Genomic DNA, 72,089 nt, shown 5'->3' on the forward strand with positions numbered 1-72,089 from the left:
TCTTTTTATTGTTTGTTGTCGTTATTCTTTTTTGTCTTATCTGACTGTGGTTTTTCCAGTAGGCTATCTACCAGCTCACTAATTTTTTCATTTGTTTGATCCGTTCTGCTGTTGAGACTCTAATGCATTTTTCAGTATTTCAATTGTATCCTTCAGCTACACATTTGTGCTTGATTCTATTTAATTATTTTAATCTGTCCCTTAAATTTATCTGTTCAAATTCTGAAATACTTCTCTGTGTTATCTATCATGCATTTAACTTAGCTTCCACAAATACCTGTTTTTAATTCTTTGTCTGTAAGGTCACATATCTCCAACTCTCCAGGATTGGTCACTAAGTCTTATTCAGTTCATGTGGTGAGGTCATGTTTTCCTTGATGGTCTTCATGCTTGTGGATGTTCATGGTGTCTAGCAATTGAAGAATTAGGTAGTCTTCACAATTTGCACTTATCAGTATCCAACCCTCTTGGGAAGGCTTTCCAGGTATTTGAAGGAACTTGGGTATTGTGATATAAGGTTTTGGTCACTACAACCATGTATGCATTAGAGAGTACCCCAAACCCTCTAATACTGTGTCTCTGGCAGACTTGTAGACATACAACCTCAGTGGTCTTGAATAAAATCCTGAAAAATTCTCTAAGGGAAGAGATTCATGTTCTCTTCCCTTACTTTCTCCCAAACAAACAAAGTCTCCAACTATGCTGAGCCTCCTGGAACTAGGGTGATGGTGGTGATACAACACCCCTGTGGCCACCATCGCAGAGACTGCACTGGGTCAGACCCAAAGCCAGCACATCACTGGTTCTCACCCAAGGCCTGTGGTAAACATGCCTGGCTACCACCTATGTTTGCTCAAGGCTCTAGGACTCTACAATTAGCAGGTGGCAAATCCAGCCAGGCTTGTCTTTCCTTTCATGGCAGTGAGATACCCTTGGCTCTGGGTGCGTCCAGAGATGCTGTCTGGGAGGCAGTGCTTTAGTATTCTATTGTCTACAGGTGTCCTAATCTACCGTCACTGTGCTTGCACCCGAGCTATAAGGCAAAGTCTTTCCCCTTCTTCCCTACTCTTTCCACAGGCAGAGGAGTCTCAGCTTGTGATGAATGCTTCCAGCCCCAAGACTCTCTTTTCAGGTCAGTGGGCTACTCTCTGGCACAGAGCAGGTCCAGAAATGTCATCCAGCAGCCACAGCCTAGAATCAGGAACCCCAGGAGCCCTCTTGGTATACTACCACAATGTAACCTAGTTGGTACTTAAACTGCAAGATAAAGTACCCTTCTCTTCTTTCATGCTTTTTCAAGCCACCACAGCTGGGAATGTGCTGGGTCACATCTGAAGCCAGAATACAGTTCTGAGTCTCACCTAAGGTCCACTGCAAGTACTGCCTGACTATCATTGCTGATTATTCAGAGCCTAAGAACTTTTTAGTCAGCGGTGATGAATTCTGTCAGGACTGGTCCTTCCCTTCAACGCAGCGGGTTCCCTTCTGTCCCAGAGTGGAGCTGGGGTCTGGAATGGATGTACTCTGCCTAGTGCTTTAGTCTACTGTGGCTGAGCTGGTATCCAAGTTGTAAGAAAAGTCTTCTTTTCTCTCCCCTCTCCTCTCAAGTGCAAGGAACTGGGCTGTCCTGGAGCTGCAAGCTGCACTGCCTAGGGTTGAGGGAGAAGTGTTTCAAGCACTCCTTTGGCCACCCCAGCTGGTGTTTCACTGGGTCATGTGCACCCCAAGTCCACTGGCTACAAATCCAGCATGGCACCAGGACTTGCTCAGGAATTGCAGTCCTTGTTGCCTAGACTGCCTTTCAAGTTTACCTAGGATCCCAGAACAGTATAGCCCATCATGGCAATAATACAGAAGTTATTATGAAATAATTTTAGGCAGCTAGATAAGGTAAAGATTCTAGGTGGAAATTTTTCTTTTAATAGACACAATCTTTGAATCATTTCCTTTGTAACAGAAAGGCAGCTTAAAGAGCCAGGCTGGCAACCTTTAATATGCAAAGGCAGGCAATTAAACACTAGGTCCATCTGGCATGGCCAATATGGCTATTCCCACCTTCTTCTCCTTATCACCAGGTATGCCAAGTTCATGACCACATTCAGATAATATCATGTGCTGAGAACATTATGGTGACCTGCATTTGCATATTAAAGGCTAAGGTGGAAGGGCTAGGTTTTTCACAGGTTACATAAATCACACACCTGGTCAAATCAATTCCCTGGGCCCTATGCAAACCAAACACCACTTCCTCCAGCCTCCCAATATAACCAACCACTTTTCTGCTGCACCTGGGCTCTCTCTTTGTTCTGAGCGCGGCTACTTCTGTCTCTGTATGGGGGAGTTGTTTTCTTCTTTCTTCTTTCTTGCCTATTAAACTTTTCACTCCTGAAAACCACTCCATGTGTGTCTGTGTCTTTAATCTTATTGGTGCGAGACAAAGGATCCTGGTGTTCCTCCATTCATAGGAGCCGCATCAGCAAAGTCTGCCAAAATTCAAATAGTGACCACTGGGATTGACAATTTCTCTCTGTCAAGGTCTCATCTAATTGTTTCCTCTATGGATGGCAGGTGAATTCTGCCCTGTGTTGCTTTCTGCTGTTACAAGGCAGCTACGTTCCAATGCATAAACTCCACAATTACTGCACTCCCCCTCTCCCAAGAACACAGATTCTGTCTCTGGGGGAAGAGTGTTGTAGGTGATTCAAGAATTCCCTTGTTCCCCACTTTGGTGACTCTTTCAGTGATGCAAAGTTGAAATCAGGCACTGTAATTGCTTGCTTGATTTTTGAATTTTTATAAGGTGCTTTTTTACATAAATAGTTGTTCAATTTGGTGTCACTACAGAAGAAACAATCATTGGGTGGCTTCAGTTTCACCATCTTGCTCTGCCTTTATCTGTTTCAATATTTTTGGTACACTTACTGTTGGGTATTTGCAATTAAACTTTTTATTTTAAAGTTTTTTCTATGTATTTTACTTTGAATTTCATTTAAATTGAAATAATGTGAATTTTATCAAATACCTATTCAATATATTTTGATTTTATTATATTGTTTTCCACTGTTTATTTTTCATTGCTGGATATATTTACTGATTGATAAACCTTAGCACTACTGCAAGAAGCCTTGTTTGGTCACAGTATAACTTTCTTTTGGTTTCTCTTTGATAGAACTTCATATAGAATTTTTAATCTACATTTATAATGGAGTTCCTTTTTTTCTTTTTTTTAAATTTATTTATTTTTATTATACTTTAAGTTCTAGGGTACATGTGCATAACGTGCAGGTTTGTTACATATGTACACTTGTGCCATGTTGGTGTGCTGCACCCATCAACTCATCAGCACGCATCAATTCATCATTTATATCAGGTATAACTCCCCAATGCAATCCCTCCTCCCCTCCCCATGATAGGCCCCAGTGTGTGATGCTCCCCTTCCCGAGTCCAAGTGATCTCATTGTTCAGTTCCCACCTATGAGTGAGAACATGCGGTGGTTGGTTTTCTCTTCTTGTGATAGTTTGCTAAGAATGATGGTTTCCAGCTGCATCCATGTCCCTACAAAGGATGCAAACTCATCCTTTCTTATGGCTGCATAGTATTCCATGGTGTATATGTGCCACATTTTCTTGATCCAGTCTGTCACTGATGGACATTTGGGTTGATTCCAAGTCTTTGCTATTGTGAATAGTGCCGCAGTAAACATACATGTGCATGTGTCTTTGTAGTAGAATAATTTATAATCCTTTGGGTATATACCCAGTAGTGGGATGGCTGGGTCATATGGTACATCTAGTTCTAGATCCTTGAGGAATTGCCATACTGTTTTCCATAATGGTTGAACTAGTTTACAATCCCACCAACAGTGTAAAAGTGTTCCTATTTCTCCACATCCTCTCCAGCACTGTTGTTTCCTGACTTTATAATGATTGCCATTCTAACTGGTGTGAGATGGTATCTCATTGTGGTTTTGATTTGCATTTCTCTGATGGCCAGTGATGATGAGCATTTTTTCATGTGTCTGTTGGCTGTATGAATGTCTTCTTTTGAGAAATGTCTGTTCATATCCTTTCCCCACTTTTTGATGGGGTTGTTTGTTTTTTTCTTGTATATTTGTTTGAGTTCTTTGTAGATCCTGGATATTAGCCCTTTGTCAGATGAGTAGATTGCAAAAATTTTCTCCCATTCTGTAGGTTGCCTGTTCACTCTGCTGGTAGTTTCTTTTCCTGTGCAGAAGCTCTTTAGTTTAATTAGATCCCATTTGTCAATTCTGGCTTTTGCTGCTGTTGCTTTTGGTGTTTTAGACATGAAGTCCTTGCCCATGCCTATGTCCTGAATGGTACTACCTAGATTTTCTTCTAGGGTTTTTATGGTATTAGGTCTAACATTTAAGTCTCTAATCCATCTTGAATTAATCTTCGTATAAGGAGTAAGGAAAGGATCCAGTTTCAGCTTTCTACTTATGGCTAGACAATTTTCCCAGCACCATTTATTAAATAGGGAATCCTTTCCCCATTTCTTGTTTCTCTCAGGTTTGTCAAAGATCAGATGGCTGTAGATGTGTGGTGTTATTTCTGAGGACTCTGGTCTGTTCCAGTGATCTATATCTCTGTTTTGGTACCAGTACCATGCTGTTTTGGTTACTGTAGCCTTGTAGTATAGTTTGAAGTCAGGTAGCGCGACGCCCCCAGCTTTGTCCTTTTGACTTAGGATTGTCTTGGCAATGCAGGCTCTTTTTTGGTTCCATATGAACTTTAAAGCAATTTTTTCCAGTTCTGTGAAGAAACTCATTGGTAGCTTGATGGGGATGGCATTGAATCTATCAATAACCTTGAGCAGCATGGCCATTTTCACAATGTTGATTCTTCCTATCCATAGCATGGTATGTTCTTCCATTTGTTTGTGTCCTCTTTGATTTCACTGAGCAGTGGTTTGTAGTTCTCCTTGAAGAGGTCCTTTACATCCCTTGTCAGTTGGATTCCTAGGTATTTTATTCTCTTTGAAGCAATTGTGAATGGAAGTTCATTCATGATTTGGCTCTCTGCTTGTCTGTTACTGGTATATAAGAATGCCTGTGATTTTTGCACATTAATTTTGTATCCTGAGACTTTGCTGAAGTTCCTTATCAGCTTAAGGAGATTTTGGGCTCAGACGATGGGGTTTTCTAAATACACAATCATGTCATCTGCAAACAGGGACAATTTGACTTCTTCTTTTCCTAACTGAATACCCTTCATTTCTTTCTCTTGCCTGATTGCCCTAGCCAGAACTTCCAACACCATGCTGAATAGCAGTGGTGAGAGAGGGCATCCCTGTCTTGTGCCAGTTTTCAAAGGGAATTTTTCCAGTTTTTGCCCATTCAGTATGATATTAGCTGTGGGTTTGTCATAAATAGCTCTTATTATTTTGAGGTACGTTCCATCAATATCGAATTTATTGAGCGTTTTTAGCATGAAGGGCTGTGGAATTTTGTCAAAAGCCTTTTCTGCATCTATTGAGATAATCATGTGGTTCTTGTCTTTGGTTCTGTTTATATGCTGGATTACGTTTATTGATTTGCGAATGTTGAACCAGCCTTGCATCCCAGGGATGAAGCCCACTTGATCATGGTGGATAAGCTTTTTGATGTGCTGCTGAATCCAGTTTGCCAGTATTTTATTGAAGATTTTTGCATCGATGTTCATCAGGGATATTGGTCTAAAATTCTCTTTCTTTGTTGTGTCTCTGCCAGGCTTTGGTATCAGGATGATGTTGTCCTCATAAAATGAGTTAGGGAGGATTCCCTCTTTTTCTATTGATTGGAATAGTTTCAGAAGGAATGGTACCAGCTCCTCCTGTACCTCTGGTAGAATTCAGCTGTGAATCCATCTTGTCCTGGACTTTTTTTGGTGGGTAGGCTATTAATTATTGCCTCAAATTCAGAGCCTGCTATTGGTCTATTCAGGGATTCAACTTCTTCCTGGTTTAGTCTTGGGAGAGTGTAAGTGTCCAGGAAATTATCCATTTCTTCTAGATTTTCCAGTTGATTTGCGTAGAGGTGTTTATAGTATTCTCTGATGGTAGATTGTATTTCTGTGGGGTCGGTAGTGATATCCCCTTTATCATTTTTTATTGCGTCTATTTGATTCCTCTCTCTTTTCTTCTTTTTTAGTCTTGCCAGTGGTCTGTCAATTTTGTTGATCTTTTCCAAAAACCAACTCCTGGATTCATTGATTTTTTGGAGGGTTTTTTGTGTCTCTATCTCCTTCAGTTCTGCTCTGATCTTAGTTATTTCTTGCCTTCTGCTAGCTTTTGAATGTGTTTGCTCTTGCCTCTCTAGTTCTTTTAATTGTGATGTTAGAGTGTCAATGTTAGATCTTTCCTGCTTTCTCTTGTGGGCATTTAGTGCTATAAATTTCCCTCTACACACTGCTTTAAATGTGTCCCAGAGATTCTGGTATGTTGTATCTTTGTTCTCATTGGTTTCAAAGAACATCTTTATTTCTGCTTTCATTTCGTTATGTACCCAGTAGTCATTCAGGAGCAGGTTGTTCAGTTTCCATGTAGTTGAGTGGTTTTGATTGAGTTTCTTAGTCCTGAGTTCTAGTTTGATTTCACTGTGGTCTGAGAGACAGTTTGTTATAATTTCTGTTCTTTGACATTTGCTGAGGAGTGCTTTACTTCCAATTATGTGGTCAATTTTGGAATAAGTGCGATGTGGTGCTGAGAAGAATGTATATTCTGTTGATTTGGGTGGAGAGTTCTATAGATGTCTATTAGGTCCGCTTGGTGCAGAGATGAGTTCAATTCCTGGATATCCTTGTTAACTTTCTGTCTCGTTGATCTGTCTAATGTTGACAGTGGAGTGTTGAAGTCTCCCATTATTATTGTATGGGAGTCTAAGTCTCTTTGTAGGTCTCTAAGGACTTGCTTTATGAATCTGAGTGCTCCTGTATTGTATGCATATATATTTAGGAGAGTTAGCTCTTCCTGTTGAATTGATCCCTTTACCATTATGTAATGGCCTTCTTTGTCTCTTTTGATCTTTGATGGTTTAAAGTCTGTTTTATCAGAGACTAGGATTGCAACCCCTGCTTTTTTTTTGTTCTCCATTTGCTTGGTAGATCTTCCTCCATCCCTTTATTTTGAGCCTATGTATGTCTCTGCATGTGAGATGGGTCTCCTGAATTCAGCAGACTGATGGGTCTTGACTCTTTATCCAGTTTGCCAGTCTGTGTCTTTTAATTGGAGCATTTAGTCCATTTACATTTAAGGTTAATATTGTTATGTGTGAACTTGATCCTGTCATTATGATATTAACTGGTTATTTTGCTCGTTAGTTGATGCAGTTTCTTCCTAGTCTCGATGGTCTTAACATTTTGGCATGTTTTTGCAATGGCTGGTACCGGTTGTTCCTTTCCATGTTTAGGGCTTCCTTCAGAGTCTCTTGTAAGGCAGGCCTGGTGGTGACAAAATCTCTAAGCATTTGCTTATCTGTAAAGGATTTTATTTCTCCTTCACTGATGAAACTTAGTTTGGCTGGATATGAAATTCTGGGTTGAAATTTCTTTTCTTTAACTACGTTGAATATTGGCCCCCACTCTCTTCTGGCTTGTAGAGTTTCTGCTGAGAGATCTGCTGTTAGTCTGATGGGCTTCCCTTGGTGGGTAACCCGACCTTTCTCTCTGGCTGCCCTTAAGATTCTTTCCTTCATTTCCACTTTGTTGAATCTGGCAATTATTTGTCTTGGAGTTGCTCTTCTCGAGGAGTATCTTTGTGGCATTCTCTGTATTTCCTGAATTTGAATGTTGGCCTGCCCTACTAGGTTGGGGAAGTTCTCCTGGATGATATCCTGAAGAGTGTTTTCCAACTTGGTTCCATTTTCCCCCTCACTTTCAGGCACCCCAATCAGACGTAGATTTGGTCTTTTTATATAATCCCATACTTCTTGTAGGCTTTGTTCATTTCTTTTTCTTCTTTTTTCTTTTGGTTTCTCTTCTCGCTTCATTTCATTCATTTGATCCTCAATCGCTGATACTCTTTCTTCCAGTTGATTGAGTTGGTTACTGAAGCTTGTGCATTTGTCACGTATTTCTCGTGTCATGGTTTTCATCTCTGTCATTTCGTTTATGACCTTCTCTGCATTAATTAGTCTAGCTGTCAATTCTTCCACTCTTTTTTCAAGATTTTTAGTTTCTTTGCGCTGGGTACATAATTCCTCCTTTAGCTCTGGGAAGTTTGATGGACTGAAGCCTTCTTCTCTCATCTCGTCAAAGTCATTCTCTGACCAGCTTTGATCCATTGCTGGCGATGGGCTGCACTCCTTTGCAGGGGGAGATGCACTCTTATTTTTTGAATTTCCAGCTTTTCTGCCCTGCTTCTTCCCCATCTTTGTGGTTTTATCTGTCTCTGGTCTTTGATGATGGTGACGTACTGATGGGGTTTTGGTATAGGTGTCCTTTCTATCTGATAATTTTCCTTCTGACTGTCAGGACCCTCAGCTATAGGTCTGTTGGAGATGGCTTGAGGTCCACTCCAGATCCTGTTTGCCTGGGTATCAGCAGCAGAGGTTGCAGAAGATAGAATATGGCTGAACAGCGAGTGTACCTGTCTGATTCTTACTTTGGAAGCTTCTTGTCAGGGGTGTACTCCCTGCTGTGAGGTGTGGGGTGTCAGACTGCCCCTAGTGGGGGATGTCTCCCAGTTAGGCTACTCAGGGGTCAGGGACCCACTTGAGCAGGCAGTCTGTCCGTTCTCATATCTCAACCTCCATGTTGGGAGATCCACTGCTCTCTTCAAAGCTGTCAGACAGAGTCATTCACGTCTGCACAGGCCTCTGCTGCTTCCCCTGTTGTTTTTTAGCTGTGCCCTGTCCCCAGAGGTGGAGTCTACAGAGACAGGCAGGTTTCCTTGAGCTGCTGTGAGTCCACCCAGTTCGAGCTTCCCAGTGGCTTTGTTTACCTACTTAAGCCTCAGCAATGGCGGGCGCCCCTCCCCCAGCCTCGCTGCTGCCTTGCCGTTAGATCACCGCAGACTGCTGTGTTAGCAATTAGGGAGGCTCCATGGGCGTGGGACCCTCCCGGTCAGGTGTGGGATATATTCTCCTGGTGTGCCCGTTTGCTTTAAGCGCAGTATTGGGGTGGGAGTTACCCGATTTTCCAGGTGTTGTGTGTCCCAGTTCCCCTGGCTAGGAAAAGGGATTCCCTTCCCCCTTGCACTTCCCAGGTGAGGTGATGCCTCGCCCTGCTTCAGCTCTCGCTGGTCAGGCTGCAGCAGCTGACCAGCACCGATTGTCCGGCACTCCCTAGTGAGATGACCCCAGTACCTCAGTTGAAAATGCAGAAATCACCGGTCTTCTGTGTCACTCGCGCTGGGAGTTGGAGACTGGAGCTGTTCCTATTCGGCCATCTTGCTCCGCCCCCCCGAGTTCCTTTTTTTCTTCTGCTTTGTTTTCTTCTTTCTTTTTTGTTTTTAGTTGACACTTAATAATGGTACGTATTTATGGGATACAGAATGATGTTTACATACAAGTATATGAGGTATAATGATCAAATCAAGGTATTTAGCTTATCATCATTGCAAATATTTATGATTTCTTTGGGTTGTGAACATTCAAAATCCTGTCTTCTAGTATTTTATTTTATTTTATTTTTTTGAGATGGAGTCTCTCTCTGTCACCCAGGCTGGAGTGCAGTGGTGCAATCTCGGCTCACTGCAAGCTCCACCTCCCAGGTTCACTCCATTCTCCTGCCTCAACCTCCCGAGTTGCTGGGACTTGCCCAGCTAACTTTTTGCATTTTTAGTAGATGTGGGGTTTCACCATATTAGCCAGGATGGTCTCAATCTCCTGATGTTGTGATCCGCCCGCCTTGGCCTCCCAAAGTGCTGGGATTCAACTTTCACCCTATTGTGCTCCAGAACACTAGAACAGTATTCTTCTCATTTGTATCCATTAACCAACCTCTCTGTATCCTCTTCTTTCCCCTACCTTCCCATCCTTTAATAACCACAGTTCTCTTCTATGAGCTCAGAAATGTTTAGCACCTATATATGAGTGAGAACAGGTAATATTTATCTTTTTATGCCTGGTTTATTTCATAATGTCTTCTAGGATCGTCCACTTTGCAAGCAAATGACAGAATTTCATACTTTTTAAATTTTTCATTCTTTTTTATCTTGTGTATATACACCATATTTTCTTTATGTAATGAAGTTTTTGTGATTATTATTATCTTTATTATGATTTGGTATAGAAATTATGCTGAATTAATGAAAGAGGTTGCACAATCTTTTAACTTTTTACTTTATGCAAAATATTTTCATGAGTTGATTTGAAATATGAAATAAAATGGGCTACAAATTTATCTGCTTCTGATACCTTTGTAATAGACTGTCAATCAACTTCCAGTCACTTTAATGCTAAGTATTCTATTAATTTTCTTTTTTTCAACTAAGAGATTGTTGTAGACCCCTTTATATCTCAGGAAATAATTATTTCCTTCATTTTTTAAATGAACTGGTAATTCTGTACCTACTTCTAAAACATATCAGATACAAAATTACTGTGTCACTAGCAATTTGCTTAACAAGTCTCTAGAGAAACATGTTACATATTATCATAAAATTGATGTTCGATCATGTATATTAACCAAAAGACTGATAATCTGGATGGTAACTGAATTTTTATAATTCACATTTAATTCTTCTTTACTTTTATGTTCCATGCTCTATAAGTATATTTAATGTTTAAATAACTTACTTCAAAATATTTGCACTGTGAACCAAAAAATGACAGTTTTCTAATCTTTTCTCCATGCTCATGACTTATTTGAAATTTAGCCATTATACAAAATACTCAATAAAGTTTCTGAATGAATCAATGAACAAATACATGCATGAATGCTGCAATTAGTCTACAGACTTTTCCTGGTGTACAATGTTCGCAAAACAAACCTTGAACATATAATACCTACTCACATGACTTAAATGATTACTAGTTAAGTCAGGCAAACAAATTTTTTTGTGTCAATTCTGGTTTAAAATGAGTTTATCAAGGTCCCTTATGATTTGTAAGTGAAACAACCAGATCATTATTGCACAGGAGGTCATAGCTTTAAACATATCATGGAACAACTAATAGCAAAGAAAACCTATTCATCAACACATTCTCAAGCTTATGAAATGCAGCTCAGTATTTGAATTTTAGTGAAGAGAGATATACGGTAAAGTCTGCTGAAAATCAGTGAACAGATTTTTGTTGAGATGACCAAACAGTAAGTGAATAAGCTGCGGATCGAAAGAAAAAAGTTTTGGTATTTGATTATCAATCAAATCAACAGGAACGCATAAATTTACACAATACCATATTCAGTCAGCATTAATAAAAGACCCAGTACACAGAAAACAGTATCAGGCAAACAGCAGCATCACAATGACCTCAAAAATTAGACATTACTTCAAATGCCTCGTAATGGGAATGCATTTTAATTGTGAGGTTGGTATAGGCTGACATGAGCATTGGACTCATCATCACAAGGAAGTCAAGAGCTTCAGAGATTATCAGCTTAAATATCTTGCTACTTACATATCCTATATGAGGATATATGATTTAATCTGGGAATTCAAAATAACAGAATAAATAATTTTGGCTGACACGTATAGTTGGTTAGGAAGTTCCTTGGATTAAAACTCATACCATTGTTCTGTCCATTAAACTCACAAGACTTTAAAACATAATCTTTGGATTACAATACTAACTAAATGATTATCTACTGACATGTACGATTTATAGATTTATAGATTTTCTTCTAACCAACTAATATACTTATCTTTTATTCTAATGCCTAATTGTAAATAAAATGGCGATGACATGAATGATAGAGCTCCATGAAATCCATCCTCTAAATGATCATGAACAACATCAACTCCAACATTTTGAAGTCGTGTGACATACATAAGTCCATCATCTCTTAGAATATCATATTGACAGGTGAGGATATAAGTTAATGGACACTTTTGTAACTGGGAATCATTCACTAACAAGGGTGATAACCTACTATCCAAAAGTGCTGGATATGATAAATTAAGTTTTCCAAGAAGTGGTTCCATATAAATATAGTTCTTTTTATATTTATCAGGAAGAAAGTTACTCCAATTGACAAACTTGAACAGATGTCTTGATTCTTGAGGCATATGTTGGTTTTTTCTCATTGCCTGAGGAAGTGCTTCATCGCTGGTCAAATATAAGCATGCCATTTTCATTGCCATATCCCTTGTTAGCAACGGGCCATGTTCATTTTCTTGTTGAGATGGCACTAAGGAATCAATTACTTGTAAACTAGGGTAAATTAAAGCTTGAGCCTTAATTTTGTTTTTGAATACTGAGTCATTCTTTAGCTGAAAATATATAATAAAATGTGAATTAGTCAAAGATTTTTAAACTATAGAAGTTCAAGTCTTCAATAACATGAGTTATTATAAGATAAACTTACAAAACCAACAGTACTCAATGACTATTTTCAAAATATTTATACTACATCTCAGGAACATTAAACTGTTTTATTCAAGGAGGCCAAGTAAGATGGCCAAATAGAAGACTCCACCAATCATCCTCTCCATAGGAACATCAAATTGAACAACTATCCATGCAAAAAAGCATCTACCTAAGAATAAAAAATCAGGTGAACAATCACAGTAATGGGTTTTAACTTCACTGAAAGAGGTACTGGAGATATTAGGAAGACAGCCTTGAATTGCTGACACCTCCCTGCTAGGGCAGTGCGGAAGGGAAATGTGGGATTGGAGTCCCCTCAGAGGACCTATTGGGGCACTGCCTACTGGAGCTGTGAGAACAGGGCTACCATCCTCTAGACCTCAGAATGGTAGATCCACTGACAACTTGCACCACGTGCCTGGAAAAGCTGCAGACACTCAACACCAGCCTATGAAAGCAGCCAGGAGGGAGGTTGTACCCTGCAAAGCCACAGGGGTGGAGCTGCCCAAGACCATGGGAACCTACCTCTTGCATCAGTTTGACCTGGATGTGAGATCGCAGTCAAAGGAAATCATTTTGGAGCCTTAAAATTTGAATGCCCTGCTGGATTTGGGACTTGCATGGGGCCTGTAACCCCTTTGTTTTGGCCAATTTCTCCCATTTGGAACGGCTGTATTTACCCAATAGCTGTACCCCCATTGTATCTATGAAGTAACTAGTTTGCTTTTGATTTTACAGGCTCATAGGCAGAAGGGGCTTATCTTGTCTCAGATATGACTTTGGACTATGGATTTTCGGGTTAATGCTGACATTAGTAAAGACTTTGGGGGACTGTTGTGGAGGCATGATTGGTTTTGAAATGTGAGGACATGAGATTTGGAGGGGCCAGGGGAGGAATGAAATGGTTTGGCTGTGTTCCCAACCAAATCTCAACTTGAATTGTATCTCCCAGAATTTCCACATATTGTGGGAGGGAACCAGTGGGAAGTAATTGAATTATGGAGGCCAGTCTTTCCCGTGCTATTCTCATGATAGTGAATAAGTCTCACAAGATCTGATGGATTTTTCAGGGGTTTCTGCTTTTGCTTCTTCCTCATTTTTCTCTTGCTGCTGCAGCGTAAGAAGTTACTTTCACCTCCTGCCATGATTATGAGACCTCCCCAGCTATGTAGAACTGTAAGTCCAATTAAACCTTGTTTTCTTCCCAGTTTCGGTATGCTTTTATCAACAGCATGGAAACAGATTAATACGCCCACTGTCACTGCTGCTATTCAACATAGTACTAGAAATCCTAGCTAGAGCAATCAGACAAGAGAAACATAAAAGGCATCCAAATTGGAAAATAAGTAGTCAAGTTATCCTTATTTGCTGGCAGTGTGGTCTTATATTTGGAAAAACCTAAAGACTCCAAAAGAAAACTATTAGAACTGATTTCAAAAATAAGTAAAGTTGCAGGATACAAAGTCTACATATAAAAATCAGTTATATATATCAAAATATCTTGCATACCCTTAGATATATATACCTACTATGTACCCAGAAAATTTAAAAAGAAAAAAATATTAAAAATTTAAATTAAAAATCTTTTAAAGTGCTCATATATATATATATAGATATAGATATAGATATAACTGATATATATATATGCCAACAGTGAAAACTGTGAAAAAGAAATTTAAAAAGTCATGCCATTTACAATAGCCACAAATGAAATTGAATACCTAGGAATTAATTTAACCAAAGAAGTGAAAGATACCTATAATGAAAGCTATAAAACACTGATGAAGAAAATTGAAGAGGACACCAACAAATGGCAAAATATTTCATGTTCCTTGATTGGAAGAATCAATATTATTAAAATGTTCATAGTACTCAAAGTAATCTACAGATTCAATGCAATCACTATCAAAATACCAATGACATTCTTCACAGAAATAGAAAGATGATCCTAAAATTTATATGGAACCACAAAAGAACCAGAATAGAAAAAGCTATCATTAGCAAAAAAAAAAAAAAAAAAAAAAAAACAGACCTGGAGAGATCACATTACTTGAGTTTACATTATACTACAGAGGTATAATAACCAAAACAACATGGTGCTGGCATAAAAACAGACACATAGACCAATGGAACAGAATAGAGAAACCAAAAGCAAATCCACACACCTACAGTGAACTCATTCTTGACAAAGGTGCTAAGAACATACACTGGGGAAAAGACATTCTCTTTAACACTTGGTGCTTGGAAAACTGGATATTCATATGCAGAGGAATAAGACTAGATCGCTATCTATCACCATTTACAAAAGTTGAATTAAAGTAGATTAAAGACTTAAATCTAAACCTCAAACTATGAAACTGCTACAAGAAAATATTGGGAAGCCACTCCAGGACATTGGTCTGGGCTAAGATTTCTAGAGTAATACCCTACAAGTGCAGGCAATCAAAGAAAAAATGGACAAATGGGATCACATCAAGTTAAAAAGCTTCTTCACAGCAAGGAAACAATCAACAAAGTGAAAAGACAACCCACCGATTAGGAGAAGATATTTGCAAACTACCCATCTGACAAGGGATTAATACCCAGAATATATAAGGAGCTTAAACAACTCAATAGAAAATATCTAACAAACTGATCAAAAAAATGGGCAAAAGATTTGAATAGACATTTCTCAAAAGAAGACATATAAATGGCAAAGAGGCATATGAAAAGGTGCTCAACATCATTGATCATCAGACAAATGCGAATCAAAACTATATGAGATACCATCTCATCCCAGTTAAAATGGCTTATATACAAATATAGGCAATAACAAATGCTGGCAGGGGTACGGAGAAAAAGGAACCCTTGTACACAGTTGATGGGAATGTAAATTAGTACAATCACTATGGAGAACAGTTTGGAGTTTCCTCAGAAAACTAAAAATTGAACTACCATATGATCCTACATTCCCACTGCTGTACATAAACTGAAAAGAAAGAAAATCAGTATGTTGAAGAGATATCTACACTCCTATGTTTGTTGCAACACTGTTTACAGTGCTGAAACGTTGTAAGCTAAGATTTGAAAGCAACCTAAGTGTCCATCAATGGATGAATGGATAAAGAAAATGTGGTACATACACACAATGGAGTACTATTCAGCTGTAAAAAAGAATGATATCCAGTCCTTTGCAAAACCATGGATGGAACTGGATATTATTATGTTAAATAAAATAAGACAGGCACAGAAAGACAAACATGCATGTTCTTAATTATTTGTGGCATGTAAAAATAAAAGCAATTGAACTCATGGACCTAGAGAGTAGAATGGTTACTAAAGGCTGGGAAGGGTAATGGAAGGATGGGAGAGAGGAGAGGATGGTTAATGGGCACAAAAAATAGAAAGAATGATGACCTACTATTTGATAGAAAACAAGGTGATTACAGTCAATAATAACTTATGTGTATATTTTAAAATAAACAGTGTAATTGGATTGTTTGTAACTCAAAGGATAAATGCTAGAGGGGATAGATATTTCATTTTCCCATATGTGCTTATTTCACATTGAATACCTGCATCAAAACATCTTGCGTACCCATAGATATATATACCTACTATGTACCCACAATAATTAAAAAGAAAAAAGAAAAATTTGGAGGTCAGGAACTATATCTTAAAGGGAGAGTACAGATTAGTCTGGTACCTTTAGCACACCAATTGTGTGTGTGTTCATGTGTGTTTTCTTTTAAAGTGCTCATATAGGCATCTCATGTACATGTCATCAACATGCCATTGTTATTCCTGATTATCTTGGTATCAGTACTTATTCTCCCATACCTTCGCAGCACCTGGTTGCCACCTTCCACGGACCTCTTTAGATTAAGTGCTTAGGTTTTTGAAGGTTTTTATTTAGCAGCTTACTCTTGGCTCTACTTTGCCTTTGGACTTTTTTTCATTGCTCCTTTAGCTCCACACCAGCAGGCTGTGGGCCCATCCTGAGGAGATATGTCAGTTGAGTACAGTTTCTTTTTTTTTTTCTGAGATGGAGTCTCGCTCTGTCGCCCAGGCTGGAGTGCAGTGGCCGGATCTCAGCTCACTGCAAGCTCCGCCTCCCGGGTTCACGCCATTCTCCTGCCTCAGCCTCACGAGTAGCTGGGACTACAGGCGCCCACCACCTCGCTTGGCTAGTTTTTTGTATTTTTAGTAGAGACGGGGTTTCACCGTGTTAGCCAGCATGGTCTCGATCTCCTGACCTCGTGATCTGCCCGTCTCGGCCTCCCAAAGTGCTGGGATTACAGGCTTAAACCACCGCGCCCGGCCGAGTACAGTTTCAAAGTGCTGAAAAGTGCTGATCTATAACTTTAATTTCTACTCAGACAGGTTTGGGATCCCTCAGTGGCTCCTACTAATTTCAGCAGACTTTCAAAGCAGTAGCTTCCATAGACACCTGTGCCTGGTATTTATCCTGCTCCAGAAAGTCTGAAGCACTGCTGAATATGCTCGCATGTCCCAAATGGCTTCAAGATCATCCACCTCGACATAGCTCTTTTCTGGGCTAGATGTCCTTTTCAAGAGTCTTATTTCATTCCCTGCACCAAGCACATCATCCCTGAGTCTTCTATATTCCATCTCTGGACCTTGCCACTGATTGACAAGTGCATCCCCCATTTATCCCGTGATTTGGGTGTGTAGTATCTGGTCTTCCAAGTCTCACCCTCCTATGTGTGGCCTCCCATAAATGACAATAGATATACACAAGATATTCATTGAGTTTTTAACCTAGTGAGAAATCTTCCTCACCTAAATTACCAATTATTTTTTTCACCTAGAACATCGAGTTTAGTTGTAATTCCCACTAATTTCTCTTTTTCCATAGGCTCCCTCATTCCTTTCCTTCATTACAGCATGAAGAAGGTCTGACAGTGCCTGGATAAACTATGGGCAACCATAAATAAATCCCAGCGAGAGAGGTTATTTTTGCTTTATCCTAGAACACATACTCAACCCATACTGGCTGCTAGGGGACTTCCAGTTGGGGCTTTCTGGGTGCTCAATATCATCAAACTTCTGCCCTGCAGACTCCATCCTCTCTACCTTGAGGAGTAACCCTTCCAGTCTCTGCTCCCTACTTCTCCAAAGCAACCACACATACCACTCTCTGTCCCCCTGAAGCAATGCACTAAAACAGTCTCACATTCAAAAGCATACTCAGTGATATGATATCCAATACCCAATCTACTAGCAGAGAAGAGACTGAAAAGAAATACCACACAGAGTTTGAAAGTACAGGCCTTGGAGCTCTTCACGATTAGTTTGAGTTCTGGTTTTACAACATATTCATTTTATGGCATTGTGCTGATAAACTCACCTAACTTTTCAAAGCCGCAGTTTTCTGATCTCTAAATTAATGATTTTATTAGTCAATACTGTATATGGTTTTTGTATGGTGAAAATGAGATGAAACTCATGAGGAAGAGTTCCAGGAATGTAGTAAGTGTTCAATAAATATTAACTATATTTAGTGTTATCACTATAGGCAGTGGAAAAGAATTATCTTTTCTGAAAATGTTCATGTTCTAGCAGGTAAACGATTAGCTTGGCTCCATTTTTGTTTGAAGAGACACACGTAAAGTCTGATGTGGTTTGGCAGGTGAAAAGATACAATAAATGTTAAATTAAAATATGAAAAATAATTGAAAACATTAGCTCCATAAGATACGAAAGCCTATCAAAGGCCATAATGTTGGTAACACAGAGGCATTAGTATAACAATGATTTTAGACATAGAACAGATTATAAGTAGACATATGAAAAATATATACTTTATATGAAATAATTTTATCAAGTTTCTAAACCAGAAAGTTTTTGTAAGATTAAAGGCAATGGGGAAAATAATAAAGAAAAATAATAATAACCAGGTTTTTCCAATATTTTACAAGTTTAAAGTTTTCTAAGTGTAAAAAAAGAAAAAATTTTTAGAAGACGAGCAAGCCTATATCCACATAAAAAATACAAACAGATTCACAAAAAGAAATTCCAGACAAAGGTTATCCTTAGTTAACAAATAATTGTACTCTTTAAAGAAAAATATTCTATGAAACAAATTAGCAAAGACAATGAATAGAGAGTTTATTAAGGAGGAAATAAAATCATTCATATTTTTAATTTTACCAGTAAAAAGTATTCTATTTCACTGGTAGTGAAAGAAATGTACATCAAAACTATAGTGGAAATAATATCCTTTTACCACTGTAAAAAAAAAAAAAGATCATTGTAAATATGATTATGTACTGCATGTGGGATTGGAATGAATCCAACACCTATCTACATTTCTAGTGTCTAAGCAAACTGGTAAAACTCACTGAACAAACAGTATGTCTCTCAAACCTTAAACACCAAGTTTTTCTACTTCTGAAAATCTACCCTAAGGCAGTAAGACTAACTGTGGAAGAAGTGACATGCCTCAAGAATTTATTTACACTGCAATTCAGAACAGATATTGGCAATAAGAAGTTTTGAGCCTATCTACAACCAAAGAGTACACATCTTTTGAGCTGCTGTCTATACCTCTTGTTTTTCTTTCAGAAAAATCATTTCCTGCTTTGGAGGTTTGTTAATAAAACTTTTTATTTTATTCTTGTCATAGCTTCTATTTGTGTGATGATGTTTTCATCATTCCACATAAACAAAGAATATCAGTTCCACATAAACAAAGAATATTCAGATAATTTCTGAAAAACTTTTTAGAACTTTATAGGCTTTGTATGGATTGTTGTATTAATAATTTAAGGTATTAATTTAATCCAAATTTTATAATTTAATAAGGGCAGGGAAAGTTACCTTAAAAGGTGAAATGACCAGTTTAGAGATAGGTAACATATACTATTGATATTTGGAATAATTTTCAAAAACCTTTTTAGAAACTTTAAAATTATTACATTCAAAGATCTACATACAGACATGTGGCCTAGGAATAACTGCACGTAAGCATTTAATCCCTTACTCCACCCTCCACTCTGCTCTGCTTGTTAGAAAGCTCTCCTCGACATTATCTGCCCTCTACCCTATGTTGAGAGTGCTGCCCTGAACTCTCTCTCTCTCTCTGCTCATCAGTTTGCCACTGCAGACAGCGAAGGTTTTAATCCATGACCACAAGTCCACTTGCTTCATCTGCTTGAAGACACATGGATCCTCAAAGTTAAAGGCCCAGAGGGCCTCTGAGATCATGAAGAGAGGAACAGGATTTAAGTTCATTTCCAATTTTTTTTTTTTTTTTTTGAGACGGAATCTCACGCTGTTGTCAGGTTGGAGTGTAGTGCTGCCATCTTGGCTCACTGCAACCTCCGCCTTCCGTGGTCAAGTGATTCTCCTGCCTCAGCCTCCTGAGTAGGTGGGATTACAGGTGCGTGCCACCACGCCTGGCTAATTCGGCTAATTTTTGTATTTTTAGTAGAGACGGGATTTCACCGTATTGGTAAGGCTGGTCTCAAACTCGTGACCTCGTGATCCGCCCGCCTAAACCTCCCAAAGTGCTGGGATTACAGGCATGCGCCACCACGCCCAGCCCATTTCCCCTCATGCTAAATGGGATATGCCGAGAAGTCACCTTCATTCATGGTGGTTTTATTTTGTTTTATTTTTAGTTAAAGGCACAATAAGAACTTACAAACTAACCTTTGAGACTACATCCCTTTTATAAGCAGGGGCTGTTCTATAATTGAAAAGGGTATCCCTCTGCTTATGTCAATTTTGTTTCATTAAATAAAAGTTTGGCAGTGGGAATTACATATTAGACTGAAATCATTTTTCAGTATTTATTTTTATTCAGTATAAATATTGAAAATCGTTTTCAATATTTATTTGGGCAGTTATTTAATTACATATGACAAAGGTTTTAACATCAGGTAAATTTTCTCTGTCACAGTAGTAATTCTTCTACACAACCATGACACAGGGACGATGTTATCTGATGATACTCTACAGGATTTAAAACATGATTTACGCTTACAATTGACCTAAGGAGAAAAACAAGCCTCTGTCATATTAAATGGTAGCCCTGGACATTGGCATAGTTTTCTTAAAATTGATGGGACAAATAAGAGCCCTATTTAACATTATGTGCAATGTCCCCTCAATGCCTTTAAAGCCATATCTATCTAAGGTATAATTATACAAAAAGGGACAGAAAGTTGTTTGTATGTTTGTTCATTTTTGCTATTTCAAAGTTGAAAATATAAGACCAATAGAAAGATTGTAACTGAAATACAATGATTCTCTTGTATTCAAATTACAGTATGTATGTGAATTGTAAACATACATAAGACATAGAACATACCAGCTGAGTCACTGTTGCTGTCAATGAACCCCCGCTGCTATCACCTGCAATACAGATTCGCATGGGATCCACTCTATATCGTTCAATAATTTTGTCCTGTAGAAAGAACTTGACCACAGAAAGAATGTCTTCAATGGCAGCAGGGAAATAATATTGAGGAGATAGTCTAAAGCTTCAGAAAGAAAGAAAAAAAAAAAGCAACAAAGCATTTATGATTAATCTTTGGTTATATATATCCAAATATCTACCAATTTAAGCAACTGATCCATCGAACATAATTGGCCCTACTTTGAGTTTAATTTCATCAGTTAAACCTGGGTTACTACTAACTTTTGTTTTAAAATAAAAAGTAGACACCGGTATAAAAGTTCTAAAATGTTGGCTCTATAGGGAGATGAGAAAGAGAAGGATGTGTCTTCACTCTAATAAAATTTTCAACAGAAGAGCAATCAGGAGGGGCGGTACCCTGTACTATTCATCAGATTCTCAATGTAGCTGGTGGCTCAAGAAAAAACTTTTACTTTAAATTGACAATAATGATTTGTAAAGACTTTTATTTAGAAAGTATTACATAAATTTTAATTAAATTATGATTTTACAAATGTATAGGTTTCAAAGTGATGTTATGATTTATGAATATAACATAACATAATATGAAATAATTAAAATGAGCTTGCTAATATATCCATTACCTCAAATACTTAATATTTTTGTGGTAAAAACATATTTATTCTCTTTGCAATGTTGTTCAACATTACTAAGTATATTCCCTGTATTGTGCAATAGAACTAAAAAAGAATTCCTCTATTTTAACAGATTTTGTATCCTTTAACCATTATCTCCCCATTGGTCCTAACCACTGGCCTCTGTAACCACCATTCTACCCTCTGCTTCTGTGAATTCAATGATTTTAGTTTCCACATATATGTGAGAACCTGTGGTATTTGTCTTTCTGTGCCCGGCTTATCTCATTTAGGATAATATTCTCCAGTTCCATCCATGCAGTCGCAAATTACAGAATTTCCTCTTTTTTGAGGCTGAACAGTATTCTCTTGTGTATATGTACCACATTTTCTTTATCCATTCATCTGTTGATGGACACTTTGGTTGATTTCACATCTTGGCTATTGTGAATAGTGCTGCAGTGAACATGGGAGTGAGGACATGTCTCTGACAAATCAATTTCCATTTTTTTGGGCAGATACCCAGAAGTAGATTGCTGAATTTTATAGTAATTCTAATTTTAGTTTTTTGAAGAAACTCAGTAGACTTTTCCATAATGATTGTACTAATTTACACTCCCACCAATGCTATACAAGGGTTTCCCTTTCTCAACACCAGTGCCAACACTTGTTAACTTCCATCTTTTTATAATAGCCATTTTGACAAGTGTGAGATGATATCTCATTGTGGTTTTAATTTGCACTTCTCTCATGATTAGCAATGTTGAGTATTTTTTTCATGTATCTGTTGCCCATTTGAATGTCTTCTTTTGAGAAATGTCTATCAAATTTCTCACCCATTTTTTAACTGAGCTTTTTATTTTCTTATTAAATTGTTTGAGCTCAAAATACAAATATTTTTGATATTAACCCCTAATCAGATGTATGGCTTGCAAGTATTTTCTCTCAATCTATAGGCTGTCTCTGGAGAGTGTTAACTATTTTGCTGCACAGAAGCTTTTAGTTTGGTGTAATCATATTTGGTTATTTTTGTTTTTGTTGCCTATGTTTTCCGGGTCAACAATTTTCAGAGCTATTGTTGGGAAGGCACAAAATATTTTTTAAAAGGAGAAAATATGAAAGTAAATTATTTGTAGATATCTTGTATTAGCAATGTATTTAGGTCAAAATTCTATAAGATTGCTTGTCTCATTTCATATCATGAGCACTACCTGAAAACTTGATTCAAAATAAAAGCTTTGAAATGTAACTAATATTTAAGTATAGCAAAGAATCTTCCTTAATCATTGCAATTTATTTGTAAGGTAAATTATTGCAGTATCTTTTAATGACTATATATATATATGTATGTGGTTTTATATATATATATTATATACTTTGCCTTCTAATATAGGAGCTAGTGAACTGTCCAATTTTTAATTTCTATTGATAGTAGTAATCTTAATATCCATGATTACAGTTAGTAAATTATTCATATGGCAATACTAGGCAATAAACATTACAAAGATGGTCCTAGCAGTTTTGTCATACTATAATCTGTATCTCAAGTATCTAAAATATAGTATAATCTAAACAAAATAACATATCGAAAATGTGATTGTTACTTTAAACATGGTCAAAGAACAACAAATATCTTAAGTAATTGATGAAATTACTTATGATAAATCTGTAATTTATGATAAAATTACTTGATAAAATTCTTGAACCAGATACTCTATATATTACCATTTTAGAAGTATATTTAAAAATGATAAAGTGGCATACTAGGTTAAACAGGCTAAACCTATAGAGTAAAAGGGAGAATATCCTACTTAGTTTAAGTTAGAAATATCTCTGAAAGCATAAGGGATTCTTCTGCTTGCTCTAAAGCAGCAATAATAAACAGGATGGCATTAGTTCAACTTGCATGTTCTATATGATCCTATTAATTTCTCACAAGAATTTGCACTATTTTCTCTTTTCATAAGGATGCTGAAAGTCTCTAAGTGTATTTCTGCACTCTGAAATCGGCAGGAAAGATGGAAAAAGTTCTTCATCCTGAGGATGATGGTTTTAGAAGTACAGAGTACACCTGAATACATCAGAAAGTGTTGGACATTTTGGACAATCATCAGTCTTTCTCACATATTGTTAGAAATTTTAACAAAAAATTGTGAACTACTAAGATCTCTAATTTTGAGAATGACTTGAAATTATCATATGGTCCCAACATTTGTCACCTGTGTCACCTGATGTTCCTCCAACCCAAAGTATCTGTAAAATTCATCTTCCTATTACCAGCTGAAATAAAACCCAACATCCCAAATGTGGAATGGATAACTAGCTCCCTCTTTCTATGTTTATTATATGGGGATTAAGCTGGGTCCTTCTAGGACCTTTATGTTCCCGGAGATTTTCACAGCTGTGTTGCCCAGAATGTTCACCCTTCAATGCCTCTCAGAGTTAAATACAAAGGAAGAGATGAAAGGAAAAGTGAGTCCTTTTGAGTAGGCATGGATATTATGACAGGAGTAAAAGTTTTTAGTACAAACAAAAACTCCCAAATCAAGCCACTTTTGAGGTTTGGGTGACTTTCTTTGGAAATCAATCCTACGTTCTGAGGGCAAGGATCATAGTATTTTTTTTTTTTTTATCTTACTCCACTCCCACAACAACAGCATCAAGTTTGTTTGCAGTCTCTCTGTTCAGCAAGTCATAAGCCGAATTCTCTGAAATGAAAGAAATAAATATAAAAGTATACCCTGTAAATAAAGAGAAATGGAAAACCACTGATACTCATGAAACATGACAGAAGTATAGATTGTAATTAATTGGTAGAATCTTTATAATCTTCATTTTTGTCATCATGTGAAAGGACCTCTGTCAGAGCAACAAAACCGTCGTAATCCTCCACCTACCAAATCATTCCTCACCAAAAGCAAAGACATCTGATTAGTGACAATGGGAAAAGAAACTTGGCATGCCCTGCTGACCCACTAGTTTTTCTATCAGAACTCTCCTTCCAGTTCCACTGCGTTGCACGCTTCAAAGGGGCATCATTCACCAAGGATGGCCCAGAGACAGGATGCTCACTCCCTTCTGTGGCAGGTTTCGCCAGGAAGAGACTGGTGGTTGTGCAGCACTGTTGAATACTATCCTGGGTATAGGTGTAACTCAGGTCTGACCCATTAAACAAGAACTAAAGACACATCCTTTAAATCCTTATTGGTAACACCCACAATATTTTGGCTGTCCTCTGCTTAAATCCTGTATTGCTCAATATTTGCAGAACTATGGAAAAGAAGAAAGAACGTGTATGTCTTGACTATCTAAAACTGAAATACTCATTACCGTGGTTTTCCATAGAACTCTAACTAGAATAAGTCAGAACTCTGAAATTAAGCGGAACATAATATTATGATCAGCATTGTAAGTTTCATATATTCAGAGATTCAACCATAGTTTATTTCTTCAGGAACTACTAGTCATCATTACTGTTTTTTGAATACAAAACATGAATCTAATGCCAGATATTCTTCTCCTAAGCCACAATAAGCCACACTGAACACATGGAAGGACTGCTCACCAGTGGTGTGATGGTTAAATGTGGATCTTGCTCATTTGGCTACTGGTTCTACCACTTACTAACAGTAGGACTTTGAGAAAATTACTTAACCTCTCTGTGTCTGTTAGTGCACCTCAAAAATTGGGACAATATCTGTTCCTAGAATGTGCTTATCTAGCAAAATAAAAGTTGACCACCCCGCTGCTTGCAGTAGCATTTTTTGCTTTTTTTAAAATAACAGACCATGAAGCCAAAATTCTGGATGTAATGATCAGGCTGTAGGTTCTTTGAGGAAAGGAGTATTATCGTTTGCTTCTTAACATCCTCTAAGTACCTAGTATGATATCCTTTGTACTCTGTGCTGTGTGGTGGTAATATTTCCTGACAGGCTAAAAGTAAGGATATGAATGTGTGTGCATGCATCTCAGCTATGTCAGTGTATCTCTTGTGGTCATCTCCAGACATTAGATGGGAACATAGACTTCCAGGGAGGAGCTGTTTTATCAGTTCTATTTTTATTCACTCAGTTCTATGCTATATTTTCTAACGTTCTATCTAATGTTTTATTTTCATTTTAAGATCAAAGTTATGCATTAGATTCTAAGTCTCAACATCATTGTTCCACCACAGTCTATAGCTTGAACATGTGTTTCCTACTCAGTAGCTACAAATTGTATTATTTCTGACTCAACACTTAAAACATCTTATTCATGTCAGTTTTCCTGAAACTGAAGGCAGGTCCTTAGGTAATTTCAAACCTAAACTTCAAGTTTACTAACTTGAACTTCTCGTTCTATATTGTCAATGTAAGTTCATTTAATTATAAAGGTTTTAAAGCAAAAATCTCATCTAGTGTTTTTATAATGTTATTTGCCAAGTGGTCTATGAAGAAATATGTATGAGCCATGATTGATACAATCTATCATATCTTTGCTAAACTACATGTACATACCACAAAAATTAATATCATATCAGCAAATGTTCTCCCAATTTTACATGTGTACATGCAAACTATTTTAATATAAACATGTATAATTTGTAACATACACATATAAAGTGCACTTACTGCAACTTCCGATGATAAAGGCACCACCATGAAGATAAATTACAGCCGGTCTCTGTCTTTCTGACTTCCTTTTTGGTAAATACAAACGTACTGGAATGCCACTAAAGGTGGTGTCAGTCACTGTAATGTTTTCATCTGAAATTGGTTTTGTAAAGTCCAGTTTAACTAATGTGGAAAGCACTTCTTCATACTTCATAAGACCTATATTTTCAAATAAGGTAGCCTGTCAAAACAAAACAAAATGGAAAATATCAAACATTTTGCCCAAGGTCAAAATATAACTTAAGACAGTACCTGAGCAGTATCCTGGGATCTTTATAACACACGCATTGCACTTTCTCTGAGACCACACTCTCTGTTTACTTACATATCCGCGAACATTCAGGAGCTTCACTTTGTCAAGGAATCAAATCAAAATCTTCTCCCAACTTTCCAGACTCTTTTTAAACTGGTATTTTTTTACTTCCTTGTATTACACACTATTTTCTTTTTTAAAAATAAGTTTACTGGGGCTGGACGCAGTGGCTCACGCCTGTAATCCCAGCACTTTGAGAGGCCGAGGTGGGCACATCACTTGACGTCAGGAGTTTGAGACCAGCCTGGCCAACATGATGAAACCCTGTCTCTACTAAAAAACATACAAAAAATTAGCCAGGTGTGGGGGTGCGCGCCTGTAATCCCAGCTTCTCAGGAGGCTGAGGCAGAAAAATCACTGGAACCTAAGAGGCAGAGGTTGCAGTGAACTGAAATCACACCACTACACCCCAGTCTGGGTGACAGAGTGAGATTCCATCTAAAAATAATAAAATAAAATAAAATAAATTTACTGTGTATAATTGAGGTTTACAACATGTTATGAAATATATACACAGAATAAAATCGTTACTAAAATAAATTCACATTTCCATTATCTCACATGGTTTTTGTGGCAAGGACAGCTAAAATCTACTTTTTTAAAAAATTACTAATACAATACAGATTTTTCACTCTAGTCTTCATGCTGCATATTAGATTTCTAGACTTGTTCATCCTACATATGATTAGTGATGCTGAGCACTTTTTAATATAACTGTTGGCCATTTTTATGTCTTTCTTGTAGAAATGTTTGTTCAGGTCTTCGTCCGTGTTTTAATCAGGTTATTTCTTTCTGCTTTAAGTTGTAAGAGTTCTTTATAAATTTTGGATAGTAACTTTATTAGATATGTTCTTGCAATCATTTTTCTCAATCTAGAGGTTGCCTGTTCATTTTGTTATTTAAAATTATTTTTAATTTTTAAATATTTTGTGCAGAAGATTTTTAGTTTGATATAGCCCTATCTATTTATTTTTGCTTTTGTAGTCTGAGCTACAAAAGCTTTTGGTGTGATATCTAAAAAGTCATTGCCAAAGCCAACGGCTGGTGTCAAGGATCCTTTCCCTTATATCTTCTTCTAGAAGTTTTATGGTTTCAGTCTTCCATTTAGGTCTTTTATCCATTTTGAGTTTATTTTCATGTATGATGTAAGATGAGAGTCTACTTTCATTCTTTTGGACATGGAAATTCAGTTTTCCACACAGCTATTGCATTCTAAAAAATACCTTTTGTTTATTTAGAAACATTTACCTTTTCTCTTATGAGATGCTCATTTTAACTGTTTTCTTTTTTAAATATTCTAGTTGCTTGGATGGTTTGTTTTAGAAATAGGAAAATTTTATATTATCTTTTCGAAGTCAAAATTTTGAAGACACATCCAAACATTGGTGTCAAAATATAGAATAATTGATTTTTATTCAAGTAACACAGATAGCTGACCTCCCAATCTCTCAGCCTCTCTTCACCCAAATCTCATTTTTGAGGTCCTCATAAGAGATGTAGTTCTTTCACTATGTAAGGAGGTTAGGTTTATCAAATACTTGAGAATGTAAACATTGAAGGGAAAAAGTTTAATGTTTTGCCAAAAGAGACCTCCATCAAAATGCCTGCCAATGAATATCACATATCCATTATCTAGAAAGTTTTTCAGACAATTCTGTTGCAGATTGATGGGATATTAGTCTAGGAAAATGAGAGAGGAAATGAAGACACAGTAAGAAGAGATATTTTGTAGGGAAAATTTATCTTGCAGGATACATTTGTGGAATTAGGGAGATGTGTGAGTCATTTATGTTTTCTTAAGGCTATTTTTTTAGAGCAGTGGAAAGCTCATAGCAAAATAAAAGGAAGTTACAGAGCTTTCTCATATGCACACTGCCCCCAGGCATGCTTAGCCTCTCCCCATTATTAATATTCCCCACTGGAGTGGTACATTTTACAATTCGTCAACCTACACTGATATACCAGAATTACCCAAGTTCATATTTTGAATTAGGGTTCATTCTTGATGTGGACATTGTATGAGTTTGGGCAAATGTATAATGACATGTGTCCACCATTGTATTATCATACAAAGTATTTTCACTGCTCTAAAAATTCTCACTGCTCCACTTATTCATCCCTCCTCCCCTATACGTAATCACTGGCAACCACTGATCTTTTACCATCTCCATACTTTTACCTTTTCCAGAATGTCATATAGTTGAAATACTACAATATGTAGCCTTTTCATATTTACTTCTTTCACTTACTAATATACATTTAAGATTCCTCCGTGTCTTTTCCTGATTTGGTAGCTCATTTCATTTTAGCACTGAAAAATATTCCATTGTCTGGACTACGACAGTTTATTTATTCATTCACCTACTGAAGAATATCTTGGTTCTTGGTTGCTTCCAAGTTGGGGTAATTATGAAAAAAGCTGCTATTAACATCTCTGTTTAGGCTTTTGTGTGTACATCTTTTCAACTCCTCTAGGTTAAATACCAAGGAACATGATTGCAGGGTTGTATAGTAAGAATATGTTTAGATTTGTAAGAAACTGCCAAAGTAGCAGTACCATTTTAAATTCCCATCAATGAGTGAGAGTGCCTGTTGTTGCACAACTTCACCAGCATGTGGTGTTGCCAGTGTTCTGGATTTTTTGTGTGTAGTAATATCTCATTGTTGCTTTTGTTTACATTTCCCTGATGACAGATGAGTGGAATATTATTGCATGTGCTTATTTGCCAATTGTATAACTTATTTGTTAAGGTGTCTCTTAAGATCTTTAACTTACATTTTAATAAGATTGTTGGTTTTCTTATTTTTTCTTTTTAATTTTTATAGATATGGGGTCTTGCTATGTTTCCCAGGCTGGTCTGGAATTCCTGGTCTCAAGTGATCCTCCCAAGGTTTTGAGATCACAGGTGTAAGCCACTGTGCCCGGCCAGATTGTTTATTTTCTATTGTTGAGTTTTAAGTGCTTTTTGTGTATTTTGGATAACAGTCTGTTATCAGATATATCTTTTGTAAATATTTTCTCTGTCTGTGGCCTGTCGTCTAATTCTCTTGTCTTTCACAAAGCAGCAGTTTTTAATTTTAATGAAGTCCAACTTATCAATTATTTTTTTCATGGATCATGCCTTGGTGTTGTATGCAAAAAAAATCCAATATCTTGTAGATGTTTCACTTGACTTTTTATAAACCTATCTGCTGATTCTTAACCTGCTCTCAAGAGTAGCACCACACCTTCATTTTTTACTTATTTTACCTCCATTTGCATTTCCTTCAATTATATTTTTACCTATTATCTGTTAATAGTAGGCTAAGTTAGGAGATGAAATGAGTGATTATACTCAACATTATGGCAATAAATTAAAAGAGACATTAATTTTTTTCTTCTCTCACTTGATTTTATTTATTTACCCAAAGAGAAATAACCCTGAATGTAAGTCCCATACATTCTTTTACTTTGTTTTCCCAACAACCATAAGCTCAAGTTACTAGACAATCAACTTACCAAAGATGATTTGCCAAAGAATATATTCATGGAATGAACAAATATTCAAATTTACCATAGAGTAGTTTTATGCTGCAGTCTTCTTGAATATATATGTATTTTGAGACAGGGTCTCACTCTGTTGCCCAGACTCGAGTGCAGTGGCGTGGTCTCGGCTCACCACAACCTCTGCCTCTCAGGCTCAAGCAATTCTCCTGCTGAAGCAGGGTACCTGGGATTACAGATATGGGCCACTACTGCCTGGCTAATTTTTGTATTTTTAGTGGAGGTGGGGTTTCACCATGTTGGCCAGGCTAGTCTTGAACTCCTGACCTCAAATGATTCACCTGCCTCAGCTTCCCAAAATGCTGGGATTACAGGTGTGAGCCACCATGTCCGGCCTTTGTGACTATCTTTAACAAATAAAAATATACTCATCTCATGCAAATATATTTATGGATTTCAATATTTTCTTATGAATTTATTTTTATCAGAGATTTGAAGAATATACTCATGATAGATATGTTTATTAATTATTGAGTCTTACCTGTAATGGGGTTATTACAATTAATGGTTCTGGTGACTTCCCGTTCCAGACAAGATGGAGTAAACCTTTCAAAGACAACCTTTTAGCCAATTATAACTAAAATTTCTGCACACCATATAAAAACACTACCAGCCTACTCTGTAAAGTAAACAAAAGGACATGTGTTGAGGAGGGAAGTTAAAACTTGAATAGAAATTCATAAGAGAAGGTGATTTTCACATTTTTTTCTTCTGTCTTCTGGCTTTGGCCTGAGATCAGACTAAGCCCCAGAAGGACAGAGAAGGAGATGAAAGCAAATATTTCAAGAGAAATCCTCCTGTTCTAGCTATAGGATTGGTTAACATGTATCCTGTGCATCAGAGTGTGTATAGGGGGAAATAGGTAATTCCCTTTTTCATTTTATTATTTTTTCTCTTTTTCCTCTCCCATTATGCTCCAAGGTCAGTTCCATTGGAGGAGATGTTTTTTCACTGTGATGGAGGTTCAAGCATGTAAAACCCTGAGCAAAGACTCTCTGGCCAGAGTAACTGTGAAAAGGGGCCGCTCGTGTACAAAGGGTACAAAAGAACCACTGGCTATTTTTTATTTTCTTTTCTTTAAAAACTTCACCCTGAAGGCGGACCCAGTTATATGAAACTGCATAACATCACAGATGACTAAAACCCTAAATAAAACTACTCTTAGCCAGAAAAAGAATCCTGGCCAAAAAAAGGATCTTGGGAGCCAAAGAGTGTGGAGGAAATCCCAGAGAAGAGATAACGGGAGGAAACTCCTCCCAGATTCTGCAAATTAAAAAAAAAAAAAAAATTTAGTCTGATCCCACAGGCAAACTGCAGTGTTTAGCCAAATCAAAGAAGCATGGCGGAGGCACACAAACAGCACAGGAAAAGCTTTCAATACTGAGTTGACATTGGAACCACTTTCCCTGAAATAAAGGCAAATCATTCAGTCTGTAGCTAACTTGGTTGACTGCCTCCCCAAACAAAACAATTACAACACTAAAAGCCCAATATTCTCCAAAGAAATTTAAAAGGTCTCAGGATCTCATAACAAGAGTCAATATGCTTAGGATACAATTTATAATTGGTTTTCATAAAAAGAACAAGACAAATGAGACATTTCCCTAAGGAAAACTTAATCAACAGATGAAAACTTGAGAGGTTACAGATGTGAAATCAAAAATCTTAAAGCAATTATTATAATCATTCTCTATAAGATAAAGATGAATTATCTGAAAATGAATGGAATAATAGCCATCCTCAAGAAATAAATAGAAAATATAAAAATAACAATAAAAATTTTAGAACTGGAAAAAATTATTCAAAATAAAATCCACTGGATGGGCTTAACAATAAAATGTGGATGGGCCGGGTGTGGTGGCTCACGCCTGTAATCCCAGCACTTTGGGAGACCAAGGCGGGTGAATCACAAGGTCAGGAGTTCAAGACCAGCCTGACCAACATGGTGAAACCCCATCTCTACTAAAAATACAAAAATTAGCCAGGCGTGGTGGCACGTGCGTGTTATCCCAGCTACTCAGGAGGCTGAGGCAGGAGAATCGTGTGAACCTGGGAGGTGGAGGTTGTAGTGACCCACGATCGTGCCACTGCACTCCAGCCTGGGTGACAGAGCTAGACTCCATCTCAAATAATAATAATAATAATAATAAATGTTGATGACCAAGTAAAGGGTCAATGACATTATATAATCTGAAAAATATATATTTAAATAAAATGGAGCATATCTAAGGACCCATGAGACAATATCAAACACGTAACATTTGTGTCATTGTAGCCAAAGGAAGAGAGGGGAAATATTGGCATAGAAAATATATTTGATGAAATAATGACTGTAAACTCCCCAAATTTGCTGACAGGTATGTATTTACAAATCTAAGAAGCTTGACAACACTCAAAAAGGATAAACTCATATAAAACTACTTTCAGACAAATAATAATAAAACTGCTGAAAACCAAAGATAAAGAAAAAGAATAGGCCAGTCGCTGTAGCTCATGCCTGTAATCCCAGAACTTTGGGAGGCTGAGGTAGATGAATTGCTTAATCCCAGGAGTTCAAGATCAGCCCAGGCAACATGGCAAAACCCTCTCTCTCTCTCTCTGACAAACACACACATACACACACACACACAAAAGACTAGACGGCCTAGAATTTTATACACAGTGGAAATATACTTTAGAAATGCAAAATATACAGGAAAAATAGACACAGTATCACATACAAGAAGGAAAATTAGAACAATTTATCACAAGCAGATCTGTTCTAAAAAGAAATGCTGAAGGAATTTCGTCAGGCCAAAAAGATATGATACCACAGAGAAATCTGGAACTTCAGAAATCAAGGAAGATCAACTGAGTAAATACAATATATTATAATCTGCCCTAAAATTATTAAAATAATTATAACTGTTTGAAGCAAAATGTGTTATGATGTCTGGAAATGTTAATATATATAAAAATACAATACACATGGCAATATAAAGCATTAAGGGTAAAGGAACCTATGTGGTTGAAAAATATCTATGTTCTATATAAGGGAGTTGACTATTAAGTCTATGTAAGCTGTGAAAAGTTAGAAATGCATATTGTAATCTCTAGAAAGGTCATTTTTTAAAATAAGGTAAAAAAATAGCCAAAACTGTAATGGAAAAACAAAACTGGAATACTAAAAATTATTCAGATAATCCAAAGGCAGGCAGGCAATAGAGGAATAAGAAATAAGGGCTTAAACAGAGTACAATGATGCAACTATAGAACTAATTCCAATATCAAAAATTATATCAAATATAAACACATCAGTTGAAACAGAAATATTTTCTAAAAGAATTTTTTTGATGTACTCACATGCATGACGTATATGCTATCTATAAAAAATTCATCGTGCTCGCTTCGGCAGCACATATACTAAAATTGGAACGATACAGAGAAGATTAGCATGGCCCCTGCGCAAGGATGACACGCAAATTCGTGAAGCGTTCCATATTTTTAAAAAATAAAGACATGAAGTATTAAAAAAAAAAAAATCATCTTGGCTGGGTGTGGTGGCTCACGCCTGTAATCCCAGCACTTTGGGAGGCCGAGGCAGGTGGATCACCTCAGGTCAGGAGTTTCAGACCAGCCTGACCAACATGGTGAAACCCCATCTCTACTAAAATTACAAAAATTAGCCATTGTGGTGGCAGACGCCTGTAATCCCAGCTACTCGGGAGGCTGAGGCAGGAGAATCACTTGGACCCAGGAGGCAGAGGTTGCAGTGAGCTGAGATTGTGTTACTGCACTCTAGTCTGGGCAACAAAGTGAGACTCTGTCTCAAAAAAAAAAAAAAAAAAAAGGAAGAAAAGAAATTCATCTTAAATATAATGATAGAGACTATTGAAAAGTAAAGGGATAAAACATGCAAACAATAATTAACAGAAAACTATAGTGGTTATAATAACATCACACAAAGTAGACTTCAGATCAAGAAAAATGACTAAGGATAAAGACATGTATTACATAATGACAAAAACAATTTACCAAAAAGACCATAATGAAAAATGAATACCCATTAAAGGAACCTCAAAATACATGATTCAAAATCTGATGGAATTGAAAGGAGAAATAGATGATCCACAATTACTCTTGGACACCTCCACTTGGTAATTGAGTGAAATAAACAGAAAACCATCAAATTGTTTAAAAACCTAAACAACTTTATTTTGAAAGTGGAGAACACAGTTGGAGAACTCATACAACCTGATTTCAAGACTTCCTAAAAAGCTGCAGTAATTAATTTGATCAATGCAGTAATTGATCACATCCTAGACTGATAAAGGAAGAGAAGAGAATTCAAAAATAAAACAACAGAAATATGTCCCCCTCATGTTTTACAAAGAAAATTCAATTTTAAAAAGCCTGAAAATACTAAGTACTGATATAGATGCAGAGTAACTGGAACTTTTTTATATTGGTGCTATAAATGCAAAATCATACAGACCTCTTGCAAAACTGTCAGGTCCTAGGAAATTAAATATACACTTATAATATAACCCAACAAATCTAGTTCCAGGTATTTAATGAACAGAAATAAAACCTTTTTCACACAAAAACCTATATCAGGCCTATAATACAAATTTGTGTTGGGCCACATTCAAAGCAGTCCTGGGCTGCCATGGGCCAAAGTTTAAACAAGCTTGCTATATATGAATGTTTGAGCAGATTTATTCATATCCATCCCAAAGTGGAAACAACTCAAATAATCTTCAACTGACTATTATGGACAAACTGTGATACACTGTATAATGGAACACTATATAGCTTTAAAAATTTTTTAAGGCCGGGCTCAGTGGCTCATGCCTATAATCCCAGCACTTTGGGAGGTCAAGGCAGGAGGATAGATTGAGTCAGGAGTTTGAGAACAGCTTGAGCAACATGTTGAAACCTCGCCTCTATCAAAAATACAAAAACTTAGCCAGGCATGGTTATTCACATAATCCACATGCATACCTGTGGTCTCAGCTACCTGGGAGGCTGAGGTGGGAGGATTACCTGAGCCTGGGAGGCAGAGGTTTCAGTAAGCTGACATTGTGCCACTGTGCTCCAGCCTGGGTGACAGAGAGAGATACAATCTCAAAAATAAAAAATAAAAAAATTAAGTTTTCATCTCTCAACAACATGGATTACTTTCAAAAGAATATGCTAAGTGAAAGAAGCCAGACTCAGAAGGCCATATGCAGCATGAGTCAGTTTATATGACATTATGGCAAGGGCAAACTATAAGAAAATATAAGGATCAGTGGATCCTTATATAAGGATCATAAGGATCAAGGATCACAGCAGACTAAGGGTGAAGAAATGTTTGCCACAAAGGAACAGTATGGTTTTGAGGGATTATGTTTCCATATCTTGATTGTGGTGGCACTTATATGACTCTATACCTTTGTTGAAACTCAAAGGTCTATACAACCAAAAGAGTTAATTTTACTGAAAATTTAAATTTAAATTGTAAAATTGGCACAATGATTTAAAATTACAGAGCCTGAATCTAGACTGTCTGGGTTTGGTTCGTAATTCTTCAATTTATCAACTACATGCATGACTAGTTTACTTACTCCCTATACCTCATTTTCCTCATCTATAAAATGACTATAATAATAGTGACTCCTTCAAAGTGTAGTTGTAAAGGTTAAATAATACTTATAAGGACATTAAAATACAGAAAGCATATCATTAAGTATTCAGTAAATTTTAGCTATATTATTAATACATATTGAAAATAATCTTGGATAGAAAATATTGTTGAATAAAATATTCATTCCTAGTCAATAATAATTACAATGAAAGATTCCTTCAATTTAGCAAAGGTGTCATTTTAAAATTAACTTCTATAGCTAGTTTTATTTTAATCTAACTTTATTAAATTAAATTAAGTTTAATTTTTGTTTCCTCATCTCTCACAGCTTCTCTCATGGAATAGATGCTGACTACCTGTCTATTAAATAATAATCAGCAACTATTCTAAACATTATTAAATGGTATTATGGGATAGATATGCTCCTATTTTCATAGGAACACCGTAGTTTGTTGATTAGCCTTCTCATTTTGCAGTTGAAAAAACTGAGCCACTGAAGAATTAGATAAACTCTCTAAGATCTTGTTGTCTTTAAAACTCATGTTTGTCTCCTACTTTATACTATATAATTTGAATGTGTAACTGCAGAGTATTTTTTACATCATTTTTATCAAGAAACATAATATAGGTTTCCCTGACATATGTTTAAAAATTAGCATCTCTCCAAGAATCACTTGAGTTATTGTAATTAAGTAACGACAATAAAAGAACTGTTACCCCTTAAGCAAGTAGAAGTTGATCAATACTAGAATAATCATTAAAATAATTTTCTCAATATTTTCTTTCTAATTGTGTGTATATATAATACATATATATAAACAAATGCATAACACCAATTCTATTTTAGATGTACAATGTCTCAATTCTATTTTTTATTTGAGAAAGTAAAAGTAAAATTCTTACAGTTGCAGAATGTGCTTATATTGAGAAAATAATCATTAGTCACTCTAAAGTCTAAAGATATGTGAGCTACTCAGGGAAGATAACAGCAGTCACTGTAGGGCTGGCCCTTGTTCATACACCTTTTCCTCTGTTGTTCAGTGAATAAGACAAGACACTAACAATTCATATTTAAAAAATGGGAGGCTGAGGTCATTCAGCAAACTTTGGACTTTGAATAGAAGATGCCTCAGGTTTCTAGTCTAAGAAATCTGTCATGTCTTCTGGGTAGCATGGTAGGCAGTCTCTTCCTCATATCCCATGCATTGCTCTCTTTCCTCTGATCACTTATTGTGTGTTGCTGCTTTCTCCCTAGTTTCCTGTTATCGCTATTATCTATGAGGCTTCAAGATACCAGCATGTTTTGAGAGAAGGAGTGTGGTATCTTCAACATGGCAGATTTGAGTTCAAATTCTGGCATGGTCATAAAAAAAGCTAGCAATTTAGGATTAAGTTAGGTAAGAGCAGCAGATCTCAAGGTGTGATCTTGCAATGCTTATGGGTCTCTGAGACACATTCAGGAAGTGCGCATAATATTATGCCTCTTTCTGACTTTTCAAAAAAATCTAGTTCACCCATGAGTATATAGTTGAGTTTTCCAGAAGCTACATGACAAGTGATATCACAACAGAGTAAATATGAGAATCCAGCTATCTTCCACAGAGACATTAAAAAGAATAATAATGAAAAAGAATGCCACTATCGTAACTGTTTTTTTCTATTTTAAAAAATATGTTTTCTTTCGGTAAAAATATATCATTTATGTTAATTTGTAATGGAATTATCATCATCAGTTAATATTGATAATTATAACCTATATAATAAAGCTCATTGGAGTTCTCAATAATTCAAAGAGTGTAAAGAGTTGTAGAGAAAACCACTTTAAAAGAGAAAAATATTAAACAGCAGAGATACTAAATATACATCAAAATGTAAAAACATAATAATTATATACATGTAAGTTGTTAAAGAATATATGAGACTAAGTTTCTTCAGAAATGTCAAATATAATCAAGTGATTTAATAATCCCCTAAATTTCCTTTAGCCAATACCATTTCTTTATTCTTATTATAATATATAATCTTTATCTTTAGAGATATACTAGTATCAGCAAGAATTTTCTCCCCTGCTTTGTACAGATTTAAGTAAACATGTTAATGATTAAATTAAACATATTAACATTATTTGGTTGATTTAACTCTTTCTCAAAATACTAACTGAAATAAAACTTGCATGTACTTATAACAAGACATCCCCATTCCCTAGGGAAAAAGAAAAATTACCGTAAATGAAAGCATTTTCACCAGAGCATTAATGGTCCCTACTTTCCAGGTTTCTTCCACGTTTTCTGGGATGGGGGCAGAAATATAATAAGCAAAAAAAATACAAGATAGTGCAAAGAACAGAGTTCTGCACCCCATGATAATTCTTTTTCTAACCTCTGTAGAGTGATGATTGAATGTCACCCCATATATATCAAGTGTTAAATAGTAGGTCAAAGGCAGGAAGTAAACTCTCTTCAGTAACATGATGATTTTAGCAATGATTCAACATTCAGTTCCAAGATTATCAGATAGTAGTAACTAATTCAACAATTACACGCAATTTCTGAAACTGAATTTACAATATATCCCAAATATACATTAGCAGCAAACAACTAAAAATACTGGCAGAAGTTAGTTTCTTAACCTGTGACACCATAATCATCCCAGCACAATAGACTTTATTAATATTCTCAGAACCATGAAGTCAATTTTCCCAATAGCTATATTGTAAAGATTACTGAGAAGAGGTTAAAAACCAAACAAAATAAAACCTTTCAGGCAGCATTTAGCCAATCTCAAGGCTAATCCCTTTAATACAGATCATAAACAAAATTAAAATCCCCTGTGATCATTAACTTTAGACAAAAAATGAGGAAGCTGATATTCCTGTCCAAGTTACAGAAGTAATTCATTTACTCCAGAAATATTTATGAAGTGGTTATCTTATATTAAATTTGAAAATTTTCAATTCACAGTTACATAATCACAGAAAAAATATGGATTTGTTAAGCAAATATGTGTCGGATGCTTAGGACATACTAAATTCAGTATTAGGCAAAAGGGTTACAAAATTGAGTAAGACCTGGCATTTGTCTCTTCTTTTGTGGAGCTTTCTCCGACTATCTGATTTTCATTTGCCTAGGGCTATTTTTGGAAATTTTGTCATAGCATGGTTTATTTATTTGGGAGCCCTACCAGGTTTCTCAACTAATTTTTCAGCAGCAGTTGTTGCTGCGACTCTAATTGCTACCTGTTACTCTATTCCATAATTTCCTGTTGGAGCCAGGCTTTATTATCCATCTGAACACCTGACTGAGGGCAGGAGAGGCCGTTCTTCAAACTTGAGAAATAAGAACTGCACAAACGGTAGAAGATCAGGGGCTGAAAATGAGGTGATTATGAACAATCCACCACCTACAAGATGGGAATGTCAACCTAATTTTGAAATATTGACTTAATTTAGCATGTTCTTTTTTCTCTATCTTCACTGATTTACACAAAATTTACATGACACCTCTCCTTGGCCCTGCTTTTTATTCCACCCACACAGCTGGACTCATCTTTTCTCAATTTCTCAAGGATGTAATGTGCCATCAGAAAATAGTAAATTTAAAAATTATTTTTACCTTCTGCATTTTGAAATGTAAGTACTTATGTTAATGGAAAAACTCAAACAAACAAACAAACAAACAAAAACACTGGTTAACATGGTGAAACCGCATCTCTACTAAAAAAAAATACAAAAATTAGCCGGGCGTGGTGGCGGGCGTCTGTAGTCCCAGCTATCAGGGAGGCTGAGGCAGGAGAATGGCGTGAACCCGGGAGGCAGAACTTACAGTGAGCTGAGATCGCGCCACTGCACACCAGTCTGGGCAACAGAGCGAGACACTGCCTCATAAAAAAAAAAAAAAAAATGAAATCATGTGATGGAAATCTTGTGGAGTTTCAAATGCAGAACTATGTGTCCTTCTTTGACAATTCTTTCCTATGTAGCTTTGACACAAGTTGGAAAGCAGAGAATGATTTCACAATGTTTCCAGTGTTTATATACCAGATTTCTGCTAGAGGGAGGAGTCTTCCAAGTACAGGAGACAGAGTTCAATCAAAAAGCTTTAGAAACCTGGTTAGGCATGGTGACTCATGCCTGTAATCCAAGCACTTTGGGAGGTCAAGGTCAGAGGCTCACTTGAGTCTAGAAGTTTGAGACCAGCCTGGCAGCATGGCAAGACCGCCCCCCATCTCTTAAAAAAGGATTTTTAAGAAATTAAGTAGGTGTAGTACCACATGCTTATAGTACCAGCTACTCATGATGTTGAGACAGGAGGATCGCTTGAGCCTAAGAGTTTCAGGTTACAGTGAGCTGCGATCATGTCACTGCACTCCAGTCTGGGTGACAGAGCAAGACCCTGTCTCTAAAAATAAATAAATATTTTAGAAACCAGATGTGAAATGAAACTAATTAATAATGCCATATAGCTACAACCCAGACAATTTCTTATTGGTTTTGTCAGTTTAAAATAACAACACAGAGAGATAGTTCCTCCAAAGAAAGGGTTTATTTGGGAATAGCAGAAGGATTATAATCTGGATACACCTGCTATAGTGAACTATAGGTGCATCTGAGGAAGTTGGGGCAAGTGGAAGTGTCAAAGAATGAGAGAATTACACATAAGTTGTTTTTAACAAAGAGCACATTGATTGTGGGGGCTTATTGTAGGAACTGACATCAGTTTATTGTGGTGACAGTGTGTCATACAAGTGTTCTTATGTGAGTACCTAACTATCCTTGTGGACTAGCTATCCTTGTGTGGCTTGTGTAGCACGCTGTCATCCTATTCAGGGTGCAAGTTTCAAATACAATTTATGCAACCACAGGAGGTTCCCTCCCTTTAAGATTCCTGGACTTTTCTTGTTAATGATCTAGCAAGTGTTTCTTTTCATAGCAAATAAATAAATTCAGTGGCTGGGTGCGGTGGCTCACACCTGTGATTCCAGCACTTTGGAAGGCTGAGACGGGTGGATCACCTGAGGTCAGGAGTTTGAGACCAGCCTGACCAATATGATGAAACCCCATCTCTACTAAAAATACAAAAGTCAGCCAGGCGTGCTGATGTGCTCCTGTAGTCCCAGCTACTCGGCAGGCTGAGGCAGCAGAATGGCTTGAACCCAAGGGGCGGAGGTTGCGGTGAGCGGAGAAGGTGCTCCTGTACTACAGCCTGGGCAATTGAGTGGGACTCCATCTCAAATAGATAGATAGATAGATAGATAGATAGATAGATAGATAGATAGATTCAGCACTTGGTTAGCTGGTACATTTACACATTAACATGTTGGTTTTTGATCTTTACAGCTTTAGTGTTTTGATTATATTGATTGAGTGTATTGATTATCTGTCTTTCCAAATAGTAAATTCACTGATGGAAGGCACTAGAAGATTTTTACCTTGTAACTCCTAAATGTGTAGTACTTTACATATAGTATGTACGTAATAAATATTTTAATAAATTAAATAATGGCTTGATTAATTCACTCATTAGTGCCTAAAGGGTCTAAGGAATGGAAAATATCAAATCCATCAACTGTAATAGTGATTAGAATTCTGAGAGAGGCCAGTGATAGGAAAGGCCAAGACAAGAAGTGGCGTAAAGATTATGATAAACAAGATTTCCTGTCTTCAAACCACAAATATAAAGGAGAGGAAAAAAGAGGAAATTTATGAATTTAAGCTATAGGGTAGTTATGTAGAGAAGAAAGGGCCAATTAATATAATCAAAGAAGTTAAGTGTAGGTGTCTGGAAACTTTTCAAAACTTGGACATCAAGTGGTTGAGGTTTATTCTCTCAAATGTGGAAATATCCATTGTGGTAGGCAGAATAATGTTCCCACAAAGCACAAAGATGTCCACATCCTAATTTCCCAAACCTGTGAATATTCTCTATTACACGGTAAAAGGAAATTAAGGATGCAGATGAAATTAAGGCTGCTAGTCAGCTCACTTAAAACAAGGAGATCATGACGGAATATCTGGGTGGTTCCATATAATCACAAGGATCGCCAGAAGATGAAAGAGAGAGACAAGAATAATCTCAGAGTGATGCAATATGAGAAAGGCGACTAGCCTGTTAGCTTTGAAGATTAAAGGAGGTTAGAAGGCAAGGGATGCTGACAACCTCTAGAATCCAGAAAAGAAAGAAAGCAAATTCTCCCTTAGAGACTCCAGAAGAAAATAGAACTCTGCTGACACTTTGAGACCCATGTTTGACTTCTGACCTACACAATGGCAAACACATTTTTGTTTTTTTAAAGTCACTAAGTTTGTGGCAATTTGTTACAGCAGTGACAGGAAACTAATGTACCATGAGCAGTTATAACAGGCATTATTACTATAATATATTCTCATTTCTTTCCCAAGAAAGTTAGAGAAAATCCTAATACCTTTTTATTTAGAAAGGTAAAATGTATGTGACATGATAACTAAATTAAGCTAATCAGATCCTAGATATTTGCCTGGCACATAGTAAGCACTCAGAGACTTATTTATTGTCACTATTATATACATTATCATTTATATATACACATATACATATATATGTATGTATCTCATACATATGATTTTATTTTATATTTAATTTTTGCAAGTAACTCTAATACTTTAAAGAGGTTTGTTATATCATTATAACACTCTGATTTCTAACAGGAGGTCCAAATGTTAAAAATTAACTTTCATTGAATACTCATACAGCTATGGATACATAATTACTCAAGAAGGTATAAGGTAAAAAAAAAAAAGTAGGTCAGTAAATGTATTTCTCAATTTCTAAAGCTCATTTTCTACAATTCTATATATATATATATATATATATATGAGAGAGGGTCTCACTCTGTTGCCCAAGTAGGAGTGCAGTCACATGATCATAGCTCACTGCAGCCTTAACTTCCTGTGCTCAGCTGATCCACTCACTCCAGCCTCCTGAGTAGCTGGGACCACAGCACATGCCACCATGGCTGGCTATTACCACTTTTATAGATGACAACTAGAAAAGAGGTAATCTTGGAGCGTGGGTCTTTTCATGAGACACAGTTTTTTGTTGATGATCAGTGGGAGAGGGCAGTCTAGGATCACAAGCACCTGGAGAGCTAGATGCCGATCAAAAAGAGCACCCGAAGACTTTGTTCCTTTACTGCTGGACACTAGTGTTTGTCTCTGAAGATGTTCTTATTCCGGCGGTGACACGTTCCTAGGATCATCAGTCTTAAGTTTAGTAGGGAGAAAATATCAGTTGTATGAAATGAGAAAACAATGAAATTGACCCCATCCTCTGTCAGATATTTTTCCAGAAGCCGTCAATAGCATTGTTCTATGGCTAGCTTTAAATTTTATCTTGTTTTATTCAATGAAAAGAGAGAAGAATAAAACCTTCAGAAGTTGGACATTTTATATGCCACCCTTTGACATTTGGCTTGCAGATGTTTTTGATAATATTGAAGTTATAAAACTTCAAAACTATAAAGTCTGCAAGGAGTTGAGTGTTTTCCAAGGTTCTCATTCTGTCATTTCCGAAGTTCTAACTTTTTCCTTTTAAAAACCATTTGTATACATTTCTTGAACAATTTTAGATTTACAGAAAAATTGCTAAGATGGTACGCAGAGTTCTCCTATACCCTGTACCCAACAACCCCTTCTATTAACATATTAGTACAGTATATTTTTCAAAATTGATGGCCAACACTAAATATGAACTTTAATATTAACTGAAGTTCATACTACATTTTCCATGAGTTGTTTCATTATAAATATAGTTCTTTCTACACTTTTCTAGAAGTAAGGTACTCCAGCAAACAACAGAGTTTTGATTTCACAGGTGTATGCTGGAATTTTCCACATTCTTTGAGAAAATGTTTCTTTTTGATCAATGAGTTTTATTGCCAACTTGCTTGGCAGAAATGGAACATGTTCATTTTCTAGGTAAGATGGCATAACTTAGGTACCAGCTGTATATAACCCAAAGTAAATTAAAGCTCAATTACATTTTTTTGTTTCAAAAATCACTCTGTACCTGTAAAACTGTAAGACAATGTATTTTTGTTTTCTTTAAATCTTTGAATCCTTTGATGTGAGTCAAAGGATTCCAAAATACAAAATTGAGAAATTTTATTCTAAACATAAATAAGCTATGACATAAAGCTATGGAAATTGATGTCATGTGTTAATAAATATTTTAACAGTTTTCCTATCTTTCAGGTACATGAAAAATATAACTTTAATGCTAGTCTAATTTTTAAGTATTTTAACTAAAATTATGAATACATATATAATGAAGAATACTTCAAAGTATATATAAATGATATATAAAAATAAAAGAATAAAATATCATGATCAGAGTAGCTAAGGAGGAATTCCTAATTGAATATATTATCCAAAGGCAAATGGAATTTCATGCAGAAAAATATCAATAAAAATAACAGACAATAACTTTCCTTCTGGCGGGAGGCTGTGTTGTTGTCGGAAATCAGTGGAGGAAATTGTGAAAAAAATCTTTGCTAATACCCATGAGTGTAAAAGGCAGGACATTGTACTTAGAGACTCTTTTTCTTTCCAGAGAAGAAAGGTTTATCTTCTGCCATTGGGCAAGGAGAGCTCCATATATTTTCCTTTTGTTTTCTTCTGGCCTTGCAGACTATGGGAGAAACTGGGAATGAATCTCCCAGGAACAATTTTCTCAGCTCCAGAGTGGCATCTGCAACAACAGTATCTGGACAAATGAGTATAACTTGACCTGTTTCAAATGAAAAGCTTGGGATCTGAAGGCTATGTCTCTAAGCAACCTCTCACCACAGCTGCTGGCTAATTCCAAAAGGGAGAATTAATTGAAATCCAGGAGGCACCTGGGAAGAGGAAATGGAATCCAACTACCTCCATAATGTACTCTCAAGACGATAGAGTTTTCACAAGTTTATAATGAAAATGAGCACATACAAAGTTTTTAGACAGAAGGTCTCCCAAGTTCTCTCCTCTCTCCCCAGCATTCTAATGCTGTTTTACTGAACAAAGAGAATTAACCATCAACTTCAATTTCAAAAACTATCAGAAGTAACTCACAGAGACCACATAATCTGGTAGAGGCCAAAGAGACTCTACTCACACCCTTCCTAGGCAAATGTTGCTGGTTCAGGAGATATTCAGAGCCTATGTTTTCAGTTTCTTCTTTTGCCAAATCATATTGAAATAAGACAAAGGTTAGGTATTTGATCTAATTCATGGCAGTGCTGCAAAGAATTGAGTAGAATTTTCTCCTACTGGGGGTGGAAGAAGACCCCAAAGTTCAATCTGTAAGAACCCAGAAGTGATATTAGATTAGCAAATGGCAGGAAAAGAAACGAGCAGAATTAAATGGTTTTGTCATCATGTTGTCTTGAACTGTTACTGTCACTTCCTGTGCCAAAACCCACTCTGCTGTAGCCAGTTTGCACAGATGGCAAGCATTCCCTTCCCTGTCTCTGAACACACACCTAAAACACATCTGTTGATGACAGTCTCAAAAACGTCCTGCCTAGTGGGTGGGGTTATTTGAGGGTCATTTACCAAACCCCACAGAGATACCTAGGAAACTATGACTGGCTGTTGTTCACATGGGAGAGCTATTCAGGGAGGCTTCAACTTGCCTGGGTTACTCTGAGACATTTGCGGCCTGTGGAAAAGCAACGGAAGTCACTGCCTGGATACCATAATAGGGAAAGACAGACAAGTCAGACAACTGTGGCATTGAACTTAGCTGGAGTCCTGTGATAGTCTCTAGAGCATTAGACAAGGATAACTGCCAGTGAAATCTGTAATTTTTCAAGAATACCCCACATCTGAGTCATTTGAGAAGGAAGCAGTTGTACTCTTTACAACTGGCACTACAGTAAAATTCTTCTAGTAATTCAGGGAATGTTTTGTCTAAGATTAGCCTGGTATCAGAACCTCAAAAGAGAAGAACTCAAGTTGCTTATGACCACATGAACTGTTACTTCCTTAAGAGAAAAATGTTCAGAACTTGGAGAGACCAGTATGAACAACTAGCCTACAATATCCATATCACTAATTAAAAGTACTTTTAAATCATCTATTCATCATAGAAAGAACATTTCAGTTTTATTCCACTAATGGTAACCAGAAGGAGGAAGGACCAGGTAGTGTGAAGAGACAATAGCAACCCTTTAGCCTGGTCACAATTTAATGTCACTGGTACAACATACAAGGCATCAGCCAAGACCTAGGAATCTCTCACAGGAAAGGGATGCTGAAAGGAGGAGGTCTGCCAGCAGACGGTGACAGTACTGATAGCAAGCTCCCCTTAATATGAACATTGCCTTTAATATTTTTAGTCATCTAACGTCTGGTTTGAATCTCCCCTTCTGAGAAGCTAAATGTATTTTTCTTTTCCCAACATGACTTCATTTTTTTTTCAATTATATTGTCCAATATCTTACCACACAATGACTTTTCCTATTTCTCTGCCATTCTTTAAGATTCTGGTTAAAATTAACCTCCTTCAAGAAAGCATAAGAGATTCCGGTGCGGTGGCTCACGCCTGTAATCCCAGCACTTTGGGAGGCTGAGGCGAGTGAATCACCTGAGGTCAGGAGTTTGAGACCAGTCTGGTAACATGGTGAAACTCCATCTCTACTAAAAATACAAAAATTAGCTGAGAGTGGTGGCTGTAATCCCCTCTATTCAGGAGGCTGAGGCAGGAGAATTGCTTGAACCTGGGAAGCGGAGGTTGCAGTGAGCCCAGATCGCACCATTACATTCCAACCTAGGCAATAAGAGAGAAACTCTGTCACCAAAAAAAAAAAAAGTGTAAGAGAAACGGGTACCCAGATACTCCAAGGTTGATTACTTCTCCACAGACCTAACTTTCCAGTTGTGTCATTGTGGAAAAAATTTTCCTGATTTTTAAAAAAAACATTTAATATGTACTTTTTATCACATGTGTGAAATTATGCATGTAAATATATGATCTAATGACTCTCTTTTATACACTCCCAAATTTAAAGCCAATTTTCATGGTTTTTCTTCTGAGTTTGATTAACCCTGACATAATTTATTAGTCATCCTTGTATTGCTCTCTGGGACTAAGATGGTGGAATTATCAAAAGATACTATGAAAAAATAGAAGAAATAATCAGTTGATATTGTTGTTCTGCTTGTAATTCCCTTGTAACCAGGAAGACTAGTAAAACGCAGATGAAAAGAAGTAAGCCTAACGCTCTATCTAGAAATCAAAGAAATATTACCTATTAATGCAACACAGGAAAAATCATAAAGTAGGATCTTGTTTCCTTACTTATGGGGGGAAAAATAAAAGAAAACAAAAAAAGAAGAAATCTAAAGCAAACAAACAAATAAATTAGGATTGTTATTATAAATAATACCCTACTTCATGTAAGAATGAAGTGAAGCAGGTAAGTGTCTATCTTTCCAGTGTCTATGGCAGTTGGTATAAAATATTTCCAAGACAAAATGCATCACATACTTAAACATGTTCATTCTTTTTATGCAGCTGTTCCTTTAAAAAAAATCTATCTTACCGCAATGAGCCTAATATAGAAAAAGTGATGCCCCCACAGATGTTCAGCAGAGTATGACTCAAGAAAATTCATTAGTAAAATGCTTTTGTCTTTACATAAAACTCGAGTGAATGTATGTTTTACTCTTATCTATACATCATTTTTCTTAATAATCTAGAGAGGAATAACAACTTTTCAAGATATTGTTCTCAGAGCCTCTGAGTGGTGATATTCCCATCAGTGAGAACACTAAGATACTAATGCCAAAATCAATTCATTAGCTAATATATACAAATATAGTTGCTAGTGTCTATGGATACTTAAGATGAAACAAACATGATGTCCCCCTTCTAGTGACTTGTGATCTAATAACCAACTCCTATGGGCTGGTATTTTAAGAACTATCGAGATAAATTTAATCAGTAATTTGTATTTTTAAAAGGTTAGTCATAATTATACATGTGAGAGTATGAGCTATTACTAAATGTGAGAGAGGTACTGTAATAGGAAACAATGTATTATTTTCATGAAAACCAAGAGGAAAACCATAATTCACTAAAAAATATTATATGCACAGTCCCCCAAACAGACATTTGTCTTAAGAGTACTTGCACGTGGAAATTGCTGCCGTCCCATTGAAAACTTTGCTCTCCACATGCCCTTATTGACCTAAAGAAAGAACCTGAGGCAAAGTTAATACAGAGAGTTTATTTGGACCAAGGTTGAGGACAGCAGCCCAGGACATACTTCCACGTTGCCTTGGGGAGTACTCTGTTTTATCTTCCTTAAAAGTAGATTTTTAAAGGCAAAAGGGGACAAGGAGTGGGCTGATACAAGGTGTTTGACAGGAATTCTCACTGGGCTACAGAAGTAACGTTAATTAGCGATTGGGTATACATTGTTGAACTATAGGGTGATCAGCATGCAACATTTTATGACTACTTGGTGTCAGTCTAAAACCCACATAGGAAGTGGCTTCAAGAGATAATTATTTAGCTCAGGGGGAGGGGGCAAGACATGAATGCTGTCATATTTCAATGGCTCTCTGGGTCTGACAATTAAAGGGGGCTAGCATTCCTCAAATTAAGTTTCTTTTATTTCTTATTTCCCACTTCTGATCAAAAATATTTCTTATTGAAAGAACTGATGATCAAAGTCTGAGTGTCAAGGTGTCCCTCATTGCTGGGAAAGCCTATTCCTGAATGGTCCTGCCCAAAGTTGAGAGGAAAGAAGAAGGCATCTCAGTGACAAAATTTAAGAGTACCCAAAAGCCAAATTGAAATGGCATCATAGGGAGGCAAAAAAAAAAAAAGAGACCTCAGTCAAGGCATTGATTTATATAGTTCAGTTGCCATCACTTGTTGAATCATCTCTAGTCTTTGAAATAACATGCTTTTAGTTTTCCTAGAAGAAGTAAAACAATGAGAGATAATATAGACTTAACAATTTGAATGATAGAAATATATGCATACAAAGATTAAAATCAAAAAGAAAATTTGTATGCCAGGGTGACAAAAAGACAAAGAAAAATCCTGTTCTATTAGAGAGTCAACTTAAAACATCAAGAAGAAAATTAAATTCAGGTTTTTCTTTAGAGACTTCTTGTAACCAAAAACAACTCAGGATTCAGTCCAGATTTCAAATAGATAATAAAACCACACAGAAAATGAACTGGGCTAGAAACTAATATCGAATACATTACAGTTTTCTTCTGAAACATAATTTTTCTCTCTATAGTCACCCATATTCTAACAAAATTAATTACAATTGAACCAATTTATTTGTTGAATAAACGTTAGTCTCATTATACTTGGCCTGTTTATTTGCATAAAGAGCAGCAATAAGAGTGATCAGCCACACAGGCTCCTTCTAAGTTGGCTTTACTGGAACTTTTTCATAAGGAATTTTAGATTAGACTTTTAAAAGCCTCTTGTGGCTCAGAGGCCAAGCCAAGGTTTACCATCAGATTGTGCCTGTCATATCTGTACAAGTTGGATGAATTTCTATTTTCTCGAGGTCCTAAAACATCTTGAATTTCCTGGGCCTATAAGGAAGTGACATTACTTACTGCAAGGTTGGGAACCTCATAAGAGAACCATGCACACAGGATAGGAGGCCAGTCTTTTTCAAAGTCTACTGGCTCTATAAAATCAACTTCAATCCTTCAAAGCAATCTGGCCGAATCTGAAAATATGCCATTCCAGTCAAAGCTCTGGTAAAAATAACCAGTGTTTCTAATGTGTCCTGTTATAAAAGGAAAACAGATTATTGTTGAACTTATGGAAATAACTATGTTGCCACAAAATAAGAATACTCACAAATAGTTTCTGGATTCTGGAGGGATCAGGTGGGGAGAAAAAGTAAATGGTTACATTTTTGTTTACTAAAGTAAACTTTACCAAGTTGTTGTAAGCTATCAACAGCTTAAAATAAAAGAAAAAGCTTTTTTAGGTCTGGAAAACAAAACAATCAAAGAACCAGCAGTGTTTGAAATAATGTCATGTCATTAGAAATGTCAATCCTCCACCAGTTCAGTCCAATGTAATTAATTATTGTTCTGACTGATGTTGGATTAATAATTTTCATAAATCCACCAGCTTTTCATTAGAGGTCTGAATTTTTAAATCTAGTCCAATGGTATGATCTCCAAAGTTATCAGAAATCTATATTCAAGAGTTCTTCTCATGGTTCTTTTCAGAAATTTTCTTGAAGATACAACACTTTAGGATTTGCAAAGAACTTTTAAAGGAAAATAAAGCATCAGAATAAAGTAATTTACTGTGCTTACCCAGACACAGCAGAATTTTTGTTCGAAATCTCATGCAATTTTGGAATACAGATTAATTACACATTCTTACAAATATAATTCAAAATATTTCAAACACCATTTCATATTTGACAATGCTTCCCATATAATTTTAACATCCCAATAAGCCTAATGTGTCCCTCTTGGATTTCTTTTTTTAAATGTCCAATAGGTTGTTCAAGGTCAACAAACCTAATTTTAGGCTTTGAAATTTGATTTTGGAAAGCCTTCCAAATGTGTCAAAGGTTTAAAAAAGACTTGATATCAAAGTAGACTGATTACTGTGAAATAATAGTCATTCATTTAGTCAAAGTGATAATTCAAAAATTCCAAAAATCAAAAAGTTTACCCTTTAATAGAGAGGGAATTCAGTTTTCCAAACAATCAAAAGACATAATAAAGATAGTATCAGAACAACAGAATCTGTCTCTCCCTTTCTCTTTTGATTTTACTGTTTACTCAAAAAGTAAATTAAAAATCCTTTGTTATTTCTTATTAATTCTATTGAAATTTTGTATAATTAATGCTAAAGCTAATTTTAATAAAATGTTATAAACAGATCCATCCAATCTCAATCAGCATTGAACATACAAGATAAGATTTTTGTAAATCTTTTATAACTTATTACAATTTTTCTATTCCTTTTCATTACTTTCTATATTTCTATATTCAGTTATCATTCTATTCTTCTTTTGTTCCTTGAATATAATACAACCTTTACATAACCTTTAAAAGGGCAAAATTACTTTTTCTTTAACAAAATCACGTCTTCATGTCTTTCATATAATCTTCCTTACCAAAGACACATCTTATTTTCTCATACTTTCTGTATGTGGAATTATTTCTCTTTTTACATCTAGTTGCAATCAACATATATTAGCCAGAATTTTAACTCTTAATAACCTGAATTCATAGTGAAAAGCTAAGAAATAAGCAATTTTTTAACTGTCAGTCACATGCCAAGAATTTATGAATAAAAATTGCATAATATTTTAAAACAAAGGTTTTCTAATTTAATAATTTTTAATGTGGAAAAAGACTTTTTACTAACAGATAAAAATAACTTTTGTCTCTCTGAAATAATAACTCAAAAGCATAAATGCTTAAATTCATAATTAATTATTAATGTCTTGGAATTATATCTTATACAGAAATGATTTAGATATTCAACTGTTAGAGTAGGTAGCTTAGGCAGACATGAGCAGGGCAGGAGAGCCCACCATCATCCCAGGAATGTCAAGAGACCATCATGTGATAGTCAGGTGGTTGTTAAACTGTCTCTCTAAAATAATAATTGGTCACAACTGGTACAAGGGAAAGGCAGTCTCCCAATAGATAGAAAACACCTGAAGCTGGTGATTACCAGCTTCCTGATAAAATCTCAGGAGTTGGGCAAGTGGGCTCAAGAATGCACATCAAGAGACAAAATGATGAAGTTTAACTGGTGTCTAACCCCCCTTTGGGAATACTCAACTAGTAAGGGAAAAATGCCTTAAATGAGCATGCACAGAACTTCAGTAAACATACTGCACATGCAGACTCTCCTAAGTGCTAGCAGACCACTGGACATGTGGACAGCCCATCTCAAGAGAAGAATCAGGGGAGAAGAAATGCAAAGCCCAGAATCTTGCCAATGTATAAAACCCCAAATTAAGGGTTGGACAGAGCACTTGAATCTCTAGTCTCCTGCTTGCCCTTTTCCAAATGTACTTTACTTCCTTTGGTTCCTGCTCTAAAAGTTTTTAATAAACTTTCACTCTTGCTCTAAAACTTGTCTGTCTGTCAACCTGCCTTATGCTTCTCAGCTCAACTCTTTCTTCTGAGAAGGCAAGAATCGAGTTACAACAGACCTTTGCAGATTCACCACTGCTAAAACAACAAATATTCATCATTTAATATAGCTTAAGAAAATTCCGAGGGTATAGGGTATAGTTATTAAAAAAATTTGAAAAACCATTTTAAGCAAACATATTATAAAACATAATTATTGTTAAAAGTTAATTTATAAGTTTTATTCCATTTACATCTATTTAACTTATTCATTCTTGACAACTGTTTGGACATTTTCATGTGATAGTAGACAAATGCAGCCATTATATCACATTAAATTTACTATTTGCCATTTTTATGTTACTGTTTGTTAGGCAAGTATGAAAAAAGCAAGAACTTTGAAGTCAAATACGTATATTTTCTGGGTAACTCAGAGGACGTAGTTGTTTTATCAAAATAACAATACTAAACTACTTTAGTTTAACATAACTGTATTTACCAAAAGAGTTATTCAACTCACGTGAACCTGAAAAGCATTTGGGCATATTAATATATGAGTGCTTATTTATTTATCGGTCAATTTAGTACCATACAGGTACTAAAACTTTGCAGATGCTGACCATGGTTGCAAATGCAACCTTCACCCATGAAGTGTGAAGGCATAGCTGGCAGGAATATTCACACTCTCCTACATAGTGCCAAAGCCTCCCACTGTCATTAACCTTTGAGTTTCCTAGACCTCATCTATGCCATGAATATAAGTATAACCTCCATCCATGAAATGGGAGAGCCTAATCAGCAGGAATTAGTCATGCTCACCTACACTATGCCCCTAGGTTTCTGCTGTTGTTTACCTCTGGGTCCCTCAGACTAGTACCATGTAGACAATATACAAAAATAGACCTGTACATATGTATACATAAAATTCAAAGAATTTATAGCTTTGATTTTTAAATTTTAGCCTTCAGAAAAGTAAAACTCATTAGTTTAAAAGGACAGCTGTATTCAAACTATGCCTTTGTAAAAAGAACAAGTTAAGGTTTTTGTGTCTCACATGACTGAAGCCTTTACCAAGTTTTAGAGGGCAAGGTAGCAAATTTACATTTCAAAACACAGAGGAAGAATTTAAACTTTCCAAAAAGCCAGTGAAATTTTACATTATTTTTGGAAAAAATCATGTCAGCAAAAGAGAGGCAGACTGAGGCTGTGCATATAGTCAGCAAGAGATTAAGAAGAAAGAAATTCAGTCTTTTGAGAAACTTTTATAGAGAGAATGAGAACAGAGGCCGCAAATATGTGCATGTCTGTGTGTGTGTGTGGTGTGTGTGTGTGTCTACATACAGATTCTAAATATCTTTTAATTAAGTTAGCTTTTAACTATAGAGCTCTTAAAAAATATCTTTTCAAAATCTCTGATCAGATTATTTTAGCCAGGACAAATAGCCAATATTCCTGCTTTTGTACTATTTTCCCCCTCTATTAAACCAAAGGTAACTTCACCAAGTTGTTTCGGAAAAACAGTTTTTGATCTGTTCTCACACCACCACAACAATCATCAACACAAGAGACTTCTATGACCAAATGCATGGGGGATTTTCCCCACAAAACAAGCAGTAGACACCAGCTGGGTGTCTTCCAATTCTGGAATTTCTGACCAACTGGTTTCAAATTGAGGTTTCCATGACTGCCTCTTTGGGTTCAATTAATTTGCTAAACTTGTGCACAGAACTTAAGGAAACACTTACATTTACCTGTTTATTATAAAGAATATTTCAAAGGATACAGGTGAAGACAGGTGTAGGGCAAGGCATGGGGGCAGGGTACAGACCTTCCATGCTCTCCCTTGGCACACCACCCTACAGGAACCTCTATGGATTCAGCTATCCAGAAGCTCCTTGTACCCAGTCCCCTTAGGTTTTTATGGAGGCTTCATGATGTCAGCATTCCTTCCCCCAGGGTGTGGGCTGGGACCCTTTCTGGGGAAGGTCTTAAGACCCACAATCAGAAAGGTGGCAGAAGATTAGAGTCCTGCCTTGGGGCAGGTAAAAGGAGGGCAGGAGAAGGTCTGAGAGATGTTGCTTCCTGAGGCCTTGCCCCGTACGCTAAGACACTCAATATTATAACAGGCCAGGTGGGGTGGCTCATGCCTGTAATCCCAGCACTTTGGGAGGCCAAGGCATATGGTCAGCTGAAGCCAGGAGTTTGAGACAAGCCTGGCCAATGTTGCAAAATCCCATCTCTACTAAAATTACAAAAACTAGCCAGGCGTGGTGGCGCGCACCTGTGGTCCCAGCGACTTGGGAGGCTGAGACAGAAGAATTGCTTAAACCTGGGAGGTGGAGGTTGCAGTGGTCTGAGATCACACCACTGCACTCCAGTCTGGGTGATAGAGTGACACTCTGTCTCAAAAAAAAAAAAAAAAACCCACAAAAACAACAACCAAAAAAATATTATAACAAACTTAGAAGGGCTATGGACAAAGAACTGTGGATGAAAATGTTATACCTATCTATCTATCTGTAGTGCCACAAAAATGTTATAAGTGTTCTATACATAATACATATAATGTTACTATATATGTGTTTCATATATATATACATATATATGTATATATATATGTATATATGGTAAAACCACAAAATGTTATGAGTTAACCAGAGGCACATGAGGTGTCTCTAAAGAGGTGTAACTCAGTCCTCAGAAAATCCAGAACCACCCCCAGGACAGCTCCAAAAAAGGAAAGTTTCACTAGCCACAAATGCTGTACTTCCTACATCTGACCCAACATATTCTCTTTTCTTGTTGTTTTAACTTTTATTTTTGGTACAGGGTGCATGTGCAGGTTTGTTATATAGGTAGACTTGTGTCGTGGGGGGTTGTACTATGGAGTATTTCATCACTCAGGTACTAAAGCCTAGCACACATTTTTTCTGATCCTCTCCCTCCTCCCACCCTGCACCATCGAGTGGGCCCCAGTGTGTGTTGTTCCCCATTTTGTGGCCATGAGTTCTCATTATTGAGCTCCTACTTTCAAGGGAGAACATGTAGTATTTGGTTTTCTGTTCAGTTTGCTAAGGATAATAGCCTCCAGCTCCATTCATGGTCATATAAAAGACATGATCTTGGGTTTTTTATTGCTGCATAGTATTCCATGGTGTATATGTACCATATTTTCTTTATCTAGTCTATCATTGATGGGCATTTAGGTTGATTCCATGTCTTTTCTGTTGTGAATAGTGCTGCAATGAATATATGTGTGCATGAGTCTTTTTGGTAGATTGATTTATATTCCTTTGGGTACATACTCAGTAATGGTATTGTTGGGTCAAATGGTAGTTCTGGTTTTAGTTCTTTGAGAAATCACCACACTGCTTTCTACAATGGTAGAACTAATTTACACTCCCACCAACCGTGTATAAGCATTCCCTTTTCTCCACAACCTCACCAGCAGGTTATTTTCGACTTTTTAATAATAACCTTTCTGACTGATGAGACGGTATCTCATTGTGGTTTTGATTTGTATTTCTATAATGATCAGTGATACTGTGCTTTTTTTCATATTCTTGTTCGCCACTTGTATGTCTTCTTTTGAAAAGTGTCTGTTCATGTACTTTGCCCACTTTTTAATGGGGTTGTTATATTTTTCTTGTAAATTTGTTTAAGTTCCTTATGCATGCTGGATATTGGACCTTTGTCAGATGCATAGTTTACAAATATTTTCTCCCATTCTGCAGTTGTCTGTTTATTCTGGTGATAGTCATTTCTCTTGCTGTGCAGAAGCTCTTAAGTTTCGATCCCATTTGTCAGTTTTTGCTTTTGTTGTCATTGCTTTTGGCACATTTGTCATGTAATCTTTGCCTGTTCCTATGTCCAAAATGGTATTGCCTAGGTTGTCTTCCAGGGTTTTTATAGATTGGGGTATTATATTTAAGTCTGTAATCCATCATGAGTTGATTTTTATATATGGTGTAAGAAAGAGGTTCAGTTTCTATCTTCTGCATTTGGCTAGTCAGTTATCCCAGCATCATTTATTGAATAGGGAGTCATTACCCCATTGCTTGTTTTTGTTGACTTTGTCAAAGATCAGATAGTTATAGGTATATGGCCTTATTTCTGGGCTCTGTGTTCTGTTCCATGGTCTGTGTGTGCATTTTTGTACCAATATGATGCTGATTTGCATCATGTAGCCTTGTAGTAGAGTTTGAAGTTAGGAAATGTGATGCCTCCAGCTTTTTCTTTTTGCTTAGGATTGCCTTGGCTATTTGGGCTCTTTTTTGGTTTCAGATGAATTTTAAAATAGTTTTTTCTAGTGTTATGAAAAACGTGATTGGTAGTTTAATAAGAATAGCATTGAATCTCTAAATTGCTTTGGGCAGAATGGCCATTTAACAATATTGATTATTCCTATCCATGAGCATGGAATGTTTCTCATTTGCTTGTATCATCTCTGATTTATTTGAGCTGTGTTTTGTTATTCTCATTGTAGAGATATTTCACCTTCTTGGTTAGCTGTATTCCTAGGTATTTTATCCTTTTTGTGGCCATCGTGAATGAAATTGCCTTCCTTATTTGGCTCTCAGCTTGACTTTTGTTGCTGTTAGGAATGCTAGTGATTTTGTACATTGATTTTGTATCTCGAAACTTTGCTGAAGTTGTCAGCTAAAGGAGCTTTTGGGCCGAACTTTTGGGTTATCTAGATACAGAATCATGTCATCTGCCTACAGGAATAGTTTGATTTCCTCTCTTCCTATTAGGATGCCGTTTATTTTTTTTCTCTTTCCTTATTGCTGTAGCCAAGGCTTCCAATACTATGATGAACAGGAATGGTGAGAGAGGGCATCCTTTTCTTGTGCCAGTCTAAAAGGGGAATGCTTCCAGCTTTTGCCCATTCAGTATGATGTTGGCTGGGAGTTTGGCATAGATGGCTCTTATTATTTTGAGGTATTTTCCTTCAATATCTAATTAATTGAGAGTTTTAAAGATGAAATTATAACATGAATTATTTTAACGTGTTGGGTTTTATCAAAAGCCTTTTCTGGATCTATTGAGATAATCATCTGGTTGTGTCTTTAGTTCTATTTATGTGATGAATCACAATTATTGATTTGCATATGTGGAACTAACCTTGCATTCCAAGGATGACATCTTCTTGATCATGGTGGATTAGCTTTTTGATGTGCTGCTGGATTTGGTTTGCAAGTATTTTATTGAGAATTTTTGCCTCAATGTTGATCAAGGATATTGGCCGGAAGTTTTCTTTCTTTTGTTGTATCTCTGCCAGGCTTCAGTATCGGGATGATGCTGGCCTCATAGAATGAGTTAGGGAGGAGTCCCTCCTCCTCAATTTTTGAAATGCCTTCTGTAGGAATAGTATCAGCTCTTTTTTATACATCTGGTAGAATATGTCTATGAATCCATGTGGTCATGGACTTTTTGTTGTTGTTATTGGTAAGCTATTTATTACTGATTCAACTTTGAAGTTCTTTATTGGACTTTTGAGGGAATCAATTTGTTCCTGGTTTAGTCTTGGGAGGGTGTATGTGTCCAGGAATTTATTTATCTCTTCTAGGTTTTCTAGTTTGTATGTATAGAGTTATTCATAGTAGTTTCTGATAGTTATTTTTATTTCCATAGGGTTAGTGGTAATATCCCCTTTGTTATTTCTAATTGTGTTTATTTGGATCTTCCTCTTTTCTTCATTAGTCTAGCTAGCTGGTTGTATTCTCTAAGGTCTCAGTTGTTCATCTACACACAAAGTCCTGACAACAGATTTAACAAGACACTTGGTAACACAGGAAAACAAAAGCTGCCCATGGAGGTAATGCCAACAGGTGGAAAAATGTGGGAGAGTAAATTTATGGGAAGAGTATAGTTTGCTTCCATGTACCCTGGCCCTGCTGGCATCACCAGCAGGGTTGATGAGTTGATAAGTAGCTATCACCAACAAGGAATAATTTATGTCCTGCCTTTAGGCAAACAGAGGAAAGGCAGAGAGAGTTCCCTCCTTTTTAATTGTCTTCAGATTACCAATCCTCATTACTTTAGAGAGGAATATTTTGGTTTCCTTCAGTAGAAAAGATTACAAATGGGTACCCCAAAAGATCAAGAGTCATACAAATAAATTAGTTTAATAATTCAAATTAATTTCTTATAAATGTTTGTTTCCTACCTAAAGGTATCCAGTGAGGAAAGGAATTTTGTGGTAGTTTTAAAGAACTTCAATTCTTTTTCAAATCTGATCTCAACTGGAACGCTGCTTAGTTAATGCTCTGGATGTTAACATTTTAAAGACATGGTACTACAAGATGATAGAGAGGGAGAAAAATTAAAAATAAATTAAATAAAGATATAAATTAATTAATAAATAAATTCAAAAAAATAAATAAAGATTTATATCTCCAAGAGACTAAGAAAAGCCTGCAGGTGGTTTGGGCATTTACTGGGTTTTCTGGGGAGGTTAAAGAGCCCTCTAAAAAACTAATATTTTCAAATCTTTTATCTTCGGGGCAAGAGAATTTGCTTTCATGCACCTTTCAGTTTCAAACAAACAGGAATTGGTCACAATATTTTTTAATGTTCAAATTATAAACAGTAGAAAGCAGCTGAAATTTTAAAAACATGCTATGTAATTTTAGGCAACACATACACACACACACGCGCGCGCACACACACACACACTAAACAACCATTGGTGCAAAACTGCCAATGTCTTGACCCAAACCTTCGTGCTGCAAGCAGAGGGAGAGAATGGCAGTTTTTCTTTTTTTCCCCTGAAATTCAAATCTCTTACCCATTAGGCCACAATGGAATCCCCATTCTGAAAAGGAGGTTTGCAAAAAATAGCCCGAATAAATTTGAGACCTTCATCCAAAGGGTGGAAAAGGTCTGGATTTTAGCAGGTCTCACCACTTACATTGAGTAATTCTCTTGGAGACAGAAGACAACAAAGGGTTCAGAGCTGGCTAAGTACCAGGTCTGGGAGGAGTGTCAGATGGCTCAGGAGGAGTCAGTCTGAATCCTGCTCACAGCACCAGCAATGTTGACCTAAAGAAATAAACTGAGGCAAGATTTTTATAGGGAGTTTACTTGATCCAAGGTTAGGGACAGCTATGCAGGATGCAATTCCAAGTTGCCTTGGGGAGTGCTTTGTATGGCCTTTGTTAAAATCAAGTTTTTAAAGACAAAAGAGGACAAACAGTAGGTTGACACAAAGTTTTCTGACAGGAATTCTTATTGGTTTGCAGAAGTAATATTGATTAGTGGTTGGCTACACATTGTTGAACTAGGGGATATGTGTTATGGCATCTAGTGGATGGCTTTTTTTTTTTTTTTTTGGAGAAGGAATCTCACTCTGTCGCCCAGGCTGGAGTGTGGTGGCTCGATCTCCACTCATGCCTCCCAGGTTCACCCCATTCTCCTGCCTCAGCCTTCCGAGTAGCTGGGACTACAGGTGCCTGCCATCACACCTGGCTAGTTTTTTTGTATTTTTAGTAGAGACCAGGTTTCACTGTGTTAGCCAGGATGGTCTCAATCTCCTGACCTCGTGATCTGCCTGCCTCATCCTCCCAAAGTGCTGGGCAGCGTATGGCATTTTATGGCTAACTGATGTCAGTCTAGAAGCATATAACAAGGGGCATCAAGAGCTAATTATTTAGCCCAAGGGGAAAGTGACACATGTCACTCTCTGTTGTCACATGCTGTCACATTTCAATGTATCTCTGGGTCTTATAAGTAAAGGAGGCTCACATTCCTCAGATAAAAAGTTTCTTTTCTTTCTTACCCTCCTTGATTTGATGTGCTTTCTCCCCAGGGTTGAGATCATTTCCCTTCCAGGATCTCCCCACCATTTTTGTGGGACACATCAAAGCTCCTATCTAATACCTCTTAACTCTGTTGATGCTGAAGATTTTCCCACATGTGTCTAGGGACCCTTCAATCACCACTCATACCACAAATACCCATAAACTCGAAGAGTTAGAAAGGCTCAAATCTCAGGATCTAGATGGGCTCAGAGATTGTGCAAGACTCTGAACAGAAGGACATGATGAAGGCCATTTTATTCTAGTCAGATACTAAATAACATGCCAAAAGTTGGCTCCATTATGACTATTTACACTGAAAGGTACTTACAATGATTGTAATTAGTTTTTTAGAACACATGTTCTGGCCTGACACAGTGTTCACATCTGTAATCCCAACATTTTGGGAGACCAAGGTCTGAGGATTACTTGAGGCCAGGAGTTCAAGATAAATTAAAATAAATTAGCTAGGTATAGTGATGTGCACCTGTACTCCCAGCTATTCAGGAGGCTGAGGCAGGAAGACAGCTTGAGCCCAGGAGGATCAAGGCTGCAGTAAGGTGTGATCGTGCCACTGGACTCCAGCATATGCAACAGAGTAAAACACTGTCTCAAAAAAACAAAAACAAAATGACACATGTTCTACATGTAAAGGTTGTACTGTATATTGAAATGGTTTTTCTCTACTTATACTTCTTTTGTCCTATAAGAAAAATACAGTGCCACAGGAAAAAAAAAATGTAATGGACATAATTATTATTTAATTAAACTGCAGTCAATGGCTTCACATAGAAAAGCTTTAAACAAGGCCAGGCACGGTCTCACACCTGTAATCCCAGCATTTTGGGAAGCCAAGGTGGGCAGATCCCCCGAGGTCAGGAGTTCCAGACCAGCTTGGCCAATATGGAAAAACCCTATCTCTAATAAAAATACAAAAATTAGCTGGGTGTGGTGGTGCCCACCTGTAATCCTAGCTACTCAGGAGGCTGAGGCACAAGAATTGCTAGAACCCAGGAGGCAGAGGGTTGCAGTGAGCCGAGATCGTGCCCCTGTACTTCAGCCTGGGCAAGAGAGTTAGACTCTGTCTCAAACAAAAATAGAAAAAAGAAAAAAGAAGGCTTTAAACATGAGGCCAGTAACACAGAATCTATTTCTCTTAAAATATATATATACCACCTATTACATGACACAATATAGAGTATTAACATATTGTTCACAATAATTCTAAAACTTTGCAGGCATTATCATTTACCTAAAAACAATAGCATTACGTAGTGTGAAACAGATATTCCTAGATCTTAATGTATTTCTCTTTCTGAGGTTTTCATTTTATCTCCCATATATCCAAGACTGGGCTGCAACCTGAAATACCAAACCATCTCCTTACTCCACACCAGGCAGCAACTGGAAGCCCTGCCGATGCTACTGGTAGCCCTAATAGGTCTGTTATCTCCCAACCCTCCACTCAGACCAGGAGGTTCTCGGCCTTTACTCAGTGGCAGAAAGTGAAAGAGTCACCCAGACCGAGAGGCTCTTGGCCCTCTATCAGTGGCAAAAAGCCACCCAAACACTATGGCCCTTGGTTCCTTACCAGCAGCAGTGTGTACTTCCCTCCGCAAGCACACCAGCAAAATTAACACAGGAAGGTGGGAGGAGAATAGACCTAGGAAACTGCTCTCCATCCAGCGGCCTGGAACTCCCCTGCACTGTCCACCTAAAAACATCAGAACACTCAGAGAAGCATTTTCTGCCCTAGCAGGCACCATCAGCAGTGATACAGCTGACGTTCATACAAAGCCAGAAGAACAAAGCAGAACAGAATAGTATTATAAAGACTCAGAAAACTAAACAGTCATTAGAACTACAGCCCACAGAAGTGGGCCAGGTCCTGTAGGCTAAGCCTGCTAAAATAGAAGATTTAAATAGAGCTTAATATCCTAATACAATATTCAAAATGTGCAGAATACAATCTAAAATAACTTTATATTACAACTAGGAAAATCACAACTTAAAAGAGGGAAGACAATTAACAGATACCATTATCAAGATGATTCAGATACTGTAATATCTGACAAAGATTTAGAAGAAGTCACCATAAAATTGCTGTAAGTAATTATTAAGTCCCTTAAAGTCGATTTTTAAAAATTGGAAGACTTCAACACAGAAATAGAGGTTATAACAAATGGAAAATTTAAGACTGAAAATTACAATAACTGAAAACTTGCTCAATAGTGAAGTGAAGATGAAAGAAGAATCAGTGAACTTGAAGACAGATCAATACAATGTACTCAATCTGAACAATAGAGAAAAATAGATGGAAAATAAAATGAACGTCTAAGGGATATGAGAGTAATAATAGAAAATCCTGAATGTTCCTATGTCTTTTTTTTTTGGACAAAGTTTTGCTCTTGTTGCCCAGGTTGAAGTGCAATGGTGTGGTCTCGGCTCACTGCAATCCCTGCCTCTGGGGTTCAAGCAATTCTCCTGCCTCAGCCTCCTGAGTAGCTGGGATTACAGTACTATCATGCCCGGCTAGTTTTGTATTTTTTAAGAAGAGACGGGGTTTCTCCATGTTGGTCAGGCTGGTCTTCAACTCCCGACCTCAGGTGATCTGCCCGCCTCAGTCTCCCAAAATTCTGCGATCACAGGCGTGAACCACCGCACCCGACCTCTATGTATTTTAAGACAACTCATTTCATAATTAAAAATATGCCCAAAGGTTGGGCAGAGCAGCTCATGCATGTAATCCTAACACTCTGGGAGGCTAATGTGGGAGGACTGCTTGAGCCCAGGAGTTCAGGACCAGCCTAGGCAACATGACAAAACTCTGTCTCTACAAAAAATACAAAAATGAGCCAGATGTGGTGGTGCATACTGTACGTCTCAGCTACTCAGAAGGTTGAGGCAGCAGGATCACCTGAGCCCAGGAGGTTAAGACTGAGGTGAGCTGGAATCACACTACTGCACTCCAGCCTAGGTGACAGAGCAAGACTTCACCTCAAAAAAAAATTTTTTATAAGTGTGCCCACACAGAAAACTTAAGCTCAGAAGTCTTTAATACTGAAAAGCATCGGCCGGGCGCGGTGGCTCAAGCCTGTAATCCCAGCACTTTGGGAGGCCGAGACGGGCGGATCACGAGGTCAGGAGATCGAGACCATCCTGGCTAATACGGTGAAACCCCGTCTCTACTAAAAAATACAAAAAAACTAGCCGGGCGACGAGGCGGGCGCCTGTAGTCCCAGCTACTCGGGAGGCTGAGACAGGAGAATGGCGTGAACCCGGGAGGCGGAGCTTGCAGTGAGCTGAGAGCCGGCCACTGCACTCCAGCCTGGGTGGCAGAGCAAGACTCCGTCTCAAAAAAAAAAAAAGAAAAGCATCAAATGTTTAAAAAAGAAATTACACCAACAGTAAACAAATTCCTTCAGAAAGTAGAAGAGGAGGAAACACTTCCCAACGTGTTTTATGAAGCCAGTATTAACATGATAGAGAAAAGTAAGAAAACTACAGACCATAAATGTCTTAAAAATATTCAATAAAATATTACCAAACCAAATTCAACAAATATAAAATAACATTAAGTGAAGTGGGGTTCATTCTAATAATGAAAGGTTGGTTTAATATATGAAAATTAAACAATGAAACTAACTATATCAAGACATTACATAAGAAAAATTATAAGATTAACTCAATAGAAACACAAAAAACATATTTTTCTAAATTGACATCCCTTCATTATGAAAACTCTCAGAAAATTAGCCATAGAATAAAAGTTTCTCAAACCATAATAAAGGTACCTATGAAAAAATCCTTAAATCCATCATGGAAGAAAAAAATGACTTTCTCCTTAGCTAGGGAACAAGACATAAATAGCCACTTTCTCATCACTTCTATCCAGCATTGTACTGGACGTTCTATCCAATGCAATAAATAAAAAAAAAAAGACAAATAAAAGCATGTACATTAAAAATAAAGAAACAAAACTTTATTCTCAGAGTGATTATGTGGAAATGCTAAACAAATCTATGGAAAACCTACTAGAACTGACGAGTTTTGCAAAGATACAGAATAAAAGGCAGAATAGACTGGGCACAGTGGCTCACACCTGTAATATCAGCACTTTGGGAGGCTGAGTCAAGAGGACTGCTAGAGCCCAGAGGTTCGGGACCAGCCTCAGCAACATGGCAAAACCCTGTCACCACAAAAAATAAAAATAGTTAACCGTGGTGGTGCACATCTGTAGCCCAAGCTGCTACTCAGAAGGCTGAAGTGGGAGAATCGATTGAACCCAGGAAGTTGAGGCTGCAGTGAGTCAAGATCCTGCCACTGCACTCCAGCCTGCGTGACAGAGTGAGACCCTGTCTCAAAAAAAAAAAAAAAAAAAAAAAGAGTTGTCAGAATTAAAATTGAGTCACTTATTTTAAAACCCTGAAAAACAGAGCTGGAGAAGGTCACAAAGGGAAGGTCCTTATGCAGAACTGCCTAATAACAGCTATCACACGATCACAAAAGACTTCAAAAACCACAACATTGCATAAAGACCATCACAATCTTACACACACAAATACTTCATAAGGTCATGTGCCCAGCAACTGCTTGTCCAACTGTAACCGCCCAGTGGGTTCACCTTCCCACTGCCTAGGCAGAGCCGATTTCTCAAGACAGGGGAATTGCAACAGAGAAAGGATAATTCACACAGAGCCAGCTCTGTGGGAGACCGGAGTTTTATTATTACTCAGATCAGTATTCCCGACCATTTGGGGATCAGAATTTTTAAGGACAGCCTGGTGGGTGGAGAGAAGCCAGCGAGCAGGGAGTTCAAGTCAGAGATGAAATCACAGGAGTTGAAGCTGTCTTCTTGTGCTGAGTCAGTTCCTGGGTGGGGGCAGGTCATGAGATCAGATGAGCCAGTTTATTGATCTGGGTGGTGCTAGCTGATCCATCAAGTGCAGGGTCTGCAAAATATCTGAAGCACTGATCTTAGCAGCAGCGTAAGGAGGGTCAGAATCTTGTAGCCTCCAGCTGCGTGACTCCTAAATCATAATTTCTAATCTTGTGGCTAATCTGTTAGTCCTACAAAGTCAGTCTAGTCCCCAGGCAAGAAGGAGGCTTGCTTTGGGAAATGGCTGTTATCATTTTCATTTCAAACTGTAAACTAAGCTCCTCCCAAAGTCAGTTCAGCCCATATCCAGGAATGAATTAGGACAGGTTGGAGGCTAGAATCAAGATGGAGTTGGTTAGGTCAGATCTCTTTCACTGTCTCAGTTACGATCTTGCAACAGTGGTTTCACAACCTGGAACTGAAACCACCCTTGTAGCCAAGAATAATTATCTCAAAATAGTTGTGTAATCCTTCTCACTTTTCCTTTAAAACCTTTGTCTTCCTTTACCTTCCTTAATACAGATGTAGCTTACTATGGCATACATATTCCCATTGCAATGGCTATTCCTAAATAAATATCATTTTCTTTTGGACAGTCTTTCTCTCTGTTTGTTATTTAGATTAACAATGATGTTCACTGATCAGAAAGACTCAGTATTGTTAAGACGTTAGGTCTCCAAAAATTGATCTATAGGTTCAATGTAATCTCAGTCAAAATCATAGCATGCTTATGTGTAGATGATGACTACTCTAAAAATAATTTAGAAATTCAAAGGACCTAGAAGAGCAAAAACAATTTTGAAAAAAAAAGAACAAAGTTAGAGGACTCATTCTACTTGATTTCAAGTCCTATAAAGCTTCAGTGATCAAGAGAGTACTATCAGCATAAGCGTAATTATTATAACTGATTAGAAATCACCACATATATAGTCAATAGATTTTCAACAAAGATAAACAGGCAATTCAGTAAGAGCATGCTTGGTTTTTTCAGTAAATGATGTTAAAAAATTAAACATTCATGAACAACACATTGCTCAATTTTCTTACACAAAGTTAACTCAAAATAAATCGTAAGTTTATGTGTGGAGCTTAAACTATCTAGAAGAAATATTTTTGTCTTTATGTGTTATAAGACCTGTTTTTTTTTTTTAATAGCTTGTCAGAGAAAAATAAGTAAACCAAAATTAACGTGGTGAATGCATATAAAAAGAAATAAGAAAAATAAGCAAACAAAATTTAAAAACGTGCTTTATAAACATTAATTTTAAATAACTGTACAGACTAAAAGTCTGCTATATTTTCTTGGTAGATGTCTTACCAATAATTTCATTTTCTTTCATTACTCCTATAATTTGATTCAAACTTTAAAAAATCATTATACTACCACATTACTAAAAGGTTGATTGTCACATACAAATAGATTCATTTCCTTTTTTAAGAAAAAAAACTAGAAAAAAGAGGACCGTTTCTATACCTCTTGTCACTGATACGAAATACAATTTACTATTTCTCTCCAGGCTTTTAGCATTTTCTGACAAGTCACTGGAGAATCCCTCACAAAGAAATTTTTTTTAAATTCTGTAGCAGTAGCAAGTTTATACCACATCTATTATTATACATTTTTTTGTATAATACTTTGCTAAGATTTTACCAAGCATCAGAAATTATATAACTCCTCAACTTTAAAGGTAAAGAAACTAAGTCCAGAAACTCTGAACAAACTTACACAGCTAGAAAATGGTAAATATGGATTAATCACGTTTTTCTAAGTAGTGTTCTACTTGCCCTGAAAATATATATAAATAATTACTAAATTCTGTGAAAGAGACTGTAGGAATTCAAAGAGAGATTAATGAGGGCTAGAGAAATTAGAAAAAGCTTTTGAGAGGAAAGAGAGCTTGACTTTGAAGGAAATAAAACTATTATATTCCAAAATATGACTCCCTGGTATAATGAGTGTTTTTAATTAAAATACTTTAAAGATCAACAACAATCTTTAGAGATCAACAAGTGGAAGAGACTTGCCCTATCCACATAGAGGAAGGACTGACTCACCAATGAGAATAATTGTTTTTGTTCCCCTCCCTGTTATCTCATTATCCATTACAGGAAAGAAGACCAAAAATGTAACCACATTGAAACAGACCTTTTTCCAAGATAATAATTGTTACCAAGAATCATTTAAATTCCAAAGAGAAGACCCAGCATGGTGACTCATGCCCATAATTCCAGCACTTTGGGAGGCCAAGGCAGGCAGATCACTTGTGGTCAGGGGTTCTAGACCAGCCTGGCCAGTATGGTAAAATTCCGTCTCTACTAAAAATACAAAAATTAGCCGAGCATGATGGTGGGTGCCTATAATCCCAGCTACTCAGGAGGCTGAGGCAGGAGAATAACTTGAACCAGGGAGGCGGAAGTTGCAGTGGCCAAGATTGTGCCATTGCACTTCAGCCTAGGTGACAGAGGGTTATTCAGTCTCAAAAAAAAAAAAGAAAAAAAAAGAAAGAAACTAAGACAACCATTTACAAGTTTATTTCTGTTCCTCAATCCAGTCATTTCCCCCTAGTAGTCATGAATTGTTCCTCAATAGAATTCCTCTTCTCCCCATCCCATAACCTGTTCTACCAGGATCCAAGTCCCTATTCTTTCTGTAATCTCAAGAAAGTATATAAACTGCTATACCCCATTGTGAAGCTGGATCTATATTTTGAAGGCTCCCATGTAAACATTTTACATAATTGATATGTCTTTTCTCTTATTAATTAAGCTGTCTCATGTCAGTGATCTTCAGCAAAGGTTTAGAAGGCCCTTAGTTCCCACAAATTTTAAATTGAAAAATGCCTGAAACCACCTCTGCAAAAATTATAACAGTGAGAGAATTCTAGCTCCTATTTTTTTTTTTTTTTTTTTTTTTTGAGATGGAGTCTTGCTCTGTCACCCAGGGTGGAGTGCAGTGGTGCAATCTCAGTTCACTGAAATCTCTGCCTCCCAGGTTCACACCATTCTCCTGCCTCAGCCTCCCAAGTAGCTGGGACTAGAGGTGCCTACTACCATGCCCGGCTAATTTTTTTGTGTTTTTAGTAGAGACGGGGTTTCACCACGTTAGCCAGGATGATCTGGATCTGCTGACCTCATGATCCGCCCGCCTCAGCCTCTCAAAATTCTGGGATTACAGGCGTGAGCCACTGTGCTGGCCTGAACTGCATAAATATAATCAAAAACAAAAACCATATGATCATTTCAATAGATGAAGAAAAAGCTGCATAAAATCCAACATCCTTTCATGATCAAAATCCTTAAGAAACTAGGCACCGAAGGAACATACCTCAAAATAAAAAGCCATCTGTGACAAACCCACAGCCTACATCATACTGAATGGGCAAAAACTGGAAGCATTTCCCTTGAGAACTGGAACAAGACAAAGGTGCCCACTGTCACCACTCCTCTTTAACATAGTACTGGCAGTGCTAGCCAAAGCAATCAGGCAAGAGAAAGAAATGAAAGCCATCCAAATAAAAAAAGAAAAGTTCAAACTATCCCTTTTCACAGACAATATGATTTTATACTAAGAATACCCTAAAGAATCTGCAAAGGTTTCTGGAGCTGTTGAATGACTTCAGTAAAGTTTCAGGAAACAAAATCAATGTACATAAATCAGTAGCATTTTTATACACCAATGATGTTCAAGCTGAGAGCCAAAACAAGAATGCAATTCCATTTATATTAGCTGCAACAACAACCACCAAAATCCTAGCAATACAGCTAACTAAGAAAATGAAAGATCTCTACAAGCAGAACTGCACATCACTGCTAAAAGAAATCACAGATAACACAAACAAATGGAAAAATATTCCATGCTCCTGGATTGGAAGAATCAATATTGTTAAAATGGCCATACTGCCCAAAGCAATCTACAAATTTAACACAATTCCTATCAAGATACTACTGTCATTTTTCACAGAAGATTAAATAGAAATAACCTATTCTAACATTCATATGGAATCAAAAAAGAACCCAAATAGCCAAAGCAATCTTAAGCAAAAAGAACAAAGCCTGAGGCATCCATCAGATTACCTGACTTGAAACTACACTATAAGACTACAGTAACTGGCCAGGTGTGGTGGCTCAATCCCAGCCTGTAATCCAGCCTGTAATACCAGCACTTTGGGAGGCTGAGGTGGGCAGATCACCTGAGGTCAGGAGTTTGTGACCATCCTGACCAACATGGAAAAACCCTGTCTCTACTAAAAATACAAAATTAGCTAGATGTGGTGGTGCATGCCTGAAATCCCAGCTACCAGGAGACTGAGGCAGGAGAATCGCTTGAACCCAGGAGGCAGAGGTTGTGGTGAGCCAAGATGGCACCACTAAACTCCAGTCTGGGCAACAAAAGCAAAACTCCATCCCCCCAACCAAAAAAATAAAAAGACTACAGTAACCAAAACAGCATAATATTGTTACAAAAACTAGATACATACACCAATGGAATAGAATAGACAATCAAGAAATAAAGATACACCAAAAAAATGTGCAATGGGGAAAGGACTCCCTATTTAATAAATGGTGCTAGGATAGCTGCTAGCCATATGCAGAAGAATGAAACATGACCTCGACCTTTCAGCATATACAAAGTTAACTCAACATGGACTAAAGATTTAAATGTAATACCTCAACTATAAGAATCCCAGAAGTAAACCTCAGAAACATCATTCTTGACACAGGCCTTGAGAAAGAATTTATGACTATCCTCAAAAGCAATTGCAACAAAAACAAAAATTCACAACTGGGACCTAGTAAATTCAAGAGCTGCATAGCAAAAGAAACTATAAACAGAGTAAACACACAACCTACATAATGGGAGACAATACAAACTATGCATCCAACAAAGGTCTAATATCCAGAATCTATAAGGAATTGAAATGATTGAACAAACAGAAAACAAATAACCACATTAAAAAATGGGCAGAGGATATGAACAGACAATCCGAAAATGAAGACATAAAAGTGTCCAATGGGCCGGGTGCGGTGGCTCAAGCCTGTAATCCCAGCACTTTGGGAGGCCGAGACAGGTGGATCACGAGGTCAGGAGATCGAGACCATCCTGGCTAACACGGTGAAACCCCGTCTCTACTAAAAATACAAAAAACTAGCCGGGCGAGGTGGCGGGCGCCTGTAGTCCCAGCTACTCGGGAGGCTGAGGCAGGAGAATGGCGTGAACTCGGGAGGCGGAGCTTGCAGTGAGCTGAGATCCGGCCACTGCACTCCAGCCCGGGCGACAGAGCAAGACTCCGTCTCAAAAAAAAAAAAAAAAAAAAAAAAAAAGTGTCCAATGATCATATGAAAAATGCACAACACCATTAATCATCAGAAAAATGAAAATCAGATGAGATACCGAGAGGTGAAGTTGGCTGGGTTTCTGGGTCGAGTGGGGACTTGGAGAACTTTTCTGTCTAGCTAAAGGATTGTAATGCACCAATCCGTGTTCTGTGTCTAGCTAAAGGTTTGTAAATGCACCTATCAGCACTCTGTGTCTACCTAATTGGGTAAGGGACTTGGAGAACTTTTGTGTCTAACTAAAGGATTGTAAACGCACAGATCAACACTCTGTGTCTAACTAAAGGTTTGTAAATGCACCAGTCAGCACTTTGTCAAAATGGACCAAACAGCACTCTGTAAAACGGAGCAATCAGCACTCTGTAAAACGGACCAATCAACACTCTGTAAAATGAGCCAATCAGCAGGATGTGGCCAAATAAGGGAATAAAAGCAGGCCACCGGAGCCAGCAGTGGCAACCTGCTCAGATCCCCTTCTGCCTTCCTCAAGTGGCTATGGGAGCCCTTAAGAAAATATACTCTCCTATCACCTGAATCACTCGAGGGTCAATTGATTCTAAAATATAAGTTTATTATCCAATCAGCAACAGATATCAGGAGAAAGCTTCAAAATCAAGCCCTGGGCCTTTCATAAAATTTGGAAGCATTATTAAATCTGGCAACCTTGGTGTTCTATACTAGGGAAGAAGAGGAACAGGCTCAAAAGGAAAAGCGAGATCAGAGAAAGATCGTAGCCTTAGTCATGACCCTCAGACAAACAAACGTTAGTGGTTCAGGAGGACAGAAAGTGGAGCAGGTCAATCACCCGGTAGGGCTTGTTATCAGTGTGGTTTACAAGGACACTTTTAAAAAGACTGTTCAACAAGAAATAAGCTGCCCCCTCGTCCATGTCTGCTATGCCAAGGCAATCACTGGAAGGTGCACTGCCCCAGAAGACAAAGTTTCTCTGGGTCAGAAGCCTCCAACCAGATGTTCCAACAACAGGATTGAGGGTGCCCGGGGCAAGGGCCAGCTGATATCATCACCCTCACTGAGTCCCAGATACTTTTAACCATTGAGGGCCAGGAAATTGACTTTCTTGTGGACACTGGGGCAGGCTTCTCAGTGTTAAGCTCCTGTCCTGGACAACTGTCCTCAAGGTCCATTACCATCCGAGGAATCCTGGGACAGTCTGTAACCAGTTATTTTTCCCACCTCCTCAGTTGTAATTGGGAGACTTTGCTCTTTTCATATGCCTTTCTTGTTATGCCTGAAAGTCCCACATCCTTATTAGGGAGGGATATATTAGCCAAAGCTGGAGCTATTATCTACGTGAATATGGGGAACAAGTTATCCATTTGTTGTCCCCTACTTGAGGAGGGAATCAACCCTGAAGTCTGGGCATTGGAAGGACAATTTGGAAGGGCAAAAAATGCCCACCCAGTCCAAATCAGGCTAAAAGACCCCACCACTTTTCCTTAGCAAAGGCAATATCCTTTAAGGCCTGAAGCTCATAAAGGATTACAGGATATTGTTAAACATTTAAAAACTCAAGGTTTAGTAAGGAAATGCAGCAATCCCTGCAACACCCCAATTCTAGGAGTATAAAAATTGAGTCAGTGGAGACCAGTGCAAGATCTTAGACTCATCAGTAAGGCAGTAATTCCTCTATATCCAGTTGTACCCAACTCCTATACCCTGCTCTCTCAAATACCAGAGGAAGCAGAATGGTTCACAGTTCTGGGACATCAAGGATGCCTTCTTCTGTATTCCCCTGCACTCTGAAAGCCAGTTTCTCTTTGCCTTTGAGGATCCCATTGACCACACATCCCAACTTAAGTGGATGGTCTTGCCCCAAGGGTTTAAGGACAGCCCTCACCTGTTTGTTCAGGCACTGGTCCAAGATCTAAGCCACTTCTCAAGTCCGGGCACTCTGGTCCTTCAGGATGTGGATGATTTACTTTTGGCTACCAGTTCGGAAGCCTCATACCAGCAGGCTACTCTAGATGTCTTGAACTTTCTAGCTAATCAACGGTAGAAGGTGTCTAGGTTGAAGGCCCAACTTTGCTTACAGCAGGTTAGATATCTAGGCCTAATCTTAGCCAGAGGGACCAGGGCCCTCACCAAGGAACAAATACAGCCTATCCATGCCCTAAGATATTAAAACAGTTGTGGGGGTTCCTTGGAATAACTGGCTTTTGCCAACTATGGATTCTTGGATACAGCAAGATAGCCAGGCCCCCATACACTCTAATCAAGGACACCCAGAGAGCAAATACTCATCTAGTACAATGGGAACCAGGGGCAGAAACAGCCTTCAAAACCTTAAAGCAGGCCCTAGTACAAACTCCAGCTTTAAGTCTTCATGTGGGACAAAACTTCTCTTATATGTCACAG

General features: G+C 37.2%; 1 protein-coding gene and 1 non-coding gene across 2 annotated transcripts; one reads left to right on the top strand and one right to left on the bottom strand.

Moving 5' to 3' along the window:
• Positions 1 to 11,668: 11,668 nt before the first annotated feature.
• On the bottom strand, positions 11,669 to 26,292 carry LOC117076340 (arylacetamide deacetylase-like 2). The gene is made up of 4 exons (XM_033199721.1): positions 26,081 to 26,292; positions 24,109 to 24,178; positions 20,788 to 20,959; positions 11,669 to 12,373 (listed from the first exon to the last, which is right to left on the bottom strand). The coding sequence occupies exons 1-4, from the start codon at positions 26,274 to 26,276 to the stop codon at positions 11,771 to 11,773; spliced, it is 1,041 nt and encodes a 346-aa protein (XP_033055612.1). The 5' UTR covers positions 26,277 to 26,292; the 3' UTR covers positions 11,669 to 11,770.
• Positions 26,293 to 33,357: 7,065 nt separating this feature from the next.
• On the top strand, positions 33,358 to 33,464 carry LOC117084558. The gene has a single exon (XR_004437492.1). It is a non-coding gene; the product is annotated as a U6 spliceosomal RNA (small nuclear RNA).
• Positions 33,465 to 72,089: the final 38,625 nt, after the last annotated feature.

Source organism: Trachypithecus francoisi, unplaced genomic scaffold (genome assembly GCF_009764315.1).
Source record: "Trachypithecus francoisi isolate TF-2019V2 unplaced genomic scaffold, Tfra_2.0 Lachesis_group0, whole genome shotgun sequence".
Classification (NCBI taxonomy): domain Eukaryota; kingdom Metazoa; phylum Chordata; class Mammalia; order Primates; family Cercopithecidae; genus Trachypithecus; species Trachypithecus francoisi.

Excerpts from the sequence above, each read along its gene's own strand:
- LOC117076340 (XM_033199721.1), bottom strand. The coding sequence starts at position 26,276 with ATGAAGTATGAAGAAGTGCTTTCCACATTAGTTAAACTGGACTTTACA. Across the intron at positions 20,960-24,108 it reads GCTGTTGTTGTGGGAGTGGA|CTTTAGACTATCTCCTCAAT; the intron begins GTAAGATAAAAA and ends TTCTTTCTGAAG. Across the intron at positions 12,374-20,787 it reads CAGCAACAGTGACTCAGCTG|CTAAAGAATGACTCAGTATT; the intron begins GTATGTTCTATG and ends ATATATTTTCAG.